This window comes from Dermochelys coriacea, chromosome 8, assembly GCF_009764565.3.
Source record: "Dermochelys coriacea isolate rDerCor1 chromosome 8, rDerCor1.pri.v4, whole genome shotgun sequence".
Taxonomy (NCBI): domain Eukaryota; kingdom Metazoa; phylum Chordata; order Testudines; family Dermochelyidae; genus Dermochelys; species Dermochelys coriacea.
The window spans coordinates 34,212,995-34,285,083 of NC_050075.1; the positions used below are offsets into that span (position 1 = coordinate 34,212,995).

The window sequence follows — 72,089 nt, forward strand, 5'->3', positions numbered from 1 at the left end:
GTAACAAAAAAAAATCTACATTTTTAAGTTGCACTTTCACAACTAAGAGATTGCACTACAGTACTTGTATGAGATAAATTGAAAAATACTATTTCTTTTATAATTTTTACAATGCAAATATTAGTAATAAAAATAATATACACTTTGATTTCAGTTATAACAAAGAATACATATGAAAATGTAGAAAAACATCCAAAATGTTTAATAAATTTCAATTGGTTTTCTATTGTTTAACAGTGTGATTAAAACTGCAATTAATTGCGATTAATTTTTTAGTTAATGGCATGAGTTAACTGCGATTACTCGACAGCCCTAGTGGGGATAGATAGATAACAGGACACCTTCAATTTTCTCTGATAGTTCAGTCACATCCCTCCATTTTAGGTTAGTACTTCAAGGAATGGTTCTACTCTGAAGAGTCACTGTGCAAAAATATCATCATGGGTTTCCATGTTCATCTTTCCATCACTCCAGATCAGATCTGCTCAGCTCAGTTTACAATATAAAAGTAGATAGTTTGTTTCTAACTACTAGCCATAAAAAAAAACTCACCTTGGGATCTGAGAGTCAAGCTGGGCTTTTTCTTAATTTATGCATCACAACCATAAGACAGACCACTGCAATCAGAGCCAAATTAACAACTGGCTGATGATGTAAGAGCCAGATTACAATGCATCTCATTTTCTGAGAGTTATGTTGGGACACAGCCCTCAGTAGGGTGACCAGATGTCCCGATTTTATAGGGACAGTCCTGATTTTGGGGGCTTTTTCTTATATAGGCAACTATTACCACCCACCCCGTCCCGATTTTTTACACTAGCTATCTGGTCACCCTAGTCCTCATGGAGAAGAGCTGGTGAATTAAGAAGGCATCCTTTCACACTAGGTCATATTTCAGCATAGAAATGCAATTTACAAAAGGACCCAGCCATGCAACATTGGTGTGCTTGCACCGCTGGAGAAAGTGGAGAAAGAGTCCCATTCCTCTCAGCTATAGCTGTAAAATATTGCTACAGAACATTACAAATCTGCATTTCAGCCAAGGATAGTTACAGCAGCTGTGCACACATGAATCAGCCTTGAACTCTGTTGGTCAATGTGCTTGCACTGATCAAGGCAAATGAAACAATTGCTAGAAATGAGTCCAAGACACAGAGATTTAGCTCCAGATTTTGAAGCTCACAAACTACAAGCACCTTTGGAGCTGAGGTTTGGCTCACCCCTTTAGCCAGAGAAGGGCCAGCTGCAGAACTGACTCAGATTGGGATTCTGAGTCTTCCAGTAGCTGAGGGTTATGTGGATCTGGGGTATTGGCTCACGCCCGTCTCTAATGTTTAATGAACAAAGTTGATCTGTATCCAGAACATCTTACTGAATGGTTTCAGAGTAGCAGCCGTGTTAGGCTGTGTTCGCAAAAAGAAAAGGAGTACTTGTGGCACCTTAGAGACTAAAATTTATTTGAGCATAAGCTTTCGTGAGCTATAGCTCACTTCACTGGATGCATCCGATGAAGTGAGCTGTAGCTCACGAAAGCTTATGCTCAAATAAATTTGTTAGTCTCTAAGGTGCCACAAGTACTCCTTATCTTACTGAATGAAACTGTTCCTTTCAGTGCAAACCTATAGACGCTTGGTAGCTTTTTCCCTCCTTTGGTTTAAACGGCATATTTCTCAAGTTTATATAATCTGAAAACGTAGGAAATGCCAGACTCCATCAGCCCCCTGGTCAGTCTGGTGCAGTGTCCTGTCTACACCAGCACCTATTCTCCAGAGGAAGGTGCAAGAACCTCACAGCAGGCAGATGTGGGCTAGTCTGCCCCTCACAGTAGGTCTCTTTCTAAAATCTAATCATTAGAGACTGGTTTAAGCCTGGAAGCAAGTGTTTTAATAGCACTATTACTTAAAACAACCTGATTTTCCAAGGTTCCCCCACAGAGCCTTCAGCTTCTAGTGACGTATTCAATTTAACTTCATGTTTTCAGTTCCTAGACTTTACATCATATGTATTACCCAGCCCTAAGCTCTGGGTGAGGGATTCTTTCATACACCCAAATGAACGCACATGGCACAGACGTTGGCCAGTAATTCCCCTCCCCCCCACAGCTGTGCAAAAGGTGCTGAATTATTATGCAGGGATCAGCACATATTATTCAAAAACCTTAGCATTGCACAGGACATAGGCTTCCCAAGATGAATATCAGCTTATATTAAGAATGACCGAAAACAATGAATCTAAAATACCCCCTCTCTACTGACAGATGTCTTCAGAGGAGCATGTTGCTAAAGCAGGTACTCTCTGGGACAGGAACCACTCCTTTTATAAGCAATAATAGTCATTTGTCTAGCTGCAATGCTGTATCTCTTGCCAGCTCAGCAGTTTTTTGCAGCAGGAAGCTGTTCTCACCATGAAATAAAAATCCCCAGATTCCACCCCTTTTTGACTCTTAATAATTTAGTTTTCCAAAGAAAAGGCAGAGCTAGTGATAAGCATTAAAACAGCATCTTTCCATGCAACAGACATAAGCAGCTGGGAGCTCGAGCAGTAAAAGAAAAGATTCATTCAATAAGTAAAGGTAAGCCATGACCAATAATTAAAATCCCTGGAGGCTGTTTAGGAGCAGAGTCTTCTTCAGACAATGCTTTTGTCCTGATGGTCCTACAACTGCAGACTAGAACCAAAAGCAAGAGATTGGCATTTAGGACTCCAGGCTTCTGTTCCTGGCTCTGCCACTGAGACAGTGTTTAATACTGTGCATGCTGCTTGCCTGTGGGCTAAGGCAGGAAGTAGCCAAAACCATTACAGATTCTATTTAAACCATTTCCGGAAACCACCCAAAACACCCCTTAGCCAAGGAAACTCCCTCTCTGCTCTTTTCCAGACAGAGAATCAGCAACTTTCGTTGGAGAATCCCTTTTGATGACGCCATCAGACTGTGAGGAAACCAACTAGATGGTCACATTGATGTGCAACCTAGGTTTGTAAAGGAGATTGTTCTCATCAGGAGATACAGTATTAAGCAGTGTCTGCCGTAAACAGATCTAGCATGCAGGACCATGGATGTGGAAAATGCATGCACACCTGCATGTCTAAATTGCATATGCAATTACACCAAGTGCCACTCCAAAGTAGGTAATTTTGTACACACGTTTCCACAGGCAGACATTTGCCCATGTAGCTGCGTGCTTGGCTTCTGAGGAAGTCCAACCCTTTCTTACCGACAGACCTTTTCACACCAGATAATTACTGATTCTAGAAGGAAACCTGGAAAAGTTGCAGCACCATAGCTCTCAGTCAAGGCAGATTGTGTCAAAAAGCTTATAGCCTCTGGGTTTATAAAATCCGAACCTCGCCCGTGACGCGAGTTGGGGTCTCAGTCTATTTCTTAAGCAGAGAAGTGTCCACATTCCAGAAATTTCTATTGCTGTTAGGACTTTGGGTGTTGCCAAGGTCTGAATGGACCACGGAGACCAAACCTCCCCATCCCTGTGGACTGCTGTGCCAAGGTAGAGCTAAAACCTGCAAGTTATAGTCCCTGTGACAGCTGTGAACTGAAAGGCCCTTAGTCTCCAGTAGATGGATTACCTTCATCCAAGGATAGAAACAGATACCCCACTGAAGCCACCAGAAAATCAGACACAAGGAATATCACAGCAGCAACTTTCACTGCCACAAAATTAATTCAGATTGAAGACCAGCCAGCTTGCAAGAAAGACACCCCTTTTGCATCACTATCAGCTACATTCCTCCTCACATCAATCACTCCCCTGCTCCATGACAATCCTGAGTCTGCTCTGGAAACTCCTGGCTCAAAGCTGTGATCCCAACTACTGTGCCCCTCTCTCTCTCTCTCTCTCTGCAGTGATGCATTTCTGGCCTCTCTCCCCCCGACTATGTGTCTTCTAGGGCTCTGAGCTTGCATTTTTCTAAGTTCAAACTCATTTAATCCTTTGATGCCCATCTTTTTTCCCCTCTAGGCCTCTGTGGAATTTGCATCCCCTTTGATACCACTAGAGCCCTGTTTAGCCCAACACCCCACCTCTTTTGGTCACTGATGAAGCTGTTCAACACCAGATCAACCTCCAATTATGGGGGCACCACTGTATACCACGATACAACATCATGTTAGCCTCTGTACCAGCTTTCTGCCAAGGGCTCTTAGTCATCCCTTTATTTTCCAAGCAGACTTTTGAAACAACACAGCAAGCATTTTATTCAAACCCATTTCCTTTTCACTAACTAGAATGGGCCTTTAATGTGTCCCACCCAATCTGTTAAGCTCACACATCAGTGTCATCATTGAACTATTTCAGGCAAGAGGTAGAACCTGTAGATCAGATCTATTTGGTGGGGCTATTTATGACTTCCTTTCCACCCAAATGACCCACTGCGTTTTACAAAGCCCCCCCTTTGAATAGATTTAACCAAGTAGGCATGTTCTCAATTCCTCTCAAGAGGAATCTTCTAAAACCTGTATAGGCTTTTACGTGAGCCCACTTGGAGATGAAAGTAAGCGGCTGACCTGACTGCTCACATTAACTAACCCAATAGTGCCAAAGTTCCCTGCTGGAAACTGGCAACACACAGGGGTGGGAGGTAGGAGCAGCAGCTCTGAAGTGGAGTAGCTGAGTGAGCAGGCTTTGCTGTTAGTAGAGGAAAAACAATCTTGGTTTGTGGGGCAGAAGAGGGGCCAGCAGCAAGGGATGGCAAACACTTTAATCCAAAATCTATAGCTGAGAGAGAGGGAAGTCTAAGGAGCAAGCACAGGGAAATTTGGGGGGGAAGACCATCAGTATCGACAGATGTTGGAGGAGGCAGCGAATGGAAGGGTTTTGCAATTGGGATGAGAGTAGGGATTAGATTTACCATGGAAGTGAAATCACTGCTGGGCACGTGAGAAGGAAGAAGTTTGGGAGTGAACAGGTTGGGATGGGTAATCCGTACTTTGGGGGAGTTAAAGTATTAATTTGCACAGATTGTTAGTCAGGAGGCACTTGATACATTGTCTTGCCTGTTCATAAGAACTGGACTTTTGTCCAAGTTTCAGTAGATAAAGGCTTCTCCATTGCCTCACTTTGCACTAGGTATGAAGTGTCCTCCATTGTTTGTACAATTCCAAAAACTGCACCTAGCCTAGACAAGGAGGAGACATTTATATGAACAACCAGTCACATTCAATTAAGTTTGTTTTGTAAGTGTAGTAATGACAGGTATAAACCCTCACTCTTCATAGCAATAGCCAACTGACTGCCTGGAAGAAACTTCCATAAGTGCAAAAAGCCCCATAATGCACAATTTCTTCTGGAGCTAGTGATGCCTGGCTCCAAGCAGGATATTGAATAGATGTTCTGCTGGCTCAGACCAGTACTTTAATTCCTACATTCCAAGAAGAGCACGCAAGCACTAAGTAAGAGAAAAGCAGGAAGAACTTTTCTGAATGTAACCAAGACTAAAGCATCAATGAAGCTAGTTTACTTCAAAATCGTATGGTGTTCAGGTTTCCAGTTTGCTCACATTTTTTGTGCCAGTAGGGGGTCTACCAACAAATGCCACCTCACCAGAATGCAACTAGCTAAAAACTCGAGAAATTGGACGCTTTTCCATTTTTATTTTAAAAAATCCAGAATAGATCCAATAAGAACAATTTTATTATCAGGGAAGTTGTTTTACTATCCGCAGAGAACAGACATGGTATGGAACAGAAAGCTTAGACAAGCAATGCATGTAACTTCAATGTGGCCTTATTTAAAAGGAATCAAGTTACAGCCAAATTAAAGTAACCCATTCTCCTTCAGTACAAGGATACTAAGCTAGCTGCAGATTTAACGTTCTCTAGCAATGTAGCTGGCCCTGCCACTGCTGAACCCAGGACCTATTACAAATCAGTTCACAAGCACTTGGCTCCACGAAGAGGATACATCAGGATTCCCATCCCCACCCCAGAATTTGTGACATGGTTTCAAACCTTTAAACAAATTAAGTATACCACTTCGTCAAATGTTAGGAGTAAATGATGAGTGAATCCCCCAACTACTCAGTTGAAAATACCACAGGGCTGAATATTTAGAACTTTGTCTAGCATGAATTAACTTTCATGAAATGATGATTCATGTAGTGGACACATCACTAAGTTTATACATTAAAGAAATTATATATAGAATACTGCAAAAACACAGTAAGACTGAATTCTGCCCATTGCTGCTCAGGAAGGTCCCTTCGCTCCCAAGCTTCAGAATTTTCACCTTCTTTCTGCTGCAGTCTGTGCGCAAGAGTGACATTCTACTGTTTCTCTTCCTTCTGGTCCCCAGAACTTCCACCAGAACCCTCTCTCTCGGACGCCATCTGTGAAAGACACTATCTGTTAGTTATAGCACGCTACTCCCACAGAGATATCCTGATAGCTTGGAAGCTGCTGCCCAGGTTTCTTCTAGACTGATCACAATATTCTTCTCACATTGAAAGACAAAGCCTAAAGACCAGATCATTGAAGGTATTTAGGCACCAAGTGGGAATTGCAAAAGCGACTAACACCCACTGACACCAAAGGGAGTCAGGCACCTCCGTGCTTCTGAAAATCTCATTAGGGCCTAAATACTGTTAATCTGGCTCTAGCTGACCATTTTAGACAGAGCAGTCAGGAAGCCCATGTTGAGTCTCTAGCATCCAGTGACTATGCACAGAAGTTTAAATAATGTTTGCCATCATTTTAGTGGTTTTTAATAACTGCATTTGAACATCTGGACATAGTATCCATTCTACGCTCACTAAAAGATCTACATTCATACTTCTGCTAGGAGGTCTGCCTGATGCTCATTTATCTCGATGTATAAAAACAGTCTCAAGTATTGCTCGTCACCAATCAAGAGCTTTGTAATGACTGTTTCTACAAGGCAGTTTTACATTAAAAAGTTGTATATAATTGGTGGCACAGATCAGCAGCACAAACAAAATTCTACATAATATTGAGGGTCAGACTTCAGAACTTCTATGATTGGCTGGACAGCTCATGACGTTGTGCTAGAGAAAAAGTCACTAGTGCAACAGCTGCCATTTAAGGGGTGTTGACCAGTGGCTTCAAGCTACCCAGGCATGGACAATCCTCTAAAGCTTCATTTGGACCAGCTCCCTCTCCCTGTATAAGCACCAGTGTGATCCACAAGCCCTGCACACCCACCTTTTTGTATGCCATTTCAAAGAGTTTAAGGGACGCCTGCTGCAGGCTGGACGCTGCCTGTCTGATGTTTTCTCCTGTTTCAGCATCTTTACGAGCCAGCAGCTCTCTCATTTTAGCAATCTCCTCCCTCAGTTTGTTGCACTGTAAACAAGTTACAAACAATAGTTACATTGCACTTAGTACATTAAAACTTAGTCCTTCCCTTCACTTCCACAGCCCCCTCTCAACTCTTGCCAAAAGGAGTGGACTTAAGTCAAGTCTGCAGTGCCTAGTAGCTTGTCCAGTTCCCAATGGGCATGTATCCACATCATTGAACACACCACAGCTGGCACTAACTGGTCACCTTGTTTCCAGTCTCAGCAGAGAAGCCAAGGACTGAAGGAGTCACAGAGACAGAACTGCCCCCTTTGGCTGAAAACTTGCCTCATTGATACCTCTAGTGACCTACTGCCACCACAGAATCAAGGGGAGCAGAAAAAGCTGCTCCCCATCTACCCTTTAAAACTCCACCAGAAAGAGCCACAAAGCAGAGTGTTCAATGCACGAAGCCCCAAAGAGTTTCCTCCCTTTGTTGTGTGTGGGAGGAGTGGGGATGCAAACAAAAGCAATATAGTCCCATCCCATCCCTGCTGCCATCTGTCAAACCCTCCACACAATCTGGCACTTCTCCGTCAGACTGGGAGTGCGCTCAAGAGGGCAGGATTGGCAATGTGAGGTTACTGTGGGTCAGCTGCACTGACAGAGCTGCAAGGGCGTGGGACACTCACTCAGGCATGTCTAGAGGCAGAACGTGGGCAGCCACTGTCAGTCCTTTACTTTTAGGTCCACACGTTGGAAGGAATACTATGTTCTTGAAGCCTCGAACAACAGATTTCCCTGCTCCAAGCAGGCCACACTCCTTACAGCGCCCATCATCACTGCCCCTCCGGACTCCCACAAAGCTGATGCATGGGAAACATGTCTAACCCCATCAACTTCCCTTCAGAGGCTAAGTATGTTGTCTCTTTGCCTTCCCAGCCCCTGCTAGGCTGGAGCACAAGTTCTACGCTCTCACCGGGCTACATGAGCACCTGGCGTTTCCACACCCATGTTTTAAAAAAAAAAGCCCAACAGTGATCTGGGTAGAGCCACTGAATCTTTATCCAAGGGTACTTGCCAAGAATCTCCAGCCTCAGCCCCTCCTAAAACCCCAAATTACTCTTTGTTTGAAGTGGATGCTTTAATACTTTTGCAGCTTGTGAACTCAGTTTTAAACAGCTTTTGAAATGAAGAGTAACGCAGAGATGAAGCAGTCACTGAACAGTATTAAAACCCCTCTGACACTAAGCATCTGACTCACTACAGGTAAAGGAAGGAAATTAAGTTAAAAGTTAAAACCATTTAAGCTGCTCCCAAGTTCTTGGGTGCTATACTTGCAAGTTCACCCACTGCTCTGAGACTCTCAGGACAGAATGGAAGCCTTCACTTAATGCTGATTAACTTACAGACAAAGAAAACTTGTTTCATACATTCAGTGTCTGAAGAAAAAATTCCCTCTGAAATCAGACATTGCAAAGATTTCTATGGAGTCAGATCAACGGTATGGTTAAATGAAAAGCCTTTCACATTAACATCTTCATAGGCCACCTACTAACACCTGCAACTCAGGGTTTGAAACAAATTCTCTGCTACAATAAAATGTTCTCCCACACAGCCAATCACCTCCACTGTACAAGTGGGACAAAAAGCAGCCAAGGACTGTGCCTGCCTTCCACTGTTAAGAATCCTTCATGTATTCTGAAAGTCAGCTTCTCTAGCAAGTTTCAGCCATGTGCTATTTTAAACAGTTAAGAATCCCTGAGAGGTTACATGCTAACCAATTCTTCATCTGAGGGAAGATACTGTAGGGAACTCTGGCCCCTTGAACAAAGGCATCAGAAAATACCCACCTCATCTGCTGGCAGCTGATCCTTAAACTCCTCCATCTTGGATTCGGTATCATGGATGATCCCTTCTGCCATGTTCACAGCTTCGACACGTTCCTGGGCAAATTGACAAGTGGGTTATTTTTGCATACCAGGTTTTCTGGTCAAGAAATGCAATACCTACTAGCTTTCCTGGTTACAAAGATAACCAGCATGGGGCCTGCTGCAGTGCTGCTTTACTACAGGTAGATGAACCGTGTGGTCCATTGCTCAAGTGCGTTAATTCATGTGGCAGCATGAACTATTGCACTGCTGGCAGTCTCAAACAGAGCAGGGCTGGATGTTCCACCCGTTTAGAAGAACGCCCCACAAGAATAATGCTGCAAGGTGCAATGGAGTTGTTAGCAAAAACAAAAAAAACCCACCTCCTTTATTTTCTATTGATCCTTGTCAGTGGTTCAAAGTTCACAGCACCTAATCTGAAACCACCACCCCCCAAAGCACCTGAGCTGGTACACCCGAGCTGGTACACCCTGCAGTGGCCAAGAGTTAAAAATGGGAACTGGAGAGTGAACTGCCCTCATCCAAGAGTGGGTCACTCCACATCACGGTTTAAGCATGTTAGCAGGCAGCATGGGAAAGCTTGTACTGCATGCACCCAATCTGTGGAGGGGTGTGTCTCCCCCATTTCACGGCTGTCATCTGGGCACTTGAAATCACCAACACTAGTTCAGTGCGTTAGGAACACAATCAGTGACAAGACAAAGAGATAGGGTGGGAATGTTCAGTACACTCTGCACAAGCCCTATGTATCCACAAGGTCCACCAGACAGACAAGACATGAAAACAGTTAGCAAGGAGCTGGCACCTCTCAATAGTGTATTTTGCATATGTAACTCCCAAATGCCAAAGAGTCAAGAATCTCAGGGTTTCAACAGAGTCCTGAAGCAAAGAAGGAAAAGCTACAACTCCTCCTAAGAAAACTCTGCTCCTTTCACAGAAAGCTACTCCAATATTCTATCCTTTGGTCTATACCAGAACCTCACCCTTCTGAAGATCAGGGATTTAAAAGTGTTGCCAAAACAAGACCACTAGTTCTGTAGAGACAAGAACAGTGTAAAGCATCTACAGTGTCAATTTTCACAGTCTGTAAGCATATGCTAGTGCCATATCTTATAGTATCAGTTGCGTAAATCAATGTTCTATATTTAGTAGTGCAATTCATTATAGTTTACCCTCATTAAATCAATTAATCCTAACCATTAACCTTATGAATATTATAGACTGGATCACTTGAGTGCAGAAAGCATCACTCCTTTTTGACTAAGGAGATGTGGACTGTGACCAGATATTCCTTGAGGAAATGGTGATCTCATGTGCACGGAAGGCATAAATACAAAGACTGAGATGAGATCTGGCACTCAAGATGCTGGAGAACAGGCTTTTAACATGTGCACTGCAACTGCCCATTGAAGGAGTGTGTGTGTCATGGGGGTTAGGACCAACATTTTGGTTTTGTAAAATTTACAAAAAAACCACAACACAACTTATTTCAATGAGTTCAGTGAAAACAGTTCCCTGCTGTGTTTGCAACTAAAGATGCAGCATTGCATTGTTCCAGGAGAAACTGGAAGTGAAAGTGGTAGGTCTAGCTTCACTATCCAAGATGAATTAAATGTAAACATTCAACAGCATCCGTGATGAAAAGTATATTCAACCAGATTTTAAAATTTTCAGTTCACATATTTGTAACAGGTAGGGGAATTTGTCTATTTATAGCACAACCATGTCCCTTTAATTCTTTAGAAAAGAATTAAAAAATACTTGGTTTGTAAACATAAGGTCAGCTATTGAACAGAGGCCAATAAGCTGGGTATTTATATGCCTATATTTTCTTGCAGTTAAAACCAACTGCATGTAGAAATTTGGTAATCGGGGGACAAGTGGTTATCTAAGCATCTAAAAACCCATTTGCATATGCAATTGCAGTCATTGCACATGCAAACATAGGCATGAGTAAAATGATTACGATCTCTTAATCTGGCCTTTATATGTCAAGCCAGAAGTCCTCTGAGTAGAGTGCAGTTTCATAATATGGAATGGAGATTTTTGATTGGCTGGTAAACTATGCATTAGAAGAGACCACAACAACCATCATCAAGTTACCTTTCTTCGCCTATCTTCCTCTGCATATTTCTCTGCATTCTTCACCATGTTCTCAATGTCATCTTTGCTGAGGCCACCAGAAGACTGGATCACGACTGCGTTAGAAAATAAAATACAGTATTAAAAAAAAGCCGCTTTGTATTTTAATCTCTTCTCCTACAGCGAGGATCGAAATACTCATGTCCTTTTGAAGAGAGATCTCCTACATTAATGCTCCAGCCACACCAGCTAGGTTATGTTGCTAGAGATCATTTCTTTGTACTAATGAGGGGCTAGCACAAGGCACGTATTTGAGCCAGGGCAATAGTGACTCCTTAGAGCAGTGGTTTTCAAACTGTTTTTCTGGCGACCCAGCTGAAGAAAATTATTGATGCCCATGACCCAATGGAGAGTGGGAATGAGGGGGTTGGAGTGTGGGAGGGGGCTCTGGGCTGTGGCAGGGGGTTGGGGTGCAAGAGGGGGTCAGGGCTCTTGGTGCAGGCTCTGAGGTGGGGCTGGGGATATGGAGTTTGGGGTGCCGGAGGGGGCTCTGAGTTTGGGGGGCTCTGGCAGGGGATGAGGGGTTTGGGGTGCAGGAGGAGGCTCCAGGCTGGGGGTGCAGACTCTGGGGTGGGGCGGCCAGGGATGAGGGGTTTAGGGTGCAGGAAAGGACTCTGGATTTGGGGCGGCTCAAGGCTAGGGCAGGGGATGTGGGCATGGGTTTACCTTGGGAGGCTCCAGGACAGCGGCACAGCCGGGGTGCAGAGGCAGGCTTTCCGCCTGTCCTGGCACTGTGGACCACTGTGCCCCGGAAGTGGACAGCAGCAGGTCTGGCTCCTAGGCGAAGGCATGCAAGCAGCTCTCACCCATAGGCACCGCCCACCCCCACAACTTTGGAGCCAGTACCCGCTCAGGGCGGGGGCAGCACATGGAGCCCCGTGGCCCCCCTGCCACAGAGCTGGACATGCTGCTGGCCGCTTCCAGGGCGCAGCGCAGTTGGAACAGCCCGCCTAAGCTGGACAGCATGGCTGACGGGACTTTTAACAGTCTGGTCAGTGGTGCTGACCAGAGCCGCTGCAACCCGGTGACTTACGTTCCAAGACCCAGTACTGGGTCATGACCCATGGTTTGAAAAGCATTGCCTTGAGAATGCTTAGTATAAAGACAAACTAAGATCTGATGAGAGAAAAGTGCCTATCCCTAACGACGTTCCCTCCTAGTGCCGCATTTACCATTTCTCTGCTCTCATGAGAGCACTCAGCTCTTGGGCTCAGAGAGCAATCCTTGTGCACCTTCAAAGCAACAGAATGCTGAACTGCTGCAGTTTCTCACAAAGTTGTTAGTAGTCTGTATTATTCTAGTTAGTGTGCCTATCTACGGAGACCTACTAGAAAGTACAAGGACAGAACAGCACTTGGAGAGGTTTGGTATAATGGACAAGACAATAGCCTGGCAACTCAGATAAAGGTTCTGTTCCCAGCTGTGCTAGATACTATCTTTGTAACCATCTGCAAGCCACTTCACACAGTTCTTCAGTTACTCCACATGGAAAGCGAACCTGTGTATATGGCTGTCAGGCCAAGGGGGCATTCTGGCTCAGAATGCAGGAGGAGTCTTATCAGGTCATGGAGTTTCCTTTCACTTTCGGAGAGCAGCCCAGAGCAATTCAGAAGCAGGCTACAAGACTGTTTCCAGCCACGCTCTCCCTCCATTTCCTTCAGTGACAGAACTGTAGCTAGCTTTCAAATAAAGGCAACTTAATTTTTTCCTACTGCTGCCCTGTGAAAGCTGCCTTGTTTGAGCCAACATTACAAACTACATTTCAAGTGGGGTGGCGTAATGCAATTTCATCGGCAAGCAAGGGACAGACGTCACTGGACATTTTACAACACTTCAGGAAGGGAACCAATTTTATGTCTTCATCTCAGTAAGCACTTAAAATTTTTCAGAGTATTCTAGGGGATAGTGAGCCTAAACCCTAAAAACCTAACAACACTAGTCTATTTCAAATGAGTCAGAGATTTACAATGGTATCATGGTTGCAACCTTTGTTATATGCTACAGATGTTGTACACTAAAGGCTGGTACGAGAACCCTGGTCCCCCATATCCTGTTGGGCACCTGCAACCAGCTAATACAAGGCGACAAACAGTGCATGCTCTTGCTCCAAAATAATTTTGTGCCAATGAGGTTTTTTGTTGTCAATAGCAGCAGGACTGAGCCCAAAAATATTCACCAAGATGAGTAAAGCAAATTTCTAATTATGTTTTCTTCAGCTATAACCCGCAAATTCCTTAAGAAATTCCACATCTCTGGAATGAAGAGGCAATACGCCATAAACAAGCTCCTACTTGGTCCAGGGTTCCCAGTCACCTACCTCCCTGCTCAATCCCTTCCTTTCTTCCCAACCAAAAAAACCCAAAAACAGAACAGTCTTTGCCCAAGTGCCTCTGTGGGTAGGCAGCTCTGCTTCTTGGAGGTGCAAAGGGGCATGACCTACAGCTGTCACTATAAGGGAACTTCTCTTCTGCCTACATCACTGCATTTCACAAAGTCAGGCTGCTTTCAATGCAATTTCATCTGCTGAAGAGAAGACTTGAAAGCTAGTCCTATTTCCCACTATTGACAAGTCTCAACAGGAACTGCTCAGGTACAGGGCTCACTTTAAATGGAAATTGGGCAGCTTTAGGGTAGTAGATTAGGGTCACAACAGCCACTAAAGCCCTTTGGAGGTCCCTGCCGAAATAAACGTTAATGAATGAGCCAGGTTATTGAAGGGTGCAGTTTTTTACTGAAGTCACCGCCACTGACTCATACCACTCCGCTCCCGCATCACCACAGGTTCCGACTGTGTCCCACGCCACCCAGTTCATTACTGCCTCCCACTGGCTGGCTGTTTGAGAGCTGAGAGCCAAGAGCACCAGGGGCAGGGCACACCTCTGCCAGGAGGGAGAATGCAACCAGAGCTGGGTGGCATTGGACAGAGCTGGAAACCAGAGCTGATGGGGAGCTGGCACATGGGTGGAGTCTGTGTCCATGGGGGAGGCAGAGACTGGGGGGAGATCCAGCCCAGGTCCCAATGCCCCTCACAGCCACAAGGAAGGGGCTCTGCCATTACAGTCCCAGCTCTAGATATGCCTCCCCACTGGCACGAGTTCGTCCCAACTCAGGGCCTGGCCACAATTAGATTGGCTGTAGGAGGTGGGAACCAATGTTAAGGAAGCAACCAGAGACTGGTGGTGAAGGGTGGAGCCCTGCCCCTGCTTCCGTGATGGAAAGATGATTGGGCCATTAGGTAGCACTGCAGTCTGGTGTGTGGGCTCCTGCTCCCAGTCCTGGGCTCTGTTTACCCTGTATCCCATGATTCCCCTCACTTTAAGCACAGTGCCTGGTGCTCAGATCTGAATGGGCTAGGTGCCAGCTGGGTGTACTGCAGCTCACTTGTGGCTACATCTCTGTTGCCTGCTGGCCGGCCAAATAAAATGATCTGGAGGGCTGGATATGGCCACCAGCAGCCCATCCCCGATGCTCAAGGTTTAACACACTGGAGCAGATACCAGTTATCCAGGAGGTATGGTAACAAATATAAATTGTCCTACCTCTCTCTTCCCCGCATTTGCCTACTTATCACCCTTACCTGCTGTGCTATGTCTGACTCTAGATTGTAAGCTTTTGGGGGGCAGGGACCCCATCTGAGACATCTAGCACACTATTGGGGGTCATATACTCAGAGGTTCATACAGAGTAGCCAAGCATAATTCCATAAATTTCCTTCCCTTCACTATAAGGGATCCAATGATAGCTGCACTTACTTTGCTGTTCGCGTCCCGTCCCTTTATCCTTTGCGGAAACGTGAACAATGCCATTAGCATCAATGTCGAACGTGACTTCAATCTGGGGCACTCCCCGTGGAGCTGGAGGAATTCCAACCTGGAAACCATAAGTGCTTAGCTATTAGTTCCCCAACAGATGTGGGCTTGGTATCGAAGCCTTCAGTGTTGTGCATATTATCTTGGTGAACTGCCAATTCAACTAAAACAACCTCAAAGCAGATCCCAGGATATGCTTGTCAGAAGTCGTGACAATTTAGTGGTATCTGACAGACTTAATGGGACAGACCTAATTTAATGCAGCAGCAGACTTCTACCCAGAAGCTGGGAAAGCTGCCATAATGTCACAAGAAGAGCAAATGCTGTTTTACAACTTAATGCCAGTAAGTCACTTTCCCCGTCCCATGCATGGCAACAAGTTCAATTTTCTTTAGTTAATTACTTGGGTCTATTCTGGGGAGAGCAAGGCCCCGCTTGAGGCTACCATGTTTAAATGGTGAGAGATTCACCATGCTTCAGGAGATACAAAACCTTGCCTTACTGGAAGGCTCCTTCCAGCAACTGGATTTAATATTAGAGATGTCAAGCAGGAAAAGGCCTCTTAAGAACCTGTATAAGCTTCATGCAGTCCTGATACAGTATAGCCCTATTCAACATGTCCACTCTTGAAATTAAATCAAGAGCATCCATATGGATCAGGAAGACATATAACTGTACAGGCTGATTATGTATGAAGAGAGTGAACTACTCAGCCACACTGAACTGCAGCAGCTAAGTCCTATACACAATCACCCCTTGAAGCAGGGTAACTGCTGTCTAACACAATCTAGGCTGCTCCAAAGGGACTTGAAGGGAGTGGGGTGATGGGCCAGCTACTGGTTGCCTCAGGGACAACTGTGAAGCAACATGGAATCCAAGTACTGAGTTATATTTGGCAACAGGATCTAACATCCTAGTTCCATGGGTTTAAAAAAAAAAAAAAAAAAATCAATGCCTCCAAGAGCGTATGGCTACTGAAGGAAGGCGGACAGTAAGGCCTACTGATTTACAAGCCTGGATCACTTTGTGCTTTACATTTGTGGGGCAGGTAAAAATCAAATGGCTTCTGTTAAAGTCCCCACTTTCAAGAGAAGCGGGGAGAGAGGGGGGGTCAAACCAAATGGGAGGCTTGGAACTTACTGAGTAAAGGTAGTTTAAGATCATGAACATTTAGTGCAAACATACCAAAGTGAACTGGCCAAGAAGCTTGTTGTCAGAAGCCATCTCTCTCTCACCCTGGCATACTTTAATCTCCACTTGAGTTTGCCCATCAGCTGCTGTAGAAAACACCTGTAGAAGGGTGAGAGAAATGGAATATTTGACAGCTTACAACCCCTGAATTGAGCTACTTACTACACAAGGACTAAAGGACAGGGAACAGCATGAAAACTTGGAAGTGAGGCTGGCGGGATAAATAAATACTTTAGATGTGTATTTTCCCTCCATGCCTCACAAGCTTTTTTAATATAGAAAAGATTCTAAGGCAAAAAGATAACGATTAGCAGGCGAGATTTCAACAAAGGCAGTCAAAGGGCCTGTCTGGGAGTCAGAGAGAAACAAGAAAATGAGCACTGGAGCCCAATCTTTTCACTATCCCTGCAAGACGGGGAGAGCATTCTCTACGAGTCCAGACCAGCTAAGGCAGTTTTGGCCATGCATTGTGCTCAGTTATATTAAGTCTCTGCACTAGTTCTCTTCAGAATGATGTGTTGACAGTAACATCACAGCACAGACATATGGCCTGGTTCTGTCCCAAGACAAAAGCTCAAGGGATTTCTCACCTCATGCTTCTAAAGAGGGGGGAGGGAAGTTGAGTTTATTGGGTTGAAAACTACCTCCACCCCGACAAAGAAGAGTTACTCACTAATCTGCCTCATTGTGTGTTGTATTTTAGCCTCTCCTTCCACTTGAATTCTGTCTAGGTTTTCAGGTGTGGAAAGGAGGAGACTCTTCTGGGATCCCCTGCTCTCTTCCCCAATAGCTGCATATTGCAGTGACCCTCATTAGCTAGCTGAAGAAGCCCTCAGCCTCAGATAGTTGTTAGAGAGCAACATAAAGCATATCTTCTCTCTCTGGGGCAGAGGGCTGCCTTAACAGGGCTTCCAGCCCTTGCTGCAGTGAGAACTCATCTTAGCCCTGAGCCCAAAAATGCTACCACTACTAAGCCAGCTGGACTTTCACTTTGTGTTCAATTCCAAGTGCCCTTTACCTATTCTCCATGTTGGGTGTCCCACCTTCTCCCTCCCCAACAGTAGGATCATGCCCATGCTGCTACCTCTGCACATAGTGCTCCTCCAGTCATGCTACCACAAGCAGCAGAGTGAAACTGTCAAGCTGTTTAGTTTCAGTCGGCTGGGCTATGAGGAAAGCACTGAGTGGCATGACTTTGAACCTCCTGGGAAACACGGATAGGGAGAAAAAGCATACTGATCATAGTGTCCCCATGGGACTTAAATACAGGAATGGGGCAGAAATACAACATGGGGCACTCAACGCCCGCTATTGTGCTGTCCCTAAGACAACAGTCCAGGAACTCCATTAGAAGCAGACAGTTGCTAAGATGTTTAACCTCACCTGGCTCTTCTTGGTTGGAATCGTCGTGTTCCTGTTGATGAGCTTAGTGAAGACACCTCCCAGCGTCTCAATTCCCAAGGACAAAGGAGTCACATCCAGCAGCAGCACATCGGTGACATCACCAGCTAACACGCCACCTTGAATAGCGGCACCAATAGCAACAGCTTCATCTGGATTAACTGCTTTGCTAGGAGAACGGCCAAACAGATCCTGCACAGTCTGCTGCACCTGAATGAGTACAGAACACAGCCCATGTGTAGGGAACTCTTGCTATCAAAGCCTTGCTGCCAAAGCCTACCCCATGGCATAGTGAAAATTTATATGAGAAAGTTTATATTATCTGTCCTCCAACCAGCTGTCACTTTTGCCGTTCCCTTCCCCCATCCCTACTACTTCTGCCATCCAGTGACGTACAAGATTAAGCTTCAGGCCCATGACTGGCTCCTACTCCCCCTATCCCTCAATGTGCTTCTCCTAGCACTCATCTGAGTGGATTCAGGTGCACCCATATTTGCCCTACACCTACATTACCTAGGAAGCCAAAAAAACAGACAACCCCCTTCCCTGGAATACTGCTTCCAACCCAGATAGCCAGCAGTGAGTGACCCAAGGAGGGGAATGAAGAACACTAGCCCCCCCGAGTTCAATACTCCCACCTACACTGACCCCTAGCTCACCACACAGCAATAACGCAGCAACGTTCTGCTCGAGCAGAACAGGGATCACTTATCCCAGCTGGGCACAAGTCAGCACATTCCAGGCTTATTCTCCCCAGTGCTGGGACCAGCTCCGGGGACTGAAATGCAATAGCAAGCACAGAACCATGGGACAGGCTAGAAAATCCACAGAAAGGAGGAGAGGACATTCCTAATCTTGTTTTGAGTATTAAAGAATAAATGAAGCCATACGTCAACAACAATGTCTCCAGCCCCTTACTTAATGTGGTGTTTCAGAAGATACTTTGCGCTCCACCTTTTCAGAACAATATGCTGATGAATTTATCAGATCCATGGCTGAAGTATCAGGACAGAAACTCAGCTGGGTGTTTGGAACATCCTACACGGCTCTCAATTCCACTCCAAGGGGCCCACCTTCACCACTGAGATTTTAGCTGATGCTCACAGCTCCTCTGCATCCCAAGCTGCGTTAGTGGAGCAGCCATTTTCTGCACAGGTGAGCACTGTGCTCCTGGGGAGCTGTGAGCACTGCTCCAGCTCATCTGCCCATGAACACTCCCTTGACACAATGAAACACACAGGAAGACCATATAATTAACTGGAAATCTTCCCCTTAGGGGACATGTTTTACAGTACAAGGGGAAGCATTACTTCTGATCACAGACCTGACGTTTCTTGGAGCACTGGCTGTGTGAGAGCAGTTTCAAGTTATGTCAAATTCCACCCCAGCAGTGGTGTGAAGGGGAGCTGGGCAAGATGCAGTACAAGAGGGAGAAAGCTACATTACTGTATGCAATACACAGGTGCCGATTTCAGCATGCCTGTGCTCAACTCAGCCTGCAGTTAAAGCTTTGAGTGAGAGTAGTCAGGGAAGCGTTATGTAACCTTGCAAGGCCACATGGTGCTAAAAAGGTATAAATAGGACACTGACATTTAAGTAGTGTCTTCCACTCCCAAAGGATTTTCAGTGCTTCAGGAAGGGCCACCATGAAAATAAAGCCACAGTGCATAACACTCCATAAGAGACTCAGACAGAAGGCTAGGAAAATATTATGCCCAGTTTAAACTGCAGGGACCTTAGTAAGGGAGGATGCAATCACTGGACTTTGGCCAGGACAGTAGCTTTTAGTGACTTCTGTCCTGCAAACCTTACAGTCATTGAAACCTCAGAGTACGTCTACATAGCATTTGAGCACCTGCAGGAGCAGCCTCCCAGCCCTCACCAACAGACTTGGGTTAGTGAGGCTCCTGCTAGTGCTCTGAAAGTAGCTGTGTAGACAGCGCTTTGAAGTAATCACTCGCAGGCAGATCCTTCCCACCAGGGTACTCTGGATTCTGAACAGTTCTTTTTGGAGCTTGGAATCAAAGAACACTAATGTTCAAGACTTTGCATGTCAGCAAAGCAAGTCTAAGTCACCTGCTGATGCTTATCACCATAGGATACAAAAGTCAAGTATATCTAGGTAGTCAGTGCTAAGAGCATAAGACCACTGAAACATGCTCATCGCTTATGCCAGGGAGCAAACACGTACCCAATTATGCATTAACAGCAGGTGACAGAATGACTTTGCTGACAGCCAGGAGAACAGTGAACCTACAAGATCCCTAGATGGCGAAGCTAAGTTGACAAGAGAGGGTGACCTTTGTGGAATTCACAAGTCTGGCAGCAGCATATTGACCACACAGCTGTTCTCCCAAGCTAGAGAGAAAGCCTTAAGTTCTTAAATCTCAACAGCACTGCTTGTGTTCAATCCACATCAGGCAGCAGGAGCAGAAATTTGTAACTCCTGCCAACTCTCACTGGTCTTGGGAAAGTTAACTCCATCAGCAGTATCCTCCAGACAGGCCCATGGACCAAATCCCAATCACATGAGCAGGCATGCCCGATCCTGTCCCCCCTACCCACTCATCCTGCTGACTATATAGACAGCCCTTCACCTACAGCATCGCCAAAGTTTTTGGAATTAGGACTTAGATCCCCTTTAAAATGCTTTTGTGCAACATAAATAAAAGTGACTCAATCCTTGGACAAAAGGTGTTAAGTGGTGTGTGTCACACAGGAACATGCCATACCTTAGGCATTCTGCTCATGCCACCAACCAGAATGACTTCACCAATGTCGCTCTTGCCGACTTCAGCATCCTGCATGGCTTTTTGGCAAGGTGCTACTGTCCTCCTGATCAGATCTGCTACAATCCCCTCAAACTGGGAACGACTCAGCTTCATGTTCAAGTGCTTTGGTCCAGAAGCATCCATAGTAAGGTAGGGCAAGTTAATGTCCGTCTGCAAAACAAGAATTCACTGGTTATCAGAAGCAGGAAATCAAGACAAGCAACTATATGTGGCTTTCAGTGTTGTCACAGTTCAATAGATAACTGATCACTTACACATGAAGCCAACAGGTTTCTGTAAGAATACCTTTAGGACTCTTTTGAAAAACATACTGAGTTTTTACACATATTTTAAGATTTCTGTACATCTTTACCCCATTCCCTATTGCCTCAGTTTAAGGAGGCTGGTCACATTTTATATTAAGGTTCCAGTTACAAATGGCTTATAAAAGGATAAATTATTAATGTTATAAGCAGGTTACAGACATGATCTGCTTATGTTAGATGTTCATAACCATGGCTATAAGCAATCCATTGACCCATTAGACGTTAAAAATCTAACAATGATTGATATTTTAATAAATGGTTAGTCAGTTAACTCATTATAAACTATATACTAGAAACAAACTTAACATTAAGTGCAACCACAAATCCTCCATGGTTAAAACAAATCCCATGTATTCTTCCCAGTTTCTTCAGTGGTGGAACTTTTCTGTACATTTACCCTTTTTTAAATTTATAAAGCCGAGTCAGGCCCTGTTCACAGTAACTTTGCAGAACTGTGAACTGTTTGCTGTAACCAACATGTGTAAACACACAGGAATGGAGTCTAGAAACAAAAACCTACTAGCACTTTATTACATGTAATGTTTTTCATCAAGCTCTTCACATTTCACATCACAGAGGTTAAAAAAAAAATCGAAGTAGACGAAAGTGAAAACCCTGCAAGACAGAGCACATGCACATTTGCTGTTGAGAGTATAGAAAAATTCACCAAATACCCCTCATTTCTATTTTTTTTTTTTTTTTTTAAATACAAGACAGCCTACTCCACTGGGGTTAAACATTCAGCAACAACGAACTGTTTCCTCACAAACCAAGCAATCTCTATTTTATAACATTTATGCTTGAGAGCAAAGCCAATTGAAGATTTTAAACAATGATTTCCATTTAAAGTTAAGCACCAGGCATTACAATTTAAAATGCTCATTCTCTCTATTTATGCAAGAGGTTTAAAATCCAGTGTCCCTGCTTATAAGTCCACTGCACTAATTTGAAGTAAGGCACAGCAAAACAGCAGCAAAAGTGCTGAGTCAGGCTGACACTACAAATCACTGCAAAACACTAATGCCTCAACACACACACAAACTCGATGGAGAAAGTTTGCAAAATCAGAACTGGTCCTTTGTTACAGACTAAAGCCAAGCTCTCTCCTCTTAAATAGCAAAATCAATAAAGTCATATCAAAACACTTTCCTGAAGGCTCTTCCTTATTTAACTCTTACTGGTGCAGTATAGAAGCATTTCCTGGCAGAATGGAGTGTATTTTCTAATGTAGTGTATTTTCTCTCTCCGATGAGCTAGCAAACCAGAATCTGTTATGCCCTTGTCAGAACTATTTATTCATTGTGACTGACCTAAGGACCATGCTTCCTGTGATCTCCCCACTGTGCCAAAGAAAACTCCCACTCAGAAATAACAGTTCTTAACACTATTGAAATCCTGGAAATTGGTAACAAAAACTCGAACTCAGACACTGTCTAGTTGACTTCAACAACATTTAAGTGAGACTGCTCCCTTCAATGAAAATTAATCAATCATTAGCAGCGGATAAAGAGAGGGGTCTGGAAGCATCTGATAGGTGAAGCAGAGGGTGGGGGAAGTGATCTTTGGAATCTGCTCTCAGTGTCTAGTGACTAACCCCCTTGTGTGCAGCTTTTAAAAGAGTAGTTTTTTTAAAAAACAGATTTTCTTCATTATGCAAATAAATGATTCAGTCAGCGGTTATATTTAAAACTATAAGATTTTGAATAGCTAGAAGTAAAGCCAGAATGTATCAGAAGCAGGATTATCAGCAATTCAATTCCTTGATGCCCTCCAGAGTTCTGGAATAAGTAGCATGCAGACATGAGAACAAGGTCAGATATTCCTACAGGAGAGAGAGGACATATTTTGGGTCAAAGCTAAATGGATTAATATTCCTATCCCGGAGGAAGAAACCGCCGCTGTTGTTCTAAGCCTCAAGCAATTACCTTATATCACCTAACAGATGTTCAATTTCTCTCAGATTGTTAATACCAATACTAGCTTGTCAAAGCATTTCCCCCACAGAGTGACGTCCTTTGCGCATACTCAAAGTTTGTTTTATCAACCAAATTATTGTCTTCACATTTGGCTGGTCTTTTACCTGTTAAATAAAATGTGCGAAGTGACATATCAAAGTGGCTGACTAATGCACTTTATTGTACAGTCATCTCACCTGCACAGATGAAGAGAGCTCACATTTGGCTTTTTCTGATGCTTCTCTCACTCTCTGAAGAGCCATGTTGTCTTTAGTCAGGTCAATGCCCGTCTAACCAATAAGAAATGTGTGTTAACAAAAAACCCGTCAGTCTCCAAAAACCCAGAAGCCTGCAGCTGACATTTGCTGTAGGTCACCCCTGCCCCACTGTACTAGAAGGACATCTGCAAAAATTAGTATTTGAGTCCTAGTGCTTTGTCTGCTTATCCCCCACACTTGTAACCATAATGATAAATACGTGTATTTAGCATTTTACATACATTAGCCCTAACCACCACGCGAAGTAGTTTTGTAGTGATATATCCATTAATAATTAGAAGTATTGGAGCAGACACCGTGCTTTGCTGAAGGTAACACTAGATCAATGACTGAGTTATGATTAAACTACACAAGTTTTCCAGCTGCCACCCTTGTACTCCATCTATTAGGCAGTAGCATCATGCAGCACTAGTGTATTTATGTGGCCAATTCCCTTGTAATATGAAAAAGGGGTGAATTATCTGTAGGACAACCCCACAGAGACAGTGTCAAAGGAACAGAAGAGCAGAAGTCTTGCTATTCTGTTTGACCTAGACTCCTGTGATATGTCCGCTCTTTAATTCGTATTTATTTTTTGACAAATATGAGGCAGAATACTAAAGAGCAACCCAAGTCATTTTAATATCCTATACTTTTAGCATTTAGGTTAGTGGTCAACTAAAACTCAAAACATACCAATACAGAAGAGGATCCTCATCCTTCTGAAGTAATTTGAGATTCCCTAGCTTTGAGAACTGGTTTTCAAAGCATTCTTAGTAATACAATCAAAATTACACATGGCATGTTATCTATGCAAACAGATCTCATTTACCTCTCTCTTGAATTCCTTGACAATATGCTGCAGCAAGGCCTGGTCAAAATCTTCACCACCCAAGAAAGTGTCACCATTGGTAGATTTCACCTCAAAGACTCCCTTCTGAATTTCCAAAATAGAAATATCAAAAGTGCCACCACCCAAGTCATAGACTGCAATACTAAGACAGAAAACAGAGAGAATATATGTCAACACCCTTTAAAAACAAAGTCTTTTGGCTTGAACACTTTCAAACTCATGAGACGGGGGTGCAGACAGTCATGTGAACCTTTACATTGCATGCATAGGCTATTGTCTACAAAGATGAAGGCTGATAGTGGGTCTGATTCTGCATTCCTTGCACACCAAAAGTCCCCATTTGAAGACATCTGACTCCTATTTAAACTGAGAGTTTATGGTGCACAAGGAATGCAAGGTCATGCCCATTATATAATTTCAGCACCTGGTTTACTGCACTATTCAATTATTTCATTTCCTGGAGTACTGATGAATAGTAAGTTTCCCCTAAAGAAGCCTTCTCTAAAGAGGGAGTTACCAAACTGACATAATAGGCCCATTCCATGCACATCTGGAATTTCCGACTTCAAATGAGAGTTCTGGGTGCACATGGACTGCATGATTGTGCCATTATGTAACCTTGGTCATTGCTATTACCTGCCTTACTAGGGAAGGCTTCCAGGGGAACTTCATATTTACCAATGCTCTGTGCCTACCACTGACCAAAGTAGAAAGATTGGAACTGGATATTGCAGTTAAACCAGCCTTAATATTTGTATTAAAAGGAGAGTGCATTTGTGGTTTGCCTCCCATAAAGTCATAAGGCAAATTAAGGTATGGAGCTAAAGCCCCAGCATTTCAGAGTTATGAGACAGCTTTTGGGAAAGGCCGGGGGAAGCAGAGAGTGCTTACACAGCACTATAAACTAAGAAAAATTCTCTTCAACAACATGAATTTACAGTTCGTAAGATCTATCACAGCAAAATTGTTATGGTAATACTGACATGCAGAGGATAATAATAAATTTCTTAACAGGTACATTGGGAAACAAATGCTTTCCAGGGAAGAGATCTTGTCGCCTACATGCCAGTAAACCAAAATGTGGATAGAGATTTTTATGCTACATTTAAGCTTAAATATAACAAACCTCTCAACTCAATCATCTTGAAGAACCACACTAAGAAACTGTTATTACTAACCACAGTTGACTGTGCTTAAATTAGTGGTGTGCAGTTGTGCTGCTGTGGAACTACTGCTAACTAATTTAAGATGCAGTTTTGGAATGAACATCCAAGATTCGGGTTTTTGTTTTTTTTTAAAAAATGGCTAAGAATGGAATAAAGCTCTGAGAGCAACTGCATAAAACAGATTACTGTATGATTAGTTTAGCAATCAAGTCTGAACTAGGATTTTAAGAAGCACAGTCTTAAATTATTTACAAAACAGAACTCCAAAGCGCTCTGGCTCAGAGGAGTGGGGATTACTAGCAGACATTTACACTTTGTCTTCAGACTTGTCTAGACCGTAAGCCAGGGCAGCAGCAGTTGGTTCATTAATCACCCTCAGGACGTTGAGTCCAGAAATCTGCCCAGCATCTTTAGTAGCCTGAAAAAGAGAAGAAAGTTGACCAGTGAGAAAAGTTAAAATCTCTGCTTACAGACACAGGAAACACATGAGCTTGTGACCCTACCTGCCTCTGAGAATCATTGAAGTAGGCAGGGACAGTGATGACAGCATTCTTTGCTGAGTGTCCCAGGTAGTTTTCTGGAAAAGAAAAAACAGCAAGTTATTGTAGTTAATAATAACTTCAGACCCACTCTAAATCATTGATGCATTGTTTCCCTTAGCTATAAACAGCATAGGGGTCCTCAATCTGGGCTTTGTGATTTCTGTCCCTTTATGGAGAAGGTCCCAAAGCTTTTTTCCATTTTTAACATGGGAGGGTCACAGTATAGAAGAGCTCGTGACCTCTTAGAAGAGCAGTCACCTCAAGACATTTCTATGCTTTCCACTAGTGATCAGACAAAACTGGTTAGTGTGAATTCACATAACATTTGCAGACTTCTTTGCTTTTATAGGGAGTAGAAAACAATTCTGAGGCTATTCCTTTACTTTGGAATGTCTTATATTTGGTCAACAGACTGCTTACCCATTGGCTATCATTTGTATGATTTGTTTGTCCAGTACAAGTATTTTCCACAGCAGGTTGATATACTTCAGATTAACGTTGGCAAATAAAAATGTAATTTATGGTTAATCAGAAAAGCTCCTAGTTTTCTGGCACATCTCGATTCAATATCACAACTTGCTGTTCTCTTTCAATCAATATTGGAAGTAGAAAGTCATCACTGAACACAACAAACTTGTTCAAATATTTGGATGCACGCTACCCATCCCAGAGACGTCACAGTACTTTATTTTATTTGCTTTAATATCCTTACAGCATCCTAGCCAATCTAATTTACAGCCTTTGCAGTGACTGGCCTATCTAGGATATGGGTTGGCCTGCTGCACAACACTAAAGACTGCCATTTCCAGAATCTGGAGGCAATCTCTACCCTTCTGCATACTGCAACAGAGTCTTGTAGGCTTGTCCTTCCATCCCTGCTAGGCCTTGGTAGCTACTGCAAGGCTGAATAATCTATGTATAGTCAACACCCACATGCAGTCTTATTTGTCAATCACTTGATGTTGGGGTGCACAAGTGCTCTCCAACCCAGAGAGCAGGTGAGGAATAGTGAGGGTTCAAAACTAAATGTCAAACTACCCCACCCTATTGTAGTTGGGGGATTTCCTTGAGGTCACAGTAGGCATGGAAGGGGAAAGAATCTCCAGCTCTGTGGGCCATCGCCCTGGCAGAGCTCCACAGCCACCACTAGGTAGGGAGAAATACTTCACAACATGAGGTCCTTTTAACATTTCTTCTCTTGATGATGGATCTCAACTAGCCACATAAGAACCAACCCAACCATCATCATTCCCATCAGTCTACTAGCCACATAATGCAACTGGGCAGAGCTTAACTCCACGTGTAGAAAAGCAGCAGATTTAGCAAGCTGACATGTTACAGCTAGCCAGGCAGAGGACCGAACCCTGTCTGAATAGGAAGTCAAATAGCTGCTGTATAGATCAAAGGCTAGCAGGTATTTGTGACAACAGCCGCTATGCCAAAGGAGGCAAGTATTAGGAGTTTGTAAATGACAAGTTTCACAATATGCATGGTAATCTGGAAGAGATGAATAAGCATGCACAGGATCCTGGGAGGAGGAAGGAGTGTGCACTACTTCACAGCCAGCACACATGACTGACATTTTGTTTGAAACACACTGTATTTCAAGGCTCTGCAAATTGAGATTTCGAATAAGAGCAATCAGGATAAAGCTTTGCCTGAAGCTGTAACTCTGTCAAATACCCTAACTTGGTCAGAACAAAATTAAGGGTCCTTCACTCTCCCCAAGGGTAAAACACAGCCTACTACCTAATTCCTACACAATCTGATGCAACTCAGGCCATGGTTTAGAAGGGTTCTAGAAGGAAGTTTTTATTATGGCTGTAGTACGCTCAATATATATCAGACACCTAGTACCAATACCATGGTTAAACTTGTGCTCAAACAAGTCAAACAAGGTAAACACCTTGCTGTACCAACCTGCAGTCTCCTTCATTTTCATTAATACAAAGGCACCAATTTGGCTTGGAGAATACAGCTTCCCATGCGCTTCTACCCAGGCATCACCGTTGGAGGCACGGACAATTTTAAAAGGAACATTTTTACTGAAACACAAGAATTTCACATTGAGTAAAAAGTTTGTCTAGGTAACACTAAATGCATCACACAAGACTTCAAATCATGATTTGAAGACTTCAATAACTCAGCCAGAGGCTGGGGTCTATTACAGGGAGTGGGTGGCTGAGGTTCTGTGGCCTGCAACATACAGAAGGTCAGACTAGATGATCATGATAGACTAAAACGCCAGAAGGGATCATGAGTCTAAGCTCTATGGTGAATACACAGCTTGTATTGCTGGTTAACCTGAAATTGGCAAAACATAGTGACACCTTGGTTTTAAAGGGAGCGATCCTATAGTAAACCTTCCCCCAACAGCCTCTAATGTAAGGGAGGAACCTAAAAATACCATTTGCAATGGTTTCCATCCAGGATCTTTGCATTTCTTGGAAAAGGTCAATACCAATCAGTTTGATTCAGCTCTGATGTATCCTGGCATCAGTTACAGCCAAGGACCCTGAGTAAGCTCAGGGTCATCCAATTTGCTCCCTCCCAAAGGGCCCTATACAGGTTGTCAGCCTCCTGTCACCACTCTTCACTCAACTCTGAAATATGGACTCTGGAGCCCTCATTTGCTGCACTGCACTGCAATTGGTGGCTGCTCTCCTTTCACTCTACCCTTCTACCATTGCAACCGTTCAGCTACGCAGCCCAATCTCGATGCCCATTAAGTTCCTTGCTGCTGTCCTCCCCACGTTTCCTTTCAGCTTTTACCCATTACTCTCCTCTCCGAGTACCTAGCAGAACACCCAGTTTTTATCATGTACATAAGAGCTAAAATGTGCCGTTGCTACAGAAGTCACGATTAGAACCCAATCTAATCTGTGTGCACATTATTCTAATCCAGCAACACAGTCTCATTGTAACCTGTCTTTTCACATCCCCCAGCTCCTTTGTTTTTTCTTATATCCATTTGTTATGTCAACTTTTGTTTTTTTTTGTTACACAGTAGACTTGTAAGATCTCTGGGGCAAAGACAGTGTTTTCTGAGTTCTGTAAAAATAACTACCAGAGCCTCTCACTTGCTTAAAACCAAAATAACGCAAGGCCTATACCATCAAAAAACCAGAATGTTTAAAAGCTTTCACACTAATCTGTGTTGGACAGAGTAATTTTGCATAAAACACCTGCATAAGATTCAGTTTCTAAACTCAGGTACACCCAACTTTCTGCAGTATTTTGCAGAAAGTGCCGAGATTAAGGATCTATATTAAGTTGTGAAACACAAGAATTTCTGGGCACACAATAAAACCTATGAGCACTGAACCTGAACAGTTTCATTTAAGAATCCCAGTGTAAACTGTGCCATGAATGCTATTATGCAAACTTTAATTCATGTTAAACAAGATCAAACAAGTGGTCCACCTAGTCCAGAAGCCATCCTCTGACAGTGGCCATTATCAGCTCATTCAGAGGCAGATGAAAGAAACCCAATGGTGGAAAATTGAGAAAAAAATCTTTTCCAGATGTGTAGGTTAAGCCCCTCCCATCAGCTAGTGGTTGGCTTACATTTCTCATCCACTTAAATATCTAACCATATTTTGAATCCCTAAACTCTTGGCCTCTAATATCCTGTGACAATAAATTCCACAGGTTACTTTATGCACTAGACAAAGTATTTCCTTTAACAAATTGCAAGCATGCTGCTTTTCTTTTCATTAAATGTTTTTGTATTATGAGAGTTTACTAAAGTGAGGAAAATAGCTTTGGAGTAGGACAAGCCACTAGAACTGAACTGCAATCCAGAGAGAAGTGGCCATTAAATTACTGTTCTTCTCCCTCCCACGAAAGGTAACAGATATTCAGTATCCCAATCAAAAGGCATCTGCTCAGAACTTTTATATGATAGACATTATGTAGAAAGTATAACCTTCCTTGTAATTCAGTGAATATTACGTGTGCAGTGTTCTATAGCATGAGGACTCAATCAGAAGTCAGATGCAGGAAACCCTCAGGGCAGGGCCTCTCGGGGTTCTGTACAGTACAAAGTACAGTCAGCACTGTGTCATTTGATCCATTCCTCTTGCCAATGCAGACAGCACTAGCTATATTGCATTGTCAAAAACCAATTACAATTATGAGTCCGCCCCTGAAAGCTTAAAAAGCATCATTAATAAATGAAGTGAAACACAAGCTAAACTTTTGAGGAATATGAGCAAACCTGTGGGATACTATGCACCGAGTACCATGTCCCACCATGTGGAAACAGCATTTTGTTATAGGTCATGCATGGGCAAGCTGTACTCTGCAAATTTTCTTTCCAGAACTGGGGAATAACGTTAATTAGTTTTACTTACATATCTTTCTGTACTTCAGAATCATCATAGCGCCGTCCAATGAGACGTTTGGTAGCATAGAATGTATTCTGTGGGTTAGTTACAGCCTGTCGTTTAGCTGGCATCCCAACCAATCGTTCACCATCAGCTGTAAATGCTACAACAGATGGAGTAGTTCTGGCACCTTCGGCGTTTTCCAGCACCTACGTAAAAATGGTTAGAGTCTATAACTGAGGAAAACCACCTGCAAAAGTGGCAGCACTGATTCCCTCCCTTAGATAGATTGTTATACACTAGTAGTTAGTTACTCACCTTTGCTTGTTTTCCTTCCATAACTGCCACACAGGAGTTAGTTGTGCCCAAATCAATACCAATAACAGCACCTTTGACTGCTTCTGAGCTGCAAAATATATTTAAAACAAATCCGCTAAAGGAGGATGCAACCAGTGAAACAACCAAAAAGTTCTCTCTCCTGGCAAGATGATGTGAGGAGAGGAGGAATTACCTTTCAACCAGATTCTACCTGCAGTTGGGGAAGCAAATCCATTTTCCACTCTAGAGTAATAGAGGAAACTGGAGAACAACTGAGCCTATGTTGGAAATCAACTTAGTATCAGTAAATTGTGGTTCTGTATTAGATTTGGTCATTCCAGGCATATGTTGTGTCTAAATTCTTACTTGTTTTTGATGTTCCACTGTGAAATCCACTGGACTTTTTATTGGCTAGCATCACACTTTAAATACTTAAGAGTCTGCATGCTATTTCTGAATGTGGTCCTTCCAAGACTGATGTCAAGTCAGTTCTAACATCCCTAAACATCAAGTCTTTCATATGAAGGGCCTTACTTCCTCTCCCCAAGTGGAATTAATCTAAAATAAGTAAGGCTGTCAAGTGATTAAAAAAAAAAAAATCATGATTCATCACACTGTTAAATAATAGAATATTGTTGAATATATTGAATATTTAAATATTTTTGGATGTTTTCTACATTTTCAAATATATTAATTTCAATTACAACAGAATACAAAGTGTACAGTGCTCACTTTATATTTTTTATGAGTATTTGAACTGTAAATAAACAAAATAGCATTTTTCAATTCACCTAAGTACTGTAATGCAATCTCTATCATGAAAGTTGAACTTACAAATGTAGAATTATGTACAAAAAACCTGCGTTCAAAAATAAAACAATGTAAAATTCTAGAGCCCGCAAGCCCATTCAGTCCTACTTCTTTTTCAGCCAATTGCTCAGATATTTCTGAATGAAATGATTTACAGGGAGGCTCTGCTTTTGGGAGAGGTTCAATATCCCTTTTCCTTAGTTTACTTGAGAAAACTTGCTTTCAGTGGCAATTACACCAATTTATTAGTCATGCAGTGAGCAGAGATAGGGAGATAGCCCCAGATATGAGCTTTTCCTCTAGGGTTTCACCCCATCCCCCAAGATACCTCACTTCCATAACTTTTTGGTTCCAGTGCTAAAGGAGTTACATCAACTATATAACTTGATGAAAATAAGATAACAGACTAGAATCCCTTGGTTTATTTTTTACCTTGGATTAACAAAATCTGCAGAATATATTGTGAGGGAGCACAAACCACTTCAAAGAAAAAAAATGAAAGTAAACTGATCTGCAGAGCTGTGGAACCCTCTCCAACACAACAATAGAAGATAATGCTGATGATACATCAGGATTAGTAGACAGAAATTTGTCACACCCATGTAATGTTCTGATTTCATAAGTAAGGGGGATTCCTAAACAGAATAAACTTTTTCAGGGATACAGAGTTCTAAGTGTTTCCTGAAAAAGCGAAGGAAACAAATAAGGAGACAGAGTCAGTCTTGAGAAAGCACCAAGTTTTGCAAATTTTAATACACAATTTTCCTCCATTACTTTATATTGGATGGGAGAAGAGTGGCGTGTGTATTGATTATGCCCACAGAACAAAAGTTTTTGCTTCAAAAGAAGTTTAATTGGCGTTTATGGAACAAATTGATGGATTAGATGAAGTTAAAAATGTTTTATTAAGTATCTTCTTTGCATTCAAATAAATAGGTTTGTTTGGAATTTTATTAGGTCTAAAAACTTTATGTATAGCAGGAAATTTGTTGCCATACTTAGTATCTGATTATCTATGAAATGCTGTGCCAGTAGAGAACGTTTGTTTCTTCTTAATTAACCGTACACACATCTGACCAAGGATTTCAGATTATGAAGCTGAAGTCAATTTAGGTATCAAGACTATTACACAGTTATTTGTTTTTCTTACAGTTCAATCTTTTCCTCACTCAAAAAAAAAAAAGGGGGGGGAGGGGAAGGAAGAGGAGACATACTTACGCATACTTCCTACTTGATACTGTTCTGTGAACATCTTGACTGAGAGTATTCCAGACTGCCTATAAAATAAAGTCAGGATATTACAGCAATCAGAGGTTTCTTGCATCTTATTTTGGGTAAGATTACCTCACATCCAATATTTAAAAGGATCTGTAGCTATGCTACTTTAAAATAATAGGTTTCAGTGTAGCAGCCGTGTTAGTCTGTATTCGCAAAAAGAAAAGGAGTACTTGTGGCACCTTAAAGACTAACAAATTTATGCTCTAATAAATTTTTATAATTTATTTATAAATTTATTTATTAATTTATAATTTCTTTTTTTAAAATAATAAAATGTGATACACCTCTACCACCACATTAGCTGTGTGTTTAATCTCCAAAATTCCTTTTACTTAACTGAAAACTAACCAAGGACTCAAGAAAACATTTCGCTATATTATACAGCCACAGAACATTTACCTTAAGTTTCATTATTTGTTGTTTATATGAAATGTGAACACTAAGACCCATATTATCCAAGCTGAGCAAGTTGCTGGTATAGAAGATTCTTGTTATGAACATGCACAAGTTAAACTTGTTGCAAATGCTGCAACAAATAAAACTGAATCTTTATCATGATACACCCAGCAGCAGATAAACATTAACCAAGTTTCTTGAAATTTACTCAAGGGGTAGACTAGACTACATTGCTTCAGAGTTTCATTCTTTAGACTAGGTTTAAGAGATGCTGAATGAAACACTTCAGTGTTTTTGTGTGTAACCTCACGCAACTTCTTAGTACAAACAGAACCCATCATGAGAAAAGAATATGCTTTGTTAATACTTTGGAGAATACAAGCCCCTCCTGCTTAGCATACACTTTGACCTGGGGATGAGTGAGAAGAGGAGAGGCAGGAAGCAAAAAGAGGAGAGGCCGGAGGCTGAAGCCAGCTACATTATGTAACTAATGTCACACCCCGAGCACTGCTGTTAGGGTGACCTAATACCTGATGTAGACATGGCTAGGTCAACTGAAGGATTCTTCTGTTGGCCTACCGATCACCTCTTGGAGAGGGGGATTAATTATATTGGCAGAAAAACCACTTTCATCCATGAGGCAAACATCTACACTATGGTGCTACTGCAGTACAGCTGCTGAACCATAGCTGTGCCACTGTAAAGCACCCTGAGATCTTGACAGAGTATCTCTCTCTACATAGACCAGGGAGTTCAAAAACTAGGCTGCTGTTCAGCATTGATCCCCCATTATCCTTGAATATCCACCCCAATATGATCCCCATTATCCTTGAACTGCTTAACCATTTGCACGTCAGTTGCCTCATCTGTAAAATGGGCATAATATTTATTTACCAGAGGAAAGTAGAAACTCTTAGCCAATTTAAGGTTTCAGAGTAGCAGCCGTGTTAGTCTGTATTCGCAAAAAGAAAAGGAGTACTTGTGGCACCTTAGAGACTAACAAATTTATTAGAGCATAAGCTTTCGTGAGCTACAGCTCACTTCATCGGATGCATTTGGTGGAAAAAACAGAGGAGAGATTTATATACACACACACAGAGAACATGAAACAATGGGTTTATCATACACACTGTAAGGAGAGTGATCACTTAAGATAAGCCATCACCAACAGCAGGGGGGGGAAGGAGGAAAACCTTTCATGGTGACAAGCAGGTAGGCTAATTCCAGCAGTTAACAAGAATATCAGAGGAACAGTGGGGGGTGGGGTGGGAGGGAGAAATACCATGGGGAAATAGTTTTACTTTGTGTAATGACTCATCCATTCCCAGTCTCTATTCAAGCCTAAGTTAATTGTATCCAGTTTGCAAATTAATTCCAATTCAGCAGTCTCTCGTTGGAGTCTGTTTTTGAAGCTTTTTTGTTGAAGTATAGCCACTCTTAGGTCTGTAATTGAGTGACCAGAGAGATTGAAGTGTTCTCCAACTGGTTTTTGAATGTTATAATTCTTGACGTCTGATTTGTGTCCATTCATTCTTTTACGTAGAGACTGTCCAGTTTGGCCAATGTACATGGTAGAGGGGCATTGCTGGCACATGATGGCATATATCACATTGGTAGATGCGCAGGTGAACGAGCCTCTGATAGTGTGGCTGATGTGATTAGGCCCTATGATGGTATCCCCTGAATAGATATGTGGGCAGAGTTGGCAACGGGCTTTGTTGCAAGGATAGGTTCCTGGGTTAGTGGTTCTGTTGTGTGGTGTGTGGTTGCTGGTGAGTATTTGCTGGTGAGTATTTGCGCTACGATATAACCGCATTTGCTCCAACCCCTCAGACAGAGACAAACACCTACAAGATCTCTATCATGCATTCCTACAACTACAGTACCCACCTGCTGAAGTGAAGAAACAGATTGACAGAGCCAGAAGAGTACCCAGAAGTCACCTACTACAGGACAGGCCCAACAAAGAAAACAACAGAACGCCACTAGCCATCACCTTCAGCCCCCAACTAAAACCCCTCCAACGCATCATCAAGGATCTACAACCTATCCTGAAGGACGAGCCATCGCTCTCTCAGATCTTGGGAGACAGACCAGTCCTTGCTTACAGACAGCCCCCCAATCTGAAGCAAATACTCACCAGCAACCACACACCACACAACAGAACCACTAACCCAGGAACCTATCCTTGCAACAAAGCCCGTTGCCAACTCTGCCCACATATCTATTCAGGGGATACCATCATAGGGCCTAATCACATCAGCCACACTATCAGAGGCTCGTTCACCTGCGCATCTACCAATGTGATATATGCCATCATGTGCCAGCAATGCCCCTCTACCATGTACATTGGCCAAACTGGACAGTCTCTACGTAAAAGAATGAATGGACACAAATCAGACGTCAAGAATTATAACATTCAAAAACCAGTTGGAGAACACTTCAATCTCTCTGGTCACTCGATCACAGACCTAAGAGTGGCTATACTTCAACAAAAAAGCTTCAAAAACAGACTCCAAGGAGAGACTGCTGAATTGGAATTAATTTGCAAACTGGATACAATTAACTTAGGCTTGAATAGAGACTGGGAATGGATGAGTCATTACACAAAGTAAAACTATTTCCCCATGGTATTTCTCCCTCCCACCCCACCCCCCACTGTTCCTCTGATATTCTTGTTAACTGCTGGAATTAGCCTACCTGCTTGTCACCATGAAAGGTTTTCCTCCTTCCCCCCCCTGCTGTTGGTGATGGCTTATCTTAAGTGATCACTCTCCTTACAGTGTGTATGATAAACCCATTGTTTCATGTTCTCTGTGTGTGTGTATATAAATCTCTCCTCTGTTTTTTTCCACCAAATGCATCAGATGAAGTGAGCTGTAGCTCACGAAAGCTTATGCTCTAATAAATTTGTTAGTCTCTAAGGTGCCACAAGTACTCCTTTTCTTTTAGCCAATTTAAGATTCTCATTACAGGGCTAGATACAACTCCCACTAAAACCAAAGGGGGGTCTTCAGTTTCAAATCCACAAAATTACCTTTAAAATCTCTTGTCTGTCAGCAATATCAACTAACTACTTAATTCTACTTAACTAAAGATTCTTTACTATTTTTTTAATTTTTGAGGAACAAAAGAGATATAAAGCTTTTTTACTTTTAAAAATAGCTCCTAGAACATGTGCTTAGTAAGAGATTAGCTGAAAACCACAGTAGTATAGTTGAACTCTGGCACTAAAGACAGGTTTCAGAGTAGCAGCCGTGTTAGTCTGTATTCGCAAAAACAAAAAGGAGGACTTGTGGCACCTTAGAGACTAACAAATTTATTTGAGCATGAGCTTTCGTGAGCTACAGCTCACTTCGGCTGTAGCTCATGAAAGCTCATGCTCAAATAAATTTGTTAGCCTCTAAGGTGCCACAAGTCCTCCTTTTCTTCTGGCACTAAACTCTGTCAACACATGCCCACAACGAAGGTCAAAGGAAGAGCCCCCGCCCCCTAAGCGCCAATGATCCTCTCCTCTGTTTTTTCCACCAAATGCATCCGATGAAGTGAGCTGTAGCTCACGAAAGCTTATGGTCAAATAAATTTGTTAGTCTCTAAGGTGCCACAAGTCCTCCTTTTCTTTTTTGCGAATACAGACTAACACGGCTGCTACTCTGAAACCAATGATTCTGTGCTGAACCATCTTTATTAGATATTCCCATTCATCAGTCTGGGTGTTAAAATCAGAACTCTCCTGCTCTTACAGTTAAATCCATTTTAAACGCCCAGATTCCAGAAGAGCCCTCCCCATCTCCAGCCGCCCCAGTCCCCCGGTGCTCCCTCATCACTAACATCTCAGCACCGAAGGGACCATGAACTCATCCCCCAGCAGTACAAGGCCGCCAGGACGGATGGGGAACGAAACCGAGACTACAGGACTTGCTCCAGGTGGCCTCGGGGCAGGCAGCGATCCAAGCTGGAGAGTTACACAATCCGGCAGGATGCGGGCCCTGGGCTCGCCGCGGAGCTCAGCACGGAGCTACCAGCACCAGGGCCTCCACCAGCCACGGCACCCCCCCCCCGTCTCGGGGCCCCCCCGCGCAAGTCGCCGGCAGAGCCCAGCCGTGACCCCCGGGCGGGCGCCTTACAGGGGTGCCCCCCCGCCAGCGCCGGCACCCCGCCCCCGCCTCGGGCACCCCGCGGAGAGTGCCGCCCCCCACGCCTGCCCCCATCGCTGCCCACTTCCCCCAGGTAACGCGCGGGGCCCCCCCGCACCAGCCCCCCCACGGGGCCCGGCTCCGCACCTGAGCGAGGCCCGGGCTGGGAGCGGTGCCCCGGCGGGGCAGCAGGTGGAGGCGGGCGGCGGTGCGGCTGGCGCTCAGCATGGTGCGGGTGCGGTGGGGCCGGAGACTCTCACGCGGAGAGGAGAGGGCGGGCTGCGCAGCGGCTCTTCTGGAAACCTCCACCCACGTGGGCCGGGGTCAGCGCACCCGGCCGGGGCTGGCGGCCACAAAGGCCTGACCCGCAGCAACGCCTCAGCGCCCCGCGCCGCAACGGAGACTACGCGCCGGCTCGGCGCAGCACCTTCCCGCGCGCGCGCGCTACCCGATCCCACGCCGCGGTCGACAAGCCTCCTGTGAAGCGCTGGCACCCTGGGGGAGTTCCACACAGGCACTGCGCCGGACAGCTGGGGTCCTGCCAGGCACTGCGCACTCAAGGTCGGACGGGATGAAGCAGTCGGAAATTGCAGCGGCCTTGCGTCAGGCCGAGAGTCCACTACGCTTGCGCCGGTTCGAGGCAAGCGCGCACGCGCTGTCTGCTCTGGAAGGTCGGTACGGCCCAGGCGCAGATGAGCCGGAGGTGGCTGTTTCTCACGCCTTTACTGATCATGCGCAGTCGGAAGGTTGCTGAGGGAGCACGTGTGCCCTGCTGCCAGCGGTGGCTGGCCGGGTTCTGCCACCTGAGCCGCCAGTGGTGTGCGAGACCAGCCCCGGCGGGGGCAAGGGTCTTGGGGGAAAAGCCGGGGGGGAGGAGATGTAGTTCCGCGGGCAGAGCCTTCCCGCGCAGCCATAGGCGGCTCGGCTCCCCACTCGCTGCTGGCAGTACAGGGCTGTGCCATATGGTCACGCCTGCCCACAGCAGGGTGGGTGCCTCTTGCCCTGTCCCTCCCATGCAGGACACCGGCCTTATGGGCCACTGGCCTGCCTGGCCCAGCGTGGCATGCCCATGGGCAGCACTGCCTATGGAGCCCCTAAGGCCAGGACGCTGCTCCATGGGCCACACTGCCCTTTAGAGGGGTCTCTCTTCGTGCTGCGGCAGGCATGGCATGGCAATCCTGTTAACCTGCCCTGCCCCGCCGCCGCACACCGGTGCAGTGTGCTCTGTGTTTCACATCAGTGTTTTAAAAAGTGACCCTTGCCCAACCTCAGTCACTTGGGGCCTGCTTTTCTGAGCTGCTGAGCCCAGCTTCAGTCAATGGAGATTCTAGTTGCTCAGTATTCTGAAAATCAGGCCCAAGATGTGTCAGGCTGGGCACCCAAAAGTGAGAGACACAAAATCACTGTTTACTTTTCAAAATTTTGGCTCATGTAAGTACCCTGGGTCAAGTACCCACCATGGGACTCGGAGGTTCTGACTCCCAGTCCTGCTCTTAACTATTTATTTCCACTTCCAATTCTGCCACTTGTGCATTTTGTTACCCCAATTTCCACATATTTTTGCACAGGCTTTCCCATTAGCACATAGTAGATATGAACAAATGCAGTTCACACTACACTAAAAGCTTTTGTTTCAGTCTCTCTAAGGCAACAAACACTAACTTAGGTCATGTTTGGAAGCTGATCGTCACAGCCAGAAAGGCAGGGAACAATTTTCAGCCGTTGAAACCCTGTATTCTGTAGGATCTGAATCTATCAGGGGGAGGGGTTCAGATAAATAGATAAATGAGCGGGGAGTACAAACAATATACCCATGTAAGTTTGTCTGTGGGAGCTGCTCTCTCACATTACCAGACGGGGGCAGCAGACTGCCATACTAAAGTTACATCTCTTTCAGAAAAAGAAAAGGAGTACTTGTGGTACCTTAGAGACTAATAAATTTATTAGAGCATAAGCTTTTGTGAGCTACAGCTCACTTCATGACCCACCTTGATTTTCACTACAAAAGGTCTCCCCACAACCTCGCCCAGCTCTCCTGCTGGTAATAGCTCACCTTTCCTGATCACTCTTGTTACAATCGGTACGGTAACACCCATTGTTTCATATTCTCTGTGTATATAAAAGCTTTCCACTGTATGCATCCGATGAAGTGAGCTGTAGCTCATGAAAGCTTATGCTCTAATAAATTTGTTAGTCTCTAAGGTGCCACAAGTACTCCTTTTCTTTTTACGGATACAGACTAACACGGCTGCTACTCTGAAACATGTCTTTCAGACTCTTCTTGTGAATGATGAGCAGTATGAGAAAGACAACTTAATTCAAATTACTGACAAAGAACTTGCAAGTATTGGCAAGGTTGCAATTAAAGCAAAAGTGTTCTCAGAGGGAACTGTCCTGAAGCATTGTCTGCAACTATCACCCGTTTTCTTTTCATTTACAGAGTCAGTGATAGAAAAACTGTCTATCCAATCCTGCCAAAAGTGAGCCTCTAATTCTTGGTTCAGTTGCACTAGCTGTACAGGCTGCTATGAACAAAGCAGCAGCCAGTTCAATTCACTACTCAACAAGGATGTTGTAATAACAAATGAAGAAAGCAGATCTCTTGAGTAGCTGAACTCAGATCGTAAACATTTCCTCCATGTCACTGCAGGGGTAAGAGACTGAAGTGTCCTGCAGCAGCTTTGGGTACAGTGTCCTTGGAATGTTGGTGGTTTAATATTTCAGAATCTAGTTGATTTTAGCCAGGGAGCATACTCCTGAAAAGTCAGTGCCCCTATTTCCAATTTCCAGATGTGGCCTTGCAAGGGCCCTGAGATGCTGCTGGATTCAAGGCTCAGTGGATGATCTAAAGAACCACTGTTGAAATGTCACACATCCATCTTTCACCACACTAAGTGCAAGATCTTTTGTGTTAATTCAATATGCCCTAAATTAATTTACTGGATTCCCCACCTCTTTCCCCCAAACTCTTTACACCCCCCTTTGCACTACTGATGCGCCTCTAAATTCCTCTTTTCTTTCCTTGCCCTGTTTTTATCTCCAATCCTCCTTCCATGCAGTTCCTACTCAGACCTGCTCCATTCTCCTGCTGAATCTTTGTCCATGCAATTCCCTCCCTGACCTTGTCTGCCATGGATCCTATCCATCTCTCCGCCTCCAAGTACCTCCTTAAAACATTCTTGTACTGTGACGCCTATTTATTTTTGTCCTCCCCACAAGGTAGCAAAATAGATGAAACAGACACTTCCTGACAGACAATGTGACATTCTCCTCACCACTCAGTCACCCTGATCCCATCCTGCAAGATGCCGAGCAACTCTTCAAAGATGCCCAGTGCTCTCAACTCCCATTGAGTTCTCACGGTATGGAGGATGCTCAGCGCCTTGCAGGATTGGGTCATATATTTGCAGTTTCCTGGATCTGAGCCTTTCTAGGGAAGGGTGCTGGTGTGAGGAGGGGCTATGAGGAAGAGAAGAGGGTCGGTAGGATGCGTTTCATCATCATATACATGGGTGTGACTCCCTGAGGATTCTGCAACATTGACTCAGTCTCCCAGACTACCTTTCTGAACCCACATTAGGTTCTCTCACAAAGCCCTCTTTAAGGAGCTGTACAGGGAACTGTGGGATAGGTACCCAAAATGCAGTGCAATTGAAATGGTCAGAGGGAGTAGTGTGTGCAGATACAATTAACCCATTTTATGTTAGTTGGTATGGTTAGTGAAGACACTTTGCAACATTTCAGGACCAAATTATTCCAGAGCCACGCAGCATTCTAGCCTTGAAATGATCTAGTCGGCTAGTGCAAAGATAAGGGAGGGTAGAGATTCCACAAAAATATTCTGCCACAGGGTCGTGTCCTGCTCCCATGGAAGTTAATAGCAAAACTTTTATTGACTTCAGTGGGGACAGCATTGGGTCCTAACTGATTTTTTATATGGTTTAAGTCAGTTTCAATTTGTTTGGGGAAATGTCTTGTTAGTTCAACCCACAGTTGTCTTAAGCAGATTCCTCCGTAACTGGCAGCGTTCAAGAAGGTTACATGCAATTTTCAGTTAAATGAGTATGTTATAAAACATCTGTCATTGCCAAGGCAGCTTAAATCTGTAGACAAAAGTGACAAGTTCTGCAGGGAGCTGGGTGTTAGCTTCTCCACACCAATTAGTTCCTGTCTGCAGTGACTCTAAGGCAGTTGCTGCTCTCTGGCTCCTACGTGTGTGTTGTATATGCATTGCTGATGTTTCCTACTACGAAAGGGTCTTGAAGAGCAGCCTGTGGAGTCAGCTGCAGCCCAACTGCTTTCCTACACCCTGAAATGAGGTCCAACGGAAAAGGTTCTGGCTGATCAAACATAACAAGGAGCCAAGCTATATCTAGGATTCAAAGGCCCAAATGGAGAATATTAGGAGCCAAATTCTGCTATGTGTTATTGTTACAGTGTACAGGCCCATAATAAGCAACAGATATTCAAGTCAATAGGAATATTCTTGTGCTTAAAGTTAAGCATGTGTGGTGGGGCTAGGGTGACCAGGTAGCAAGTGTGAAAAATTGGGATGGGGATAAGGGGTAATAAGCGCCTATATAAGAAAAAGGCCCAAACATCCGGACTGTTCCTATAAAATTGGGACATCTGGTCACCCTATGTGGGGCGGCTGCCCCACACAGGCAGAAGAAGGGTTAAAACAGCCTTGGTGAGGCTGTGCAGAACCCAACCAATTGGAAGAAGGCTTACTGAGCCAGCCAATAGGGAGAAGGCTTAGTGGAGCAGGCAATCAGGGCCAGGCTGGCCCATATAAGAAGGGCTGCTGAGCAGATCAGAGGTAGTCTCTTCCTGGAGGTCAAGGGAGAATGAGGATGACTAGCTGCCCTGTAGGAAGATTGAGAGAGACCGAGACCGGGGCCGGGGCCAGGGCCAGCCTGAGGTCCTGATACAAGGGAGGAGAAAGTGCTAGGGCTGTGGGGAAGTGGCCCAGGGAAACAGGCAGTGGAGTAGGAGAAGAGGCAGTATGTGGCTGCTGCCTATAGGGTCCCTAGGCCGTGACCTGGAGTAGCAGGGGGCCTCAGTCTCCCCCTGCTTTTTCTGCTATCCCCCCTGCCCCCACCTTCTCATGGAGGTGAGTAGCCAATATATAAATTGCAGTTTGCCACTGTGACATTCCCTTGGTGTTATCTGGACCGGTGATCTGCTAGGTCATCCAATCCTTGACTCTGGGAGCCAGCCTTACCCTGCTCTGCTGTGAGAAACCCCACTCCTGAGGGTTCATGTATAGCCTCTGGCATGTAAGCTGCTTGGATTGTTCAACCAAATGACACTAGCCAATATCTCCGGTCCTAGAAAACCATAGGAACCTCTGTCTTGTGGTGTCCAGTTGTGCCTGCTGGACACCGCAAGCTGATATGAGTTTGTCAATTTAACAAAGAAATTGATATGCAGCAGGCTTTTTATCCCAAGGGGAGTCTCTGACATGCTTCAAACCAAACACAGTGCTCCAGGTAGAACGAACAAATTTATTAACGAAGATAGATTTTAAGTCAAAGCACAATAAGTTGGATTTGGTCAAATGAAATAAAAGTAAAAGGCATTCTAAGCTTTGGTTGCCCTTACATCCATCTCACCACAGGCTGGCTGGTTGCCCTTCAGCCAGGCTCTCCCCTTTGATCAGTGCTTCAGTTGCTTGGTAATGATGTCTATAGATGGAGGAGAGAGGAAGAGCATGGCAAACATCTCTCCTTTTTATTATGTTCTTTCTTCTCTCTTGGCTTTGTCCACCCCCACCCCTTCAGGGTCAGGTGGACATTACCTCATTGTAGTCCCTGACTGACCAAGGGAAGGGGGGTGACTCACTCGAGAGTCAACAGATCCTTTATTGCTGCCTAGGCCAGTGTCCTTTGTTCCTGTGAGGCTGGGCTGGGTTTGTCCCATATATGACCTGATGAGGTGTGAACTGCCCCTCTGTTCCTGGAGAGTTTTGCCTGGGCTTTTTTAAGCCATGAGAACACATTTTAAACCTCATAACTAAATACATGAAATTACAACCTATAACATTACTATAACAACAATACTCGGTGCATCATGAGCCTTCTGAAGACACCCAATATGATAAACTTTGCATTGGATCCCACACAATCATATTATACGGATGAACATGGGGGTGCAGCGTGTTCCTCTGAGATAGAGTGTCACAGCCACCAAGGCAAATGGCTGGACTAGGACTGAGTCCCCTGGAAGGGGGACGAGAGCTGAGTGAGGCACAGCTGGAGGGCTGTGTCCAGAAGAGGACACTGCGGTCTGGGGAGAGACGTGGGTCCTAGAGGTGGAGGCAAGAGTGATGACGGGTGAGACTCCACTAGATGAAAGTGCTCCGGTGAAATGAGAGCTAATTCCCAGGATGTCCAGCAGGAGGCACTGCGGTGGTGAGTCACACCCCGTTACAATGTGCTCGAGTAGTTTGCTGGATTGGGGCCTGAACAGAGACAAGACACAACAGGTGTGTGTAGAAAACGACCAAGAGGTGGCAGAGAGAAGAGTTGGGAAGATCAAGGTGACATATAAGTGGGGGTTTCATAGGTAGTATGTTCATCTTTGTTAAGGGAGTAAGAGAGGTTAAGGAATCACTGACAGGACACTTGTCTAGCCATTATCATTAGGCACTTTACCATGGGCATCACAGGGGATGGGAGTCTTCAAAAGTTATTTGGTGGACGACAGGACTGGCTATATAAATTGATTCGGGATAGGTGTTCAGCACATAGAGGGGAGACAATTGTACCATGCTTATCGCTTAGATAACCCCATTGACTTCAAGAGTTATTCCAAATTTATAAAAAGAAAAGGAGTACTTATGGCACCTTAGAGACTAACAAATTTATTTGAGCATAAGCTTTCGTGAGCTACAGCTCACTTCATTGGATGCATTTGGTGGAAAATACAGAGGGGAGATTTATATATATATATATATATACATACACACACACATACACACACACACACACCCCATGAAACAATGGGTTTTATCATACACACTGTAAGGAGAGTGATCACTTAAGATGAGCCTTCACCAACAGCGGGGGCGGAAGGGAGGAAAACCTTTCATGGTGACAAGCAAGATAGGCTACTAGGCAGCTCTCCAACACCACTTTCTACAAGCCATTACCCTCTGATCCCACTGAGAGTTACCAAAAGAAACTACAGCATTTGCTCAAGAAACTCCCTGAAAAAGCACAAGAACAAATCTGCACAGACACACCCCTAGAATACCCCAGGTCGGGGTTCTATCTGCTACCCAAGATCCATAAACCTGGAAATCCTGGACGCCCCATCATCTCAGGCATTGGCACCCTGACAGCAGGATTGTCTGGCTATGTAGACTCCCTCCTCAGGCCCTACGTTACCAGCACTCCCAGCTATCTTCGAGACACCACTGACTTCCTGAGGAAACTACAATCCATTGGTGATCTTCCTAAAAACACCATCCTAGCCACTATGGATGTAGAAGCCCTCTACACCAACATTCCACACAAAGATGGACTACAGGCCATCAGGAACAGTATCCCCGATAATGTCACGGCTAACCTGGTGGCTGAACTTTGTGACTTTGTCCTCACCCATAAATATTTGACATTTGGGGACAATGTATACCTTCAAATCAGCGGCACTGCAATGGGTACCCGCATGGCCCCACAGTATGCCAACATTTTTATGGCTGACTTAGAACAACACTTCTTTAGCTCTCGTCCCCTAATGCCCCTACTCTACTTGCGCTACATTGATGACATCTTCATCATCTGGACCCATGGAAAAGAAGCCCTTGAGGAATTCCACCAGGATTTCAACAATTTCCATCCCACCATCAACCTCAGCCTGGACCAGTCCACACAAGAGATCCACTTCCTAGACACTATGGTGCTAATAAGCGATGGTCACATAAACACCACCCTATATCGGAAACCTACTGACCGCTATTCCTACCTACATGCCTCTAGCTTTCATCCAGATCATACCACACGATCTATTGTCTACAGCCAAACTCTACGATATAACCGCATTTGCTCCAACCCCTCAGACAGAGACAAACACCTACAAGATCTCTATCATGCATTCCTACAACTACAATACCCACCTGCTGAAGTGAAGAAACAGATTGACAGAGCCAGAAGAGTACCCAGAAGTCACCTACTAGAGGACAGGCCCAACAAAGAAAATAACAGAATGCCACAAGCCATCACCTTCAGCCCCCAACTAAAACCTCTCCAATGCATCATCAATGATCTACAACCTATCCTGAAGGACGACCCATCACTCTCACAGATCTTGGGAGACAGGCCAGTCCTTGCTTACAGACAGCCCCCCAGTCTGAAGCAAATACTCACCAGCAACCACACAACAGAACCACTAACCCAGGAACCTATCCTTGCAACAAAGCCCATTGCCAACTCTGTCCACATATCTATTCAGGGGACACCATCATAGGGCCTAATCACATCAGCCACACTATCAGAGGCTTGTTCACCTGCACATCTACCAATGTGATATATGCCAGCATGTGCCAGCAATGCCCCTCTGCCATGTACATTGGTCAAACTGGACAGTTTCTACGTAAAAGAATGAATGGACACAAATCAGACGTCAAGAATTAGAACATTCAAAAACCAATTGGAGAACACTTCAATCTCTCCGGTCACTCGATTACAGACCTGAGGGTGGCTATCCTTCAACAAAAAAACTTCAAAAACAGGCTCCAACGAGAGACTGCTGAATTGGAATTAATTTGCAAACTGGATACAATTAATTTAGGCTTGAATAGAGACTGGGAATGGATGAGTCATTACACAAAGTAAAACTATTTCCCCATGTTATTTCTCCCCCCCCACCCCACCCCTCACTGTTCCTCAGATGTTCTTGTTAACTGCTGGAAATAGCCTACCTTGCTTGTCACCATGAAAGGTTTTCCTCCTTTCCCCCCCTGCTGCTGGTGATGGCTCATCTTAAGTGATCACTCTCCTTAGAGTGTGTATGATAAACCCATTGTTTCATGTTCTGTGTGTGTGTGTGTGTGTGTGTGTCTGTGTGTATATATAAATATCTCCCCTCTGTATTTTCCACCAAATGCATCCGATGAAGTGAGCTGTAGCTCACGAAAGCTTGTGCTCTAATAAATTTGTTAGTCTCTAAGGTGCCACAAGTACTCCTTTTCTTTTTGCGAATACAGACTAACATGGCTGCTACTCTGAAACCTATCCAAATTTATACCAGCACTACAGATACTAGAATCTAGTGCAGCTTGGGTCCTCATCGACAATCACCAGGGTACATTTTATCAGCTATGTGGATGTGAATTTTATTACTTGATTATGGCCTAGAGGGAGATTAGAAAGTCATATGGAAACAACAGAACAAGTAGACAAAAATCCACAGCTGCTTTAGAGTCTGTTAGCAGCTCACAGAAAAATCCTTCCTACTGTTTAAGTGTCAGTGACTTGTCACTGATGCTAGAGATGCAGGCCACAGTGAGAAGCATCAAACCACATTTCACCCTTGCACAATCACAGCTGTTGTGATAGGTATGTGAAGCACCCCCAGGAACCAGAATAATGAAGGAAATTAGCACGTTACAAAGGAGAACCTCCACATTATACATTCTGTCGATTGTTTCCCTGATTTGAAGCTTTTCACAGATTAAAAAAAAAGAAAACCACTGACAGAGGGAGGTTCCAGAAAGCCTAGCTCAGCTCAGTGAAGGTTGAGGTTGGTCTCTGTACAAAGAGCCATGTTCAAAAAAGGCTAGCTGTTTAAACGGTCAGGTTAAAGACGACACAAGTAAAGGATGGGGCCAACCTAGCCTGAGTCCATCAGTCCACAGGTGGGAGCTCTGAATGGGTAAGATTTACAATTAAGCCACAATTTGTTTTACATTTAAAGTGGAACATGAAGTCCATGCAACAGCACATTTAACCCAAAGTAAATATTTGTGGCTGGTTCAAAGCCGGTTCAAAGCCAAGGCAGAAAGATGTTAATGGTCTGTGCTGGAGACGAAGGCCAAATCTTCAGTTGGTCTAAAGCAGCATAGCTCCCTTGACTTCAAGGGAATTGCACCGATTTACACTGACTAAGGATCTGGCCCAAGTACCTAAATCCATCATGCGAGGCATCCTGAAGGGTCAAGCGGGATAGGACACAAAAGAGAAGTCAGGCATCAGAGATGGTGAGTGGGTCATCCTTCAAGGAAATACAGGTGCTTGTGAAATGGGTGATTTCCCTGAGGAGGGAGGACAAGGTTCAATCAACAAACCTTCCGAGTGGGGGAGCCTGACTAGGTCTCCCTAAGCAAAAAACAGACTACACTTAGGTCTGTATTTTCCCCCCAAACCAATCTGTCTGCTCTGAGCCAAATCCCTGCTACCTTTACTCTTACTGTGTACCACTGTACTCTGCAAGGAGTTCTATCAAAATCAATGGGGTCACCTGAGAAGCATGGCATGGCTCAGTGAATAAAGGTAGTGGATTCAGACCCTCTTGGAGTGGGAGAAACCAACCAGACAGCTCCAGGAAAGGGAAGACCTAGGCCTGGACTAGAAGTGTTCTCCGCTCTCCACTAAGGAACTGACCCTGGCAAGGCAAGGCAAGGGTACATCCATGGAATTGCTTTACCTCTTTTAAGCAACAAGATGACTTTTTCTGGAGACATGTCCTTCTTGACCCAGTAGTGAGCACTTGGGTGAGTTGATACCTACACAATGGCAAGGTCCAATATTATTATTGGTCTTACAAAACGCTCAGCAAATATTATCAGGGATTCTGAGAATGAGGAATTTAACCTCATTCAGGAAACACTTGCCTGGCATAATAAAGAATCAATATCCTGTGCGAGTCATAAACTACAACAACTAAAACTAACGCATAGAACATGAGCTACAGTGGAGGTAGAAATAAAATAGAAGTACGAGCCCATGTAGGTCCTGTAAGTGGATAGTTTTTGTTACTAGTATAACTGCAGAAATCCATGTAGCCTATGAAGTCTCCCTCCAACGAGAAGGCACATCAACCCCTTTGTCTGAATGATTTGTAGTCTTGGGGCTTTGCAAATCAGTGGAGGGATGATGCAGAGGTTGGAGCACTATCCTGCTGTATATTAATCTGGGTTCAGTTATCTGCTCTGCCACAAACCTCCTGGGTGACCTCAGGCAAGTCACTTAGCCTCTCTGTGCCTCAATTCCCCATCTGTATAATGGGGATACCAGCACTGCTCTGCTTCATGGTGTGGTGTGAGGAGAAGTACATTAGTTTCTGAGCACTTCACAATTTTTACAGTAATGGGGGCCAGATAAATACCCAAAGTGGATAGATTATTGCTCCTGCATTCCCCAGATCCATGGCTGGATTCCTGCAATGGCCTATGCTTGGTGCATATGTGGAAACTTCAGCGATGTGCCTTTTTAAGGTGGGGAGGCTGGCATGTGTACATGAGCACAAAACACAGGTGCTCTTCATTGGCTCAGTTTGCTTCTGGGTGCGTTAGCATCCATAAAGCATAAACAGCCTGGGACTTGGCTGGCTCCCCGAGAGCATTGTCACTGTTATGGAAACACGAGCTCCTGTTTTGAAGCAGATGAGTAAGACAAGAGCTCTGAACCCCAGTGCATTGGAACCCAGAGGAGTTCTGCCACTGACTTCAGTGGGGGTAGGATTGGGCCCACGTTGCCCCACTGGTGCAAGTATTGCTGGTGGCATTGCTATAGTATAGGCCCACATGGCCATCTCGCTGACACCTCCAGTTTGTGCTGCTCAGAATGAATATACGTTTGTCAGAAGATTTGTGCTACTGTACACAGCATGTTCTGCTGTGTAAAAAGCTGACAGTAGCCGAGGAAGATGATGCTGATAAATCAATAGTAAGGCCCCATAAAAACCCTGTAAAATTCACCTACTGCCAGGAAACCAAAGGCTGCACAGTGCTCAGCACCTTGTCAGACAGAGCCCTCACGGAGCAACAATATCCGCTCCCTGCTTTGTAACTTGAGGCTTCCGTGTATGCCCAAAAATCGCATTAGCATTTCCAATTGCCATATGCCAGAGGTTCTCAAACTGTGGTTCATGGACCACCAGTGGTCTGCGACCTCCATTCAGGTGGTTCACGGATAACTCCCTCTAAGGTGCGCGCTTGGGCGGCCGCACATGAGAAAATAAAGGGCCACCCACCTAATTAGTGGAGCTGTGCAGGTGTGGCTCCACTAATGAGGTGCCTAGACCCTGGAGAAGATGCACATATAAGGTGAGGTGGAGGCCTTGGGGGGGAATAGAGGGTAGGAGGGAGGGGGTAGGGGAGTGGGGGGAATTTGGGATGTGCAGGGCTGCGGCAGCCAGAGAAAGAGGCAACTTTCCTCAGCTCTAGCTCCAGCGCTGCAGCTGCCTGAGAGAAACGGCCCTCCTTCCCAGCCTCAGCTCTGTGGCGGCTGTGGTGGGGGAAAGACCCCCCTCCTTCCCAAACCAAGCTCGGGGGCTGCTGAGGTGGGGGAGAGAGGGAGAGACCCCCCTTCTTCCCAGACCCAGCTCGGGGACTGCTGCAGCGGGGAAGAGAAGGCACATCCATCACTTTAGAAAGGTAAGACTACTGATATTTTAATATGAGTTGTGTGCTTTTATTTGTAGAACAAAAAATGTTTATTATTAATTTTTTTTATATAGTGCTTTTATCCAAAGTGTTTTACAATAGTTAGCTAATGGTACAAACAACATTTGGAAAGATCATTAAGTGGTCCACCGAGACACTCAGCAATTTTCAAGTGGTCTGCAGAAAAAAAAAAAAAAAAGTTTGAGAACCATTGCCATATGCCATTCCAAGCTCAGATCTAACTGCTCTCCTGGATCATGCCTTGCTCTCACTTGGCCTTGCTGCTCTCCACAGTTTGCCCTGGGATTAAATGTGGTTTGAATAGTTATCTCCTAGATGAACTAGCCTGCATTTATTTCTCTGTGCTGCATCTTATTTTCTGCCCATACTTCTAACGTGTCTGGCTTTGTTGTTCTCACCAGTGTTTGAAACATGCCCCAGTGTCCCATCATGAACATAGTGGGCTATTTACTTTTTCTTCCAAATGAGTCCTGACCTAACACCAACCCCTGCAGTAATCATTGGGGCACTTCCCCCTCCCCCCCCCCCCCAAGTCTGTGCCTTTGATCAATACTCTTTGTTTGCACCTTTGGCCAGTTTTCTGTCTATATGACAGCACTAGTGGGCCAGTCCCTTTGGCCCTGTGGCCCAGTTTCCCTGCATGTAAAAGGGGGATAATGATTCTGAGCTCTTTCGTAAAGTACTTTGAGATCTGCTGGTGAAAAATGCTATATTGCTATTATTTATTATTCTGTTCAGGTTCTCACACTGTGCCCATTACCATGGTATCTGAACAGTTTTATCCCAGCCAATTTGAATTTATACTTCAAACGGGCTGGAATGATCCACTTGAGTCTGTGTGTCAAGCCAGGATGATTGCTGCCTGGACACACTGAGTGACATACTGAATCAGCCTGCAAATGACACACCTAGTCCTGATATTGAACTGCTTGTTTTTGCAATTGATGCAGATGATTATGGCAGTTTATAGTGAGCTCAGCCTTGTGACAGATGCATGTACATTCAAAGGGAAGGTTTAAATTTAGAATAGGGGAAAAAAAACCTGGTGTAGGCATAAAAAGAACAAACACTCATTTTCAGCCATGCTGGTGCTGAGAGGGTAGGGAAGAAAAAGAGATCAGAATTTCAGATCCTCTTCTATTCAATTTTGTATCCCAGAAAAATCAATAGTGAAGTGTTTTTTCATAAACATCAGACCACCACGCTATTCAGACATGCTACATGGCACCTCCTACATGTGGAGCTCTCGTGCCCAGCTAAGAGCAGTGTTCTCCACTCCTTACTCATGCAAAACTCCCACTGAGGCTGGTGGGAATTTGTGGCATGATTCTAGATCACAGATATGACCCAATGCTGCCAGTCCTGCCAAGTCAGTGAGAACCCTCAACTTCCATTGATTTCAGGGGAAGCTGAGGACACTCACAGCCTGATCCTCTGACATGCTGAACACCTTCAGCTCAGCACCTCACAGGATTGGGCCCTAATTTTTTTTTTTTGATGGAGGAAGGCTATTAAAGAAGTTAAAAGGGTTTGAAAAATTGCAACTGATCATGCTCCATGGGTACCTGCTATGGGCTATATGGTGCCCTGCGCCTATGGTGGGTACCTGGGATGGGAGGGGGCAAACAAAATGATGTCCACGTCTTGCATTGCTCCGCAGAGCTGATTACAAGCACAGTCTCACTCAAGTGCCATGGCTGAGGGAGGCAATTGGTGCTGGCTATACCAATGCAGCAGGAATCCTGGCCCTGTCTCACCAGTGTGCACCAGGAAATCTGGCTACCCCTCAGAGGGGAGTGAGTGCTGCACCCCGACAGGGGATGGAAATAGCTGCAACAACTCAGGGGAGCACAGCAAGTCTCTGGATCTCCCAGTGCGGGAGGGCAGGGGCCCCACTGTTTCCTCTAAGTGTGCGCACACAGATCCTAAACCCTGCGCACATGGCAAAACACTGCACGCACAAAAATTTGCAAAGAAATTTTTTGCGCACAGAGCCTGTCAAAAATTAGAGGGAACATTGGGCAGGGCCTAAAGCACAATCAAGCAGCTTGTGGAGTTCAATGAGCCCCATTTGTATCATCATGTAGAGAGGAGGGAGAGTCAGCCACATGCCCCCCATGCCAGCAGCCCTTCATGCACAGGGGCTGCTGCTTCACTGAAACGCAAACAGAAAAACCTCCCTGTAACAGGGTAGCATGGCCCAGTGCTAGAGTCACCCCAGGTTCATGCTAACTCCTGCACTAAGATTCAGGGTAACTACAGCTGAGTGATGCTGGCAGAGGGGGTCCAGTCAGCTCACCCAGGAGGCAGAAGTCTCAGTGTGGCTCTTAGGATGGTGACAGAGGAGGTACTGGATGGAAACCCAAAGAGCTGCCAAGCTGCTGTGTAGGTTATGTGATTGTTTTTCAGTTACCAATAAAGCCAGCACCTGGGGAGCGGGTAAATTGGGACACTAACTCAGAGTCGCAAAAAGAAAAAGGAGTACTTGTGGCACCTTAGAGACTAACAAATTTATTAGAGCATAAGCTTTCGTGAGCTACAGCTCACTTCATCGGATGCATTTAGTTTTCCTTTACCTCATGCGGTGCTGCAGTCTGTCACCCCCCGGCCTGCTTTAGACCAATAGACATTAGCCTAGAGGCAAACCTGGGAGTTGCCAGACCTGAACACCCCAATTGTTCAGCTAGTCAGTTGTTCTGCTTTGGGCAGTGGCCTATAGCAGGTGCTTCAGAGGGAGGTGAAAATCCATCTACACTTGGCCACTTGTGCAGCTAGGAGGAGGTTGATGGATTTATTCTTGATCCCAGCCAGCAATTGACTTACACCAGAGAATTCTTAAATAGCAATTCTTAGCGCTCACATTGCTAATGGGTTAGTAGCATTATCTCCATCTTTACAGATGAGAAACCAAGACATGAGATTCTGACGCATCCAGGGTCTCCCAACAAATCAGTGACATAAAATATATTGTCCTGACTTCTACTCCAGGGCTCTCCCCACTGGCCCTTACTGCCTCTTTGGTAACCCTTTGAATTTTCAACCTTGTTAACGTCACTACTCTAGTCTTGCTCAAGATGAACAAAAATCTATTTTTAAAGCAAGCTGGAGTTATTTGCTTCAACAACAGCCTGTGGAAGCGAGTTCCATGGGTTAATTACATGTTGCTTTAAGTACAATGTTTTCTTTTATAGCCACTTTGAATTAGTGGCGTGAAAGGTTCCCTGCATACAGTCTTCTTAGAAGATCATGTCATCAAGTCTGGAATCCGTCTGAGTTTGCTGATGAAAAATAGCACAAGGCACACAAAAGTGGGCAGAAAATAAAGAGAATTAGACTGACAAAGCTCTTATTTCCAGGGAGTTATTTAGGATGCTGTCTATTACTGTGCCTTTCAAAGTGTGGCCATAGTTTAGTACAGTGATTCAAGTGACCTTAGCCATTAACCTCTGTGGTTTCCCCCCTCCTCAGATACTGTTCAATTTTAGCCATTTAATCTTGTGTTGAAATATGTAGTTTTAAGATATTCTTGAGAACTAGTGATTTTTGTCTGTTTTTTCCTCCCAAACTTCAGCAACAAGAATGCATAAATTGTGCGACATAGCTGCCTTTTCATCTGTCCAGGGAGTTATAGACTGTGCACATAAGACAATTCATGTACCTCCGCATAATGAGGTGAGTTTTATAAATCATAAATCTTCACTTAATATGCAGGCAGTGTTTGCTGCCACGTTTAGGAAATCTGATGTAGTTACCAAGTTCATGAATGTCATAAATCATTCATGCTAAGGTAGTCTGCAATTGCTTAGTCCTTTGAGGCAGGCCAGTTTCAAGGTGGTTGTTTAACACACAAACGTGATCCTTGTTTATTGTTGATACAAATATCTATTTTCATTATTTTTTAAATATACCTCCATTTTTTCCTTTTTAGGTGAAAGCAGTTGTGTCCTGAAGAATCCATGGCTAATGACCTTGTTCTTTTTAGTCTCAAAATTCCATCAGAAATACATTACCCAATACATAAAAATCTGTAGTTTGTGATAGTCTCTCAGGGCTCCAGTAATTCAACTCGGATGTCTCAATAAATCTTGATGCATGTGATCAAAAGAAGAGATCCTCAACTCTGAGCAGGGTGTTTTTTGTTACACTGTATTTTCCATAACATTTACATTAAAGGTGCACTGATCCCCACAGGCTTTTGATCTCTGCTTGGACTGCAACTGCTGTGTTCAGAGAAACAGGTAAAGCAACTGTAGGGCACAATGGGCATAGCGCTGAATGTTTGGTTTGCATGAGCATCCACATGCTTATTCAGGGTTACCAGATCTATTGGATTTGCAAAATGCAGGTGGAAATGTCATGGGAAACCAGCTTTATAGTGATTATAGGACACAGGAATGGAAGGGCCCTTGTGGGTCATCTTGTCCAGCCCCCTGCTAGCACAGGCAACCCCATCATATCAGCCCAGTCATAAATGTATTAGGCTCCACCTTAGAACCAGTTAGGATGGTATCCACTGTTGTAGGAGCAGCAATGATCTGTATGACTATGCTATGTGTAACCTGTATGCTCAAGAGGTCTGTTACACTTTCCCCCACCTCTCCTTTTATCTCCTCTCCCTCTTTGAATACCTGTGAAGAGGCTTTCCCCCCTTCCTACACTCCTGGAATGCTTGTGGGATGAATGGGCTGGTTGAACAGCTGGAAGATCAGAAGAGCTCCCAAGTAGACAAGGTGTCTGGGACTCTAATTAGGCAGCACTCACATACCCAATGCATGGACATTGCCCGAGGTGGAGTGTGACCAACCAGATGCAGCCAAGTCATCTCTAGTTGCAGGTCATAGCACTCTGATTAGCAGCGCTCAATGCATGGACACTGCATGGATACTGTCTGAGGTGGAGTGTGAACCATCAGATGCGGCTGAGTCATCTCTAGTTGCAGGCCATGAGGAGCAGGGGCCATGTGCTCAGGAGTGCACTCACAAACTTGTACCTCCTGTGAAGGCCCTTCGCCCAGACTGCCTGGCCAGTGGTTCACTGTGTTGCATTTCATCGTGGCTTGGGAAGACTTACCTTCATTGCACTGTCCATCACTGTGCTGTGGGACACTTACCTTGAAGGATCCTGACATCTCCAGCGCTGTGCCTGTCCTGAGAGCGTGAGTATGCGAATGTGAGTTTGACCCCCACAACACTTCTTTTGAGCTTAGTATCAGTATAATAAACGTGCTGCTTTCTGCCAAACTCTGATGGGTCATTAGTCCTCCCTAAGCTTACTAGCTGGCCCAATTTCAGGTAACATCCACTTCTTCCATTGAGAGGCTGTTATTTGTTGCCAGTTTCTCCCTATTTGTTCTTGTGCCAATGTTTTCCTTTAGCTTCAGTAGCTCTGACTCCCTAGTGTTCACCCAGATGTATTTACAGACAATCAGATCCCCTCTGCCTGCATTTTACTAGGCTAAACAGCCGAGCTCTTCCTTTCATAAGACAGGCTACCTATTCCCTTGATCATCCTATTAGCTCTTCTCTGAGCCTGTGCCAGTTTGAATTCATCTTTCTTGAATATAGTAACCAGAATTGTACACAGCATTCCAGATTGGATTTTACCAGTGCCTTGTCCAATGGCATTAATACTTCCCTAGCTCTACTGGAAATACCTCTCCTGATATATCCTAGGATCTTGTTTGCCTTTTTCACGGCTGCATTGCATTGGTGGCTCATAATCATCCTATGACCAACTAATACACCCAGGTCTTTCTCCTCCTCTGTTCTTTCCAACCCATGAGCCCCAAACTTACAGTAGAAAGTCATAATAGTCCCTAAGTGCATGACCTTCCACTTCATACTATTACATTTCATCCCATTTCTATCACTCCAGTCCTCAAGGCTTCCAATATCACATTCTGATTCTCCTCTGCATTGATGATGCCTCCCAACTTTGTGTCATGAGCAAATTAGTGCACACCTACATTTTGTGCCAAGGGTATTAATAAAAATACTAAACAAGATGGGTCCCAAGATAGATTCTTGAAGAATGCCACTAGTAACCTCCCTCCAACGTGATCGTTCTCCTTCTGGCACAGCCAATTGCCTCCTCTTTAGCCAGTTCAATACTTACAGTTGCTGTACTAGTTTCTGGGCAACAGTACACTTAAAATGCTGCATTGGCCCAGGTGCACTGATGCAATAAGGCTTCTTTAAAATACAGCCAGCCCTCCTGGACTCCTTTCCCCCTCATATTAGCCTCCCAGAGGATCCTGCCCATCAGTTCCCTGAGAGAATCAAAGTCTCCTTTTCTGAAGTCCAGGGTCTGTATTTTGCTACTCTCCTTTCTTCCTTTTGTCAGGATCCTGACCTCTACCATCTCATGGTCGCTGCTGCCTAGGTTGCTACCCATTTCTACTTCCCCTACCAATTCTTCCCCATTTGTAAACAGCAAGTCAAGAGGAGCATGGCCCCTAGCTGGTTCCTCCAGCACTTGTACCAGGAAGTTGTCCCCAACATCCTCCAAAAACTTCCTGGATTGTCTGTGCACTGCTGTATTGCTCTCCCAGCAGATGTCAGGGTGATTGAAGTCCCCCATCAGAGCCAGGGCCTGTGATCTGGAAACTTCAGTTAGTTGTCTGAAAAAAGCCTCATCTACCTCATCATCTATAGGACTTGTTGCTCTCACCTCTAAACTTAACCCAAAGACTCTCAAAAGGCTTTTCTCCAGTTTCATACTGGAGCTCTGAGCAATCATACCACTCTTACATACAATGCAACTCCACCTATTTTACATCCATCTCTCCCAGGGCTAATTTCTATCAACCTAACTTCCTGAGCAGCTACCCCACAGCCACCATATCTTACATGTCTTGTCTATACTAGCCCGGTAATAAAGGATTGGGCATGGAGGTGAGAGGAACAGAAAAAAAAAAAAAAAAAAGATGAAAACATAATGGAAAGGAAAGAGTAGGAAAGGAGGAAGAAAGTAGGGAGGAGGAAAGTGACAGGTGGAAATTAAGAAAGGGAAAAGAAAACAGGAAGAGATGGCTTTAGTTTAGTAAAATGTCTTGCAATTATAGCAACATATGAGCATTGCAGGGGAAATGCTAACCAATATGATGTTTATGTAAATATATGCAGATTAGTTTGGGCCACTGAGCTACTTACAAGTTGCAACCCTTAGAGCTCCAAAATCTCTTAGAGCTCTCTTCTGTGCAGAACTGGTTTCCTAGGCTCTCCAGCAATATCCGGCATCAATTTCTAGCCCAGGCAACTTGAGATATTGGACCTTAAAACTGTGACATGATTTTTTAAGTAAGTTTTCCATAAAATGTTTAGATTTTTTGAAAATGTGTTAGTATAAACTCCTCTGCCACGTTGGGACCTGTACACAGTCACCTAGGCAACATGCTAGGGAAACTTTCCAAACTGTAAAAAATGTTTTCTACAATGTGGCATCAGCAGAACATATGAGCATGTGTGTGGCAGTAGAAAGCACATGCTGGCACTCCTTAAGGGCAAGCTGCATGATTCACTGATGGCTTTGCTGCTTATGAGCAAGGAAGCTACTCCAGCACCTAACTAATCATAGCTTTAAACCATCCCACCCGCTCAAATGCTTACTCCACAGTAGAGGAAAGTGACATGAGAAAGGGCTGATGTACATGGCAGAGGGGCATTGCTGGCACATGATGGCATATATCACATTGGTAGATGGGCAGGTGAACAAGCCTCTGATGGTGTGGCTGATGTGGTTAGGTCCTATGATGGTGTTCCTTGAATAGGTATGTGGACAGAGTTGGCAATGGGGTCTGTTGCAGGGATTGATTCCTGGGTTAGTGTTTTTGTTGTATGGTGTGTACATTTGCATAGAGACTGTCCAGTTTGGCCAAGGAATAAATGGACACAAATCTGACATCAAGAATTATAACATTCAAAAACCAGTAAGAGAACACTTCAGTCTCCCGGGACACTCATCTATAAAAAACCCCCTCAAAAACAGATTCCAACAAGAAACTACAGAACTGGAATTAATTTGCAAACTGGACACCATCAAATTAGGCCTGAATAAAGACTAGGCGTGGATGGGTCACTACAAAAACAAATTTCCCCCTTCTGATACTCACACCTTCTTGTCAACTGTTTGAAATGGACCACCTTGATTACATTGGCATCATTAGCACTACAAAAAAGTGATTTTTCCCCCTCCCTTGGTATTCACCCCTTCAACAGTTGAGAATAGCCCACTTCCACCTTAATTGAATTGGCTCATTAGCCCTCACCACTACTCCCCTTCCCCCCCCCCTGCACCTGGTAAGGCAACGCCCATCTTTTCATGTGCTGTGTATTTATCTGTCTCTGTATTTTCCTCTCCATGCATCTGATGAAGTGGGTTTTAGCCCATGAAAACTTATGCCCATATAGATTTGTTAGTCTCCAAGGTGCCACAAGGACTCCTCGTTTTTGCTGATACAGACTAACATGGCTACCACTCTGAAACCTATCCCCACATTAGAAACTTGAACATAGAGTTACAGGATTTCTGGGGCCTTTTCAGTAACATCTTTATTTATATGGATGGCTTCATGAAATGAAACTTAATTATTATTCAGCACTTTTTCTTCAAAGAAGTTTATAAACATGATTTAATCCTCAGATCACCCTTTAAGGTAGAAAAGTGTTTTGGAGCAGAGCCAAAACATAGCCCCTTCCTGGGGTTCAACTTGTGCAAAGAAGACGACAGACCCCAGTGCAAGTCTTCTCCCCACACTTGGTTGCTCCTAGGGTTCCTAGATAAAGGTTGCTCAGCTCATCCAGTAGGTTCTGTTGTGCAGATGCCTGTACTCTAAGGGTCCATCTCTGCAGCATCAGGAAAGTGTAATTTCCCCCTTGGGTAGATGTACAGCACTAGCTTTGACTTGGTTAGTGCCTAAAAATAGCAGTGCAGGTGTTGCGGCATGGGCATTGGCAAAGGCTAGCCACCCAAATACAATCCTGTCCAACCCCCAAGGTGCATTCTCTGGCACCCAGCCAGAGCCACTGCTGCCACGCTGCTATTTTTAGGTGCTAGCGTGTGTACATCTACCCAATCCGGGAATTATACCTCCCAACTGCAATGAAGATGGACCCTTTGTTGTTCCAAGTAACAAAAGTCCAAAATTAGCCTGTTACATAAAATCAGTTGTAAAAGTCAGCAACAGCTGGGGACAAATAGACTGGAACAGACTGGATTGGTCAGGTTACAAGTAGCAGCATAAGGGGTCTGCAAGACTGCAGGTAGAATCAAGGATTGAAGTGGCAACACCCTGAGCGAGTCTAGAAATAGGAGAAAATATGGATGATGCTAGTGCCCTTCCTGGATATTGTGCATTTGGGAGTCACTAAAGGGAAAAGGGGGGGCACATGGACAGGCAGGAGTGAGTCTCCTTGGACCTGGGGATCCACCATGACATGCTTGGCCTTCATTGTGCTGATCTCGGAAGGCAACTTGACCAGACTGGCCCAGAGAGAAGGAGCAAATGACATCGCCACCACCAGCTTCTGCTAAATCCTGAGCATCACCTGGGATGTGAGCCTTGGGGTTCTGCTGTCACACTCTCTCATGTGTTACTTTCCTTCCCCACCATATTTTCCTCTCTCTCTTTTTGCCTTCTCTGTAATAACTATCTGGCTGAGCCAGCAAGACCAGTCCATCTTTTGCAAGCCTGCTGTGAGCCAATGATCAGAAAGGCAGCTACACAGCCAGCTCTCAAAGTGACTGATCAGATCATGAGCTGGGCCCACATTTCTCAAGCAAATGTCAGTATCACAGAAGGACATGGCATTTTGTCGCTTTGCTGTTTGTATGCTCTTAAAAGGAGAGAAAAGAATGGTCATATTGGATCAGACCAATGGTCCATCTAGCCCAGTATCCTGTCTTCTGACAGTAGCCAATGCCATGTGCTTCAGAGGGAATGAACGGAACAGGACAGTTTTGGAGTGATCCATCCCTGTTGTCCAATCCCAGCTTCTGGCTGTCAGATGCAAGGGACACCCAGAGCATGGGATTGGGTCCCTGCCCATCCTAGCTAATACCCATTGATGGACCAATTCTTTAAAAAACCCAGTTATATTTTTGGCCTTCATAATATCCCCTGGCAACAAGTTTCACAGGTTGATAGCACAATGTGTGATGAAGTTCTTCCTGAGGTTTGTTTTAAATCTGCTGCCTATTAATTTCATTGGGTAACACCTGGTTCTTCAGTTATGAGAAGGAGTAATTAACACTTCCCTATTTTCTTTCTCCACACCCGTCATGAATTTATAGACCTCTATCAGATCCCCCCTTGGTCGTCTCTTTTCCAAGCTGAACAGTCCCAGTCTTTTTAATCTGTCCTCTTATGGAAGTTGTTCCATACCCTTAATCATTTTTGTTGCCCTTTTCTGTACCTTTTCCAATATAACTTTGAGATGGGACAACCAGATTTTCATGCAGTATTCAAGATATGGGTGTACCATGGATTCCTATAGAAGCAATAGGATATTTCCTGTCTTATTATCTATCCCTTTCTTAATGATTCCCAGCATTCTGTTTGCCTTTTAGATGCCGCTGCATATTGAGTGGATGTTTGCAGAGAACTATCCACAGTGACTCCAAGATCTCTTTCTTGAGAGGTAACAGCTAATTTAGACCCCATCATTTGGTATGTGTAGTTGGGATTATGTTTTTCAATGTGCATTACTTTGCATTGATCATCTTATCTGTGTTGGTCTTGTTTTGAAGAAAACAGGATTGGATTTTGTAGAGAGGCCTTATTGGAATCCTGGGAGGTGGGCAGGCGCAAGTTTGCTAAAATAAAAGCCTTACTTAATCCTTTACATTTCAAATGCTTTTTCATCCCCTGATCTTTAATAAAAGGTTAAAAAGATTGTAATGGTGGTTGTTGCAATGGGAGTGAGCCAGCAATAACTTGACACACAGCCTCAGATCACCCTTAACTGTTTAATGTTGAGCCAGGAAGAGGAGGTGGATGAGGCATTTCTAGAACAAACGGGTGCACAACTGGTTGAAAGACTGTTCTCAAGGAGTGGTTATCAATGGTTTTCTGTCAAGGGTGGGTGTATCTAGTGGGGTCCAGCAGGGGGTCAATTCTGGGTCTGGTACTATTGAATATTTTCATTTGTGATTTGGATAACGGAATGGAGTGTACACTTATAAAACTTGCAGGACACAAGCTGGGAGGGTTGCAAGCACTTGGGAGAACAAAACTTGACAACTTGGAGAACTGATCTGAAAACAAGTACTTTGCACTTGTCTCTATTGAATTTAATCTTAATTTAAGAAAAAAATGGGAAATGCATAACTACAAAATGGGGAATAAGTGGCTAGGCAGTACTACTGTTGAAAAGGACCTGGAGGTTATAGTGGATCACAAATAGAATGAGAGTCAACAGTATGATGCAGTTGTGGAAAAGGCTAATATTCTGGAATTTATTAACAGGAGTGTCATATGTAAGACACAGAAGATAGTTGTCCCTCTCTACTCAGCACTGATGAGGTTTCAGTTGGCATATTGTGTCCAGTTATGTGCCCCACACTTCAGGAAAGATGTGGACAAATTGGAGAGTCTACAGGAGAGCAACAAAAATAGTCAAGGGTTTAGAAAACCTGACCTATGAGGAAAGGTTAAAAAAAAAAACTGGGCATGTCCTGAGAAAAGAAGACTATGGAGGGGACCGGATAATAGTCTTAAAATATGCTAAGAATGGTGATCAATGCTAAAGAGGATAGAGAACAATTGTTCTCCATATCCACTGGAGGTAGGACAAGAAGTAATGGGGTTACTCTACAACAAGAGAGATATAGGTTTGATATTAGAAAAATCTTTTAAACACTAAGGGTAGTTAATCTCTGGAACAGGCTTCCAGAGGAGTTTATGGAATCCCCATCACTGGAGGTTTTAAAGAACCGGTCGGACAAACACTGATTGGGGATGGTCTAGCTTCACCTGGTCCTGCCTCAGTGCAGGGGACTGGACTAGATGACCTCTCCATGTCCCTTCCAGCCCTGCATTTCTAAGATTAATATCCTATCCCTTGTTGGGCCTGAGATACCCCCACTTTTTAACACAACAATCCCACATCTCACAGCCAAGATTCCCCCCTCCAAGGATCTGAAGCTGGGACCTTCCTTCTGACTGCAGGTCCTTCCCTCTAGATTTGATAGCTCTGGCAGGTGTTGCAAGATGGGGTTGGTTTCTGTCCTCGTGTTCAGGGCAGACCATTAAACCCTTCTTGCCATAGTTCAGTGTGGGATTGGTCCACCCATCACATCTCTCAATTTCATCAAGGGGGAAGCTGGGACAAGTGAAATGACTTGATCAAGGTCACACAGCGAGTCAGTATCAGGGCTGCGATTAGAACTTGGGAGACCCCAGACCTGAGCTTATCTCACCAGATCTCATCTCTCTATATATTTCTACTACTGCCAACCCCAATTACTCAAAAAGTCACAAGTTAGGAACCCCAAAACCAGGAGATTAAAAAACCCACCATGGTTTTAAAGCCAAAAACAAAATACATTTGGGGTTCCTTTCACTTGCCTTCTAGTTTGAGCCTTTAGCCTGAAATGTGACACAAGAGCAGCCTTTCTCCCAGTGCTCTATTAGTGACTGGAGAGGTGGAAACCCTAAGGCTTTATGTTCCACTAAAGGTACCATCTCTAGAGACCTGATTGGAGGTGCTTTGGAGTCCCTGATTGGGCTGGGTACACTATTTAAGCCAGAAAGATGCAGGAAGTTGTCCATACCACAAGGTGAATCCTGGCTTGCTGCTGCTACAGACCCTGCCATCAGCTACCTCAGTGGTTCTCAACCAGGGGTACATGTACCTATGGGGCTATGCAGAGGTCTTCCAGGGGGTACATCAACTCCTCTAGATATTTGCCTAGTTTTACAACAGGCTACATAAAAAGCACTAGTGAAGTCAGTACAAACTAAAATTTCATACAATGACTTGTTTATACTGCTCTATATGCTATACACTAAAAAGTATAATATTTTTATTCCGATTGATTTTATAATTATGTGGTAGAAATGAGAAAAGCAAGCACTTTTTCAGTAACAGTGTGCTGTGACACTTCTGTATTTTTATGTCTGATTATGTAAGCAAGTAGTTTAAGTGAGGTGAAACTTGGGGGTACACGAGATAAATCAGTCTAGAAAGGTTGAGAGCCTTGAGAGCTACCTGACTCCTTTCCTTGTCCTCAATTCCTGACTTCAACCGTGTCCTCAGCCTTGTTCTGGCCCATGAACCTTGTTGCCCTAGTTTGACTGCTTCAGCTCCAACCCTGGGCTATGGCTCTTTGGTTTCTGGCTCATCACTGACCCTCGGCTTAGGGTCCTCTTTCCTGTCTGATGCTGGCTCCTGACCTGCTCATTGGCCTTGGCTTCCTGAACATCACACTGACTACCAGGCTGGAGCACCCATGTCCTAGTTGCTGCTATCAGTCTTCCACGCACCCTGATGTAGGAGTTTCTTTTGCTGTGTCAGCTTATTCCAGAAGCTTCTGCAGACTGCTCTGCAGGGATCCCTTGCCTTCAACATTCAGAAAATCAGTTACTGGATGTTCTGATGTCCATGTAGCACTAGTGCAATCTTGAAGTGCTTCCAAAAGGGGACAAACATCTAGAGAGTCATTCATCTGTAACTGCCGGGAACATTTAATTTCCATTCTTCAGACTCAGCGAGCCTCTTAACTTCTGAGCATTTAAACATTCCTCACTGACTCTGATGTGGCTTTAAACCTTAAATGCTACTTAAACTTACTTCTGTGACTTCAGATGTAGATTTTATTTCTAGCCTTGGAGTAGTTAGAAAGATTCTGATAGCTTGGACATCTTTAAAAAGTATTCATTTGTAGAAGCTAATCATCTTATAAAGCAATAAACTAGGAGCTTCTTGAGTGGGAGGAGAGAGATGGAAAAAATGTAGGAAGTGGAACAGAAGGATTGATAAAACCTTCATGGGCTTTTAGCAAAGACTTACAGATGGGCAAACAGACACTTGTACAAAGGACAGAATGAAATGAGTTCTTGGATGAAATGAAATTAACGAAAAGAGGAAGGGAGGTCTTGAGGTTCAAGCACAGGAGAGCGAGAGCCAGGAGATAAGGGGTCTGATTGCTAGTCCTGCTTCACCCCCTTTGTGCCCCTCCTGTGTAAAGAGGCAGTAAACCAGACAGAACTCACCACTGGGAAATAAACCTCTGTGTTCAGGGCTTCCCCAGGTGGCATGGAGCCAGCAGAGCCAGCTCTGTCCCACCCCCGGGGAGTCTCTCATGAAGAGGTTGTGCCTGGAGCATTGCTGCATTCCAGCTGTTTGAATGCTGCTGGAATGGCCTTGGGACTGATGGAGGCCATGATGAAAGGTGTAGTTGCGCGATTGCTACTATAACTTATGTGTGAGACCAGACAGAAACTATGGTCGATGGCAAAGTAGCCTAAAGCCACCTTTTCCCTCCACCCCAAATTCCTGTGCATGTTAAACAGAACTGGTCACTGGGCCCATGGATTCTATTCCAAGCTCTGGCACTGACTTGCTGCATGGGCTTGAGCCAGGCACTTTCCTGTTCATTGCCTCAGTTTCTTTATTGGTACACTAAGGATAGTATTGCTCCCAGGTTGTTGAGAGGTTGTATCAATGTCTACAAAATGCTTAGTCATCCTCACAAGGTGCTATAGAAGGGCAAAGTATCATTTTTATTTGACATTTGTCGGATCTTTGTCAGTTTACTGACTGGAATCTAGCAAAAATCTGTGGAAACCTCAGTTCTGGCTCTCTTGGGGAATGGAACCAGCAGGAAGGATGTTGGTTCCCATGAGGCAGGTGCTCTCAGGGCAGAGCAGCAGCTTTCCCTCTCAGCTTCTGAGATCTGCCTGGGAGGAATGAGAGCAGTCCTCTCAACTCCTGCTCAGTTCCACAAATGGGCTGCCAGTTTCTCGCAGCAGATTGTGTTGGAGGCAGAAGACTGGCTCAGTATGATTAGTGGGGCTGTCTTTGTGCTGTCCTTGGCCACGAGATCTTGTATCCTCACACCCAGTGATATCTCCATAAAAATCTCATGAGATTTCCCATTGGCTGAGCTTGTGAGATGTCTGCCATTTTGAATCTAAACCCAAACCACAAAATAACCTCAAAGCTTGAACCCTGAGCAAAAACTAATCCAGACCACATCAAAACACAAACACTGCCACCTCAGCACATCTCTTTTCTAGACCACAAAGAGTTCTGTTGTGAATCAACACACAATCCCCAATAAGCAAAGCTAGAGTGGGCCAATTAAAAACAGACCAGAGTCTAAGACAAGGGAGGTCACATTGCCAATGTGCAGTTGCTTTGTGTCCTTGACTCATCTGAAAGAGGGCAGATATAAATATACATATAAAGGCTCATGATAAATTATTGAAAAGGGATAAGGATATTTTATAGACAATTTTGATAAAAGGACAGAAAAAGAGTTTCAGGAGTTCTAAGCAGAACGATCTCTGATATGAACAAACAATGAGCGCTCTTTGCATAGATGTAAAGTTGGTATGGAAATGAGCTCTAAGAAGCAGAATGAGTCTGAACCAGCATTGTTTGTTCTCAGCATTGTGCGGCGTGCACCTCCTCTGCTCAGTAGTGCATTGAAGATTGGCCCTTGATGTTGGCACGATCGACACTGAAAAATGAGTTTTGATGTTTACCCTTTACAGATCATTTAAATGTTATGTGATTCCTTAAAAATATGAATGAGCCACCTGCTAGTGCAAGATGAAAGTCTATCTCCATACCAGTGATTTTCATGATGATCCTTTTCATCTTTGGCTTCTGGAAGCTTTGACAGAAAATTTATTGCATTTTCCCCTCTAATAAAATGTGATTTTTTTGTATCTAAACGTACACTTATTTTTGAATTATATTGAGCGACAGGCCCTAGCTGCAGTTGAATCTGCAACATGAAGAATAAATCTCATTTCTCTCTGTCTCTCAAGTTTCTGGGGCCTAATTCTTCTGCTGCAGGGTATAAGTAACTTCTATTGACTTCAAGTGAAAGTTACTTGTATCCTGCGGCAAGAGAACAGGGCCCCAGAGATTAATTTGCTCTTGATTAAAAGCAAGAGACTAATAGTGCTAGGCATAGTGTTGTGTGGGCAAGCATTGTAGAAGCTTTCCACATGCAGCTCTGTCAATGCATTGACTTGCAAAAGGGCCCCCAATGGCTCTGTTAATCCACCTCGCTCCTGACTCGCAAAGCCTCCCATTTCAATTCTCACCCTCATCACGCAATTCAGCCTCCTTAATCCAGATACACAATGCACCGATTCTAGCTATGCCCCTTCACAGAACTCTGCCAATGCAACTCAGAATGCCACTTGGCAGCATTTTCTGCTCTTCCAAACCATTTATAAACACCCCATGCCTGGAAACACCTCTCTAATGCTGGTGCACCTCAATCCTTTGCTACAGCATCCAGGTCTGCTATTCTCATCTGGTGCCGCTCCTGAGCAGACTTTCTGTCTGCCAAATTGTGTGGTGATTTTGCGATAATTTGACTGTGCAGTCAGCAGATGAAACTTTCTCGCTCAGTTCTACTAGTGATCTGGCATGATTGGAAACATGGTCTTCAGAAATTAAAGAGAAACACTGTAACCCATTGTGCCTCTGATCTCTCTCCATACCTAAGTTTGTTTCTGGTTAAGTCACCTATGTTTGGAGAAACTGAAGGAAATAACATGATAAGAGGAAGAAGGCAACACCAGTGAGATTCTTGTTATTGTATTGCAGAGGTGCCTAGAGGTATCATTGTGCAAATCCCATATAAATACATGGTAAGAAGCAGACCCCGCCACAAAGACAAAGAATTATTCCTATTTTAGAGATGGAAATTGAGGCACAGAGATGAAGGCTGAGATTTTCAAAGCTGCCTAAGGGCATGTGACACCCGACACCCATTGACTTTCAGCAGCATGCACCTAACTCCCTTAGATTTCTGTGAAAATGCCAGCCAAAGCTTCTTGCCCAAGGTCACATAGAAAGCAGGGGCAAATCCAAGAACTGAACAGAGATTTCCCGAATCCCAGGCTAGTTCTTTAGCCATCTGACCATCCACCCACTTTGATGTGATTGAACATAACGAACTATGCAAGATGAGAGACAACTTCCAGGAGACCTTAGGAAATACACCATCAGCACGATTAGAGTTGTTCTCCAGGGAAACCGATACAGCAAGAAGATGGGAAGATGACTGGTGATGGAACAGGAACAGATGGTCTTTCTCAAGGATAACGATAGGACAGTAATTACAAGAGACAAGAAGAGAGTTACTGGCATCCTTTCAAGAATTTGTCTAAACAATCACAGAAAGCATTAACCTTCCATGAGAGCAAGGAAGAGAGTGTACGGGAGGAGGAGGAGGAGGAGGAAGAGATTTGCCTGAATAATTCTAAGGGCTAGATATAACTTTATAGTCTGCCCCAAGTGAGAGGCAGCCTATAGCTGACTGCCAAAGGAGCAGGTTGGAGTACAAATTGCAGCTTGGAGACCCACAGTGCTTGGCCTGCTCCTGCTGGGTAAGGACTGAGCCGAGTCATCCTTTTCCACAGAGCATCTTAGCCTGGTACACACAAGGCAGGGTATCTACTCCAGCTGGTGATTAGAGAATGTGGAGCCAAGGCTCCTACCCTTCCCCATCACTCTACATACAAACACACACCCCTCCTCACAACAGGAAGTATCAAGTGAGGCCTTTTGCAGACAGTGTAGGGGTTCCCCCCGTGATACAATTCACATTATGAACATACAAAAATGAACATAATTCAGCAGCAGACTTCTCAAAATGCCATCCAGCAGGATGTAACCTGAAATGTGCCACCTTGGGTAGAATACCAGTTCAGCTGTTTAAACTGTGGAGGAAACAACACAGTGCCAATGATCTCACAGCCTGGGATTTGCAGTGGTCATTGGAACCACTGCCAAGAGCTCTCTTGGGCTGAAGTAAGAGTCCAGAGGCAAGTTAGTAAAGTAAATCCTGGTTTGATTAAGGCTGATTTATCTGAGTTTAACTGAAACTACAGGTACATCTACACTGCAATTAGACCCCTGCGGCTGGCTGGTACCAGCTGACTTGGGCTCTTAGGGCTCAGGGGCTGTTTAATTGCTGTCTAGATGTTTGGCCTGCAGCTCCAGCCCAAGCTCTGGGACTCTCCCACCTCGCAGGGTCCTAGAGCCTGGGATTCAGCCCAAGTCCAAACATCTATGCCACAATTAAATAGACCCTTAGCCTGAGCCCCAAGTCCCCAAGTCAGCTGGCCCAGGCCAGCAGCAGGTTTTTAATTGCTGTGTAGATACATGTAGCAGGGTGGTCACCCTGCTCCAGCCCTGAAGGGGTTAAAAAACAGCCCTGGAGAGGGCTGTGGCTGGAAAAAGCTGAGTGAGTAGCTGACCACAGGTGTGACCAGCTCAGTCAGGGCCCAGCTGGCCCTTATAAGAGGACTGGGGGCAAGGAGCTGAAGGAGTTTCACTGTAGCCCTAGAGTGGGAAGGGCTAGCTGCCTGAGAGTTAGGTACCTTAAATGGAGCAGTGCTGGGGAGCTCCTGCCTGGTAAACCCCCCAAACTGCGGCCTTGATGAAGGCCTACACAGGTACTGGGGTTGCAGAGGTGCAGCCTGGGGTTAGGCAGAGGCAGCTGGTCCTACCCCTTTGCCAGTGATGAGTGGCCATTACCGACTGCAGTCTGCCCCAGGGAAAGGGGGCTGGATGATGACTGGCAGCCACTGAGGCAAGGTGGGTTTAGAGGGTTGGGGGTTCCCCTGGGAGGGGAGACCAGATTGTGGGTTACTACTGAGGGCAGAACCCTGAGGTAAGGGACACTGGGGTCCTGGAGGCTGGAAGAGCTAGTTCCCAGGATGACCAGCAGGAGGTGCTGCACTGGCGAGTCGTTGCATCGCTACAACTTACTAGAGCAGGGGAACTCCAGCTCCTCACTTCCACCTCATTGCCCACTCAGATTTAACACTAACTTTGGGTAAAAATTTGCAAGTCAATATCGCAGATGGACTATAAAAAAATTGCAGGGGTCAACCTCCAACCATCTCCTACTCATTTGTTATTTGCACTTTTGCATATGCAAATATTATTCCGAGAACAAACTAAATTGTTGTGGGCATTGTAAAGGGGGTGGGGAGGATAAGTCAGCATTATATGGCAGAGAGGCAATGCCCAAAAGGGTCTGTTTTCATAATGAGATAGCTAACTATGAAAGAGCCTACTGGAGATGAGGTACTCTAGGCCCAGGCTCTCAAAGGTATTTAGTTAACTCCCAAAAGTTTCAATGGGAGTTAAATGCCCATATACCTCTGAGGGCTTGTTATATTTACCTTGATGTAGCTACTTGCTAATCAAGGTCAGCCCCAGTTGGTGGCATGGGGGAGTGCTTGAGTATTGTCTTCATATGGAAGTAAAAACTACCAGTGCCTTCTCCCCACTAGGAATTTATAGTAAGACAACTAATTAGAGACCCCTTGCATTGTAAAAACATTTTGTGGCCAAGAAGACACAGCCTAAATCCCTAAGCTGTTATCGCTAGACTTTCTAAAGTTTGGGACTTTCTAAATGGCATCACATTTTTGTACAAAACAGGTCATTTGGGGGTGGGGGGATGCCCATGAACTTTAAACCTAAACTCTTCAACTTTATTTACAGTTTAGAATTAAAACAGGTGTAGCCCACAGGATTATTTTGCTAGCTATTAGATCCTACTTATCCAGCCAGCAGTATCAATTAATAAGTTTCTTTTTCTGAAATTAATCCATTTTATTCTATTTTTATCAGTATGTATTCCTTGGAATTTAGGATGTGTTGAGGCATGTGTTTCCTAATAATTTTGCTGAAATGCAAGAAGCCTACCAGCCTGTAAGATCTGCTATTTAGCAAAAAGTATAATTGGTTATAAATGTCAGCATAAAAGTTGGCAACCTTTGGCGCAGATAAGAATGGTCCCTGAACTTTAGAAAGCCAAAGGGAGGAACTATTCACATCACAGGTTTCTGGCATCTACAACGAGTTGGTAACTGAAGGGTACACCACAACTTGGAGGTCATCAAGAGAGCCTAGGCTGGCAGTTTTGGAATGAGATAATCCATATTAATATTTAGAAAGTAAGTGCCATAATCCACTAACCTATAGGAGAAGGGTACCCATAAATTTCTTAGGGTACAGAATAAGATTTGGGGGGATAGTAGTTGGGCCTGAATTACATAGGTCAGGATCCTATAAAATACTTTGTAAGAGCTTTTCTAAGCTCTGCTAAATTCTAAGCTCTTCAAACTCATGAAGCTTCTGTTTCTTGGAGTGTTTTTTCCAGTTCTCCTAGTCTCTAGAGACCATCTTCTATCATGCTATGACTACTCAACATTCCTAGCCATTGGGGAAGCCAGTACCATCATGTAATCTGGCATGCCAGGAGTAAGGCTGGTCCTTCACCTCCTATTACCAGGCCTTCAAGAAAGGGTATGAGTATGTTAGGTTAAGGTACTTGTAATAGAAATGGTACCACCAGGAGTTTTGGAATTTTTACTGTTTTGTAGTTAATTTCAATAAGATTTTATCAATTTCGTATTCTCAGTGCATGTTCTTGCCAATCACCCTGAGAATCCTCTCCTGATATAGAACTCTGAGTTCTTGAACTCTGTAGTCTGAATTGGATAAGAACCTATAAGTCTTCTGGTCAGATGTGATCAGTGGTGAGCCATAACAACTAACTGATCAAATTCAGGTCAACACAGGGCAGCAGCCCTATCTAACAGCTGCTTTAAACCAGAAACTTCTGATGAAGCTGGATTGCACTTAGAGACATTTAATAAAATAGTCTGCTACCCTCAGGTAGCCCCTCCATGGTGGGAGGATAAATATGGCAGGAGGTTCAATATAAAATTTCTGCCTAACTTTATCCTGGCAGCTTGAGCTGGACATGTTGGCAACATTATGAGCATACCTATTAACACATTTCCCCAATAACGGCCAAAATTGAGTTGAGAGAAGGGGCTGTCAGGAGGCTGCCCAATATTTAGAAGAACCTGTCCAGCTAGAATCACTTGTGTATGGAGTCCACACCAGAATTCATGATGAGCCTGCTCCCAATGAAGTTAATTGGGGTTGTACCCACCGAGATCACTTTCCAGAATTGCTCATATAAAGCAGAACTCCCTGCTCTGAGCCTATGGATAATTGTCAATGTAATTTCCAAACCATTTTAGGCAATGGGGTACTTATTGATGCTATACATCTGTTTTCCCACTGGACATATTTTATGATTCATTTTTCCATTGGTTTTGTAGCAGGTATCCTTTGGAACAAATGGAAGGCTGGCACTAGGTCAGCCTATTGTACGCACACCGTACTGTGTCTCTCAAGAGGGGGAAGGAAAAGGCCTTGAAGAAATTAGTTGCCCTTGAAGATGAAATTAAACAGCTGGAGCTGGTGCATATAAGACTCCGTCACCCCCGCTGCCTCCTATGAACTCTTCAACAAAAAGCTGCAAATTAATTCATTTAAAACAAATTTGGAGGAAAGAGCTGTTTTGCAGAGCAAGCATAATTACTACCACTGAGGAGAGCAAGAGGGCAGGAAAGCGAGTGGCTTCCTGGGAAATTAAGAGGATTTAGGCTCCTGGGGGAGACTATGTTCCTGATCTTATTAAAATGATTAATCAGTTTTAAGAATTTGTATTCTGAGGAATCCAAAGCAGATTCGTGTAAACAGGAAAGGGGCAGGATGCTTCTGAATCAGTGTACCAGCACAGGCTGCTAAGGGAAGAAGAAATCTGCCCTGTTCAGGAGGCTGGTTACAGCAGTCTCATCATGCAAAGGCAGCAAAGCCTGTGTTCTGTACTCAGTCTTTCCCATGCTGTGATCCCTGTGAAGCCCAGACCCATCTAGCCAAAAGCATGCTGGCCACTCTCCCAGTTAGCAAGATGTGAAGGGGCAAGACAGTCATGACCTCCAGGTGAGAACATTTGTCCTAGTAGACATTAAAAGTCCAGTTGAAGTCAGTGGCCTCTGTATTAGAAATATTTTATGACTCAGACTCCACTGATGCATATCAACTCCATTCCAGAGGGAGTAGCAGTCACCTGGTTTCATAGACCAGCTGCAACAAGGGAGCATAGACTATGGCTTAACTAGTCCTGTGTTCTGACTTTGGCTCTGACACTAACTTCCTGTGTGATCTTGGGACAAGTCATTTAATCTTAACTCTGGGGAACTATGGAAGCTAGGCACCCAACTCCCACTGGAGGTGGGAGCGAGAGATATATTGCAGGAAGTTGCCCTCTTTGGGAGATCTCAGTATATTAAGTGTAGGTATCACTGAGTCAGGGATTGTATGGAATTCCCTGTGGGAGGGTGTGTACATTACTTTCCAGAACTAAGAACTGTGGAGGTGGGGGGGAAGAGGGAATTAGGCAAATTCACTCAGTTTTAACACCTCCAAAGAGGTAGCACCACATGGAGCGGTTCACATAGACTTGTTCAAACTGGATAGTCCAGAGACTGACAAAAAAAAAAAAAAAGGCTATTTATCCTAAAAACCCTGAATTTAAACTGACTCAGGGCCTTCTTTCTGATCCAGCAAATAGACAGAT

The 72,089-nt window shown here is 44.3% G+C and overlaps 1 protein-coding gene and 1 non-coding gene across 2 annotated transcripts; both read right to left on the reverse strand.

The window, feature by feature from the left end:
- Positions 1-5,627: 5,627 nt before the first annotated feature.
- On the reverse strand, positions 5,628-37,631 carry HSPA9 (heat shock protein family A (Hsp70) member 9). Its single transcript, XM_038413084.2, has 17 exons — positions 36,965-37,631; positions 32,226-32,284; positions 30,198-30,285; positions 29,907-30,088; positions 27,472-27,596; positions 25,513-25,586; positions 25,321-25,427; positions 23,823-23,985; positions 22,931-23,023; positions 20,414-20,623; positions 17,664-17,891; positions 16,275-16,379; positions 15,033-15,150; positions 11,242-11,336; positions 9,100-9,192; positions 7,172-7,312; positions 5,628-6,339 (listed from the first exon to the last, which is right to left on the reverse strand). Exons 1-17 carry the CDS (start codon positions 37,043-37,045, stop codon positions 6,277-6,279), a joined length of 2,025 nt encoding a protein of 674 aa, XP_038269012.1. The 5' UTR covers positions 37,046-37,631; the 3' UTR covers positions 5,628-6,276.
- On the reverse strand, positions 16,749-16,819 carry LOC119860855. The gene has a single exon (XR_005294671.1). It is a non-coding gene; the product is annotated as a small nucleolar RNA SNORD63 (small nucleolar RNA).
- Positions 37,632-72,089: the final 34,458 nt, after the last annotated feature.

Bases quoted from the DNA above. Each gene is read 5' to 3' on its own strand.
- HSPA9 (XM_038413084.2), bottom strand. From the start codon at position 37,045: ATGCTGAGCGCCAGCCGCACCGCCGCCCGCCTCCACCTGCTGCCCCGC. The intron at 30,089-30,197 runs GTGAGTAACTAA...ATTTTTACGTAG, and splicing joins TGGAAGGAAAACAAGCAAAG to GTGCTGGAAAACGCCGAAGG. The intron at 20,624-22,930 runs GTGAGATGACTG...CTTGTTTTGCAG, and splicing joins AGCTCTCTTCATCTGTGCAG to ACGGACATTAACTTGCCCTA.